The following is a 53,697-nucleotide window of genomic DNA, read 5'->3' on the forward strand; positions in this document are numbered from 1 at the left end:
AATACCTATTTATTTCTGACTGTGCAGGGCCTTTGCTGCTGCCTGGCTTTTCACCAGTTGCCCTGAGCCAGGGTTACTCTGCATTGTGGCGGGTGGGTTTCTCACGGTGGTGGCTTCTCCTTGAGGAGCACAGGCCCTGGAGTGCACGGGCTTCAGTAGCTGAGGCACACAGGCTCAGTAGTTGCAGCTCCCGGAGGCTAGAGCACAGACTCAGTAGTTATGGTGAATGGGATTAGTTGCTCCATGTCAAGCGGGATCTTCCTGGATTAGGGGTGAAACCCATGTCTCCTGCTTTGGCAGGCAGGTTCTCTACCCCTGAGCCACCAGGGAAGCCCTGTACATCGGGCTTTGTGTTTTCCATTGTGCCCAAGAGGCTGAGGCACAGGCAGATCAAGCTTCTTGTCCAGGGTTGTCCAGCCAGGGGGGAGTAGCAAGAATTCACTCATGTCCAGAAGTCTGCCTCAACTGGTCTCCCAAGGAAAGGTGAAAAGAGAAGACAGTAGGGAGAGTGGGGTGTCTGCCCAGCTTGAAAGGGAGTGGATTCCCTTCCACTAAACCCTCGCATGGGACTCTGTGTGTCCTTACACCACGTCGTTCATCAGGCTCTTTCCTTCTCACCTCTGAGGCTTTGCCTCAAAATTTCACCAGGTGGCATACCTCCCACCTCACAGTGTTCCGTTAGTAAACGTGTTTCGCTGCTTCCTTTGTGTCAGTCCCAGACTCAGGTAATGGCTCTAAACAGATGAAAAGGCACATCTCTGTCCTCCAGGTATGCTTCTGGGTCTTTCCCCCAAAGGCTCCTGCTCACGGGGTTTTCCCCTCCTTCCCTTCTCCAGCCTAGGGGGTCAGGTCCTTGCAGTACTGGAGCCAAGGAGGTGTGTTTGGGTAACTTTCAAGTTGTTCTCCTGGCAGGTGAAAGTGAAGTGAAGTCGCTCAGTCATGCCAGACTCTTTGTGACCCCATGGACTGTAGCCCACCAGGCTCTTCCATCCCAGGGATTTTCCAGGCAAGAGTACTGGAGTGGATTGCCATTTCCTTCTCCAGGGGATCTTTCTGACCCAGAGATTGAACCCAGGTCTCTTGCGTTGTAGGCAGATGCTTTACCATCTGAGCCACCAGGGAAGTCCAGGAGGTGTGCCCTAGAGGTGAAGCATATGGGCTCTGGAGCTGGACAGCCTGGTTCAACTCCAGGTTCTGCCAGGGGCTATCAAACCATGCCTCAGTTTCCCCACCTGGAAGAGGGATGCAGAGCAGAACTACTTCTCATGATTTCGGGGGGGGGGCAACTAATAAATTTATTAATATCTGTCAATTGCCTATAACGCTGTTTAATCCATAATGTTGAATGCACAGTGGGCACTGGACACAGAGGGGGAGACTTGAAAGGCTGGTCAATGGTTCTGTGATCACCAAGCCTAGGCTGGAGCAGAGAGTTAATAAATATCTCTAGACCCCCTGGCCACCTTGGTCTCAATTCAGAGCCTCTTCTCCAGTAGAGCAGATTGGATTCCACTTGTTGTAGTTTCCTGGGTTGGAAGGCTAAAAGGGAGCACACAGCACACTCGGCTGAGATTCAACTTCATCCCTGGGTGCTCCGCTCAGTCACCATCAAGGGTCCTTCACGTGCATCAGACTTTCCTGGGTGCATTCTCAAGCACAGAGAACTCATCCTCACTGCTGTCTCTCTCTAGGGCAGTGGTCCCCAACCTTTTTGGTACCAGGGACCGGTTTCGTGGAAGATAAAGTTTCATGGTGCTGGGGATGTTCTCAAGCAGATTACATTTATTGTGCACTTTGTTTCTAGGATTATTCCTGGTTCCACCTCAGATCAGAAAGCATTAGATCCTGGAGGTTGGACCCTCTGCTCTAGTGTTTATTTTATTTACCTGTTTCCTTTCCGCCCCTGGAATGTAAGCCCCATGAGGGCAGGGCTTATTGTCTGCTTTTTTCACTGCCCTATTCCCAGTGCCTAACAGTGCCCGGCACTTAGCACATAGTAGGTGTTCAGTAAATCTGCGTTGAGGCAGAGCACGTGTTTGTCTCCATACGGTGCATCTAGCCCACGTGATGGCCACCTCCATACTTTAATTTTTTTAAACTTAAAAGTTTCTTTATTTCTGCAAGAGCCAATTCCAGTGTTGAAAAGGATTTTGGCAGCTCTTCAAGCTTTTGAAGGTTAACTCTTATTCATTTTTTAGTTCAAAGCAACAGAGAGGTTTTGTGCTTGGCAGGTTGCCAGGACATGAGGCGGGCCTCCTGGGATCCCCTCCTTTCTAATAAGAGAAGTATGGTCCACAGAGGCAGGCAGCGCAGGGTGGGGAGGGGTGCAGAGGGCCCAAGGGGGCTGGTTGGACATGGGGTCACGTGTGCTGGTGGCCTGGCAGAGGCAGGAGGGGGGAGGGGCCAGGACAGGGGACGAGGCGGGAGTGGATTTGGTGCAATGCCTTTTCTGGCTGACCCCGCACACTGGCTTCACTTACCCTGGTCTCATCCACACCCACCCGTCAGGATTCTCCAATCACTGCTTTGTTCACACCCACGTCTGCTTACGCACTTGTACAGCCACTCCTCACTGTGGACAAAAGAGTCCACACCCTTTACCCTGGGAACCAGAGCCTCCAACATTTAACTCTGTATCCCTCTCCAGCGTGACTTTCTCCTGTGGTCCTATCCAAGCCTTCTATTGCTGTGAAGCTGGTCTTTTCTTTTCTCAGAACATACATTTTCCTTTCTTTTCTCTGGTGGTCTTTGCCCATAACATATCTCCTCCATCCTCTTCCGGACTGTCTTACCCTCTTTCTCTTTATTTCACGCTTCCCTGGCTTTCAAGATCCAATTCAAGTCTTACCTCCTTGGGATGAGGATGGGGGAGTTCTACCACTTGCTCTTGTTGGTACAGCTTTTTCCTAGACATGTACCATCCACAGTCACCCTCCAGGCACCAACTTCACTGTCGGGATATATTGTCACATGCATGGTAGATACATGCAGCTGTGTTGGCATTTCTGAATTTCCCTACTACTTCCAGACAGATGCCTTTTTAAGACTGGAGGGGCACACCTGTGGGGTGGGCCTGCTGACCCCCAAAAGGATGCATCATTGCTTAGATGCAAATTCATCCCACTGATCAAGACTGCACCATAAGCCCACTGTCTCACCAGGCCATATTGATTTTTCCACTTTCTTTGATCTGGAGTTGTCCTTGGACACTTGACCTCTGTTTCTGGATTTTATTTAATTGGCCCATCCTCGCACCCCCTTCTTTTCACAGAACATGACTTACAGCTCCTGCCCTGCTTCAATCTCCCCTCAAGGTGAACTAACTACTGACATCCAGGCAATGATGTTTCAGGTTGACATCACTTTGCTATATAGCCAAGATGGGTCACCAAGCAGCGAGAGATTCACTTACTCCTCCTGATGTCCTTTGTGCCTTTTCCTAGGACTTTTGCCCAAAGGACACTCAGGAAGGATCAGCAGCAGTAGCAGCGTTGGTGGACGACTCCAGGGAGGCTAAAACCCCAGGCTGTTCTCATCGCCAACTTTCTAGCCACAGCTGACTCCAGATTGGAGGGGGCAGTAGAGTGAATGACTGACCTCTGCTCCGGGTGCTCATCACCCTCTTGTAAGCATCACTCCTCATTGTTCACAAAACCCAGGGTCAACTTTATTATCATCTTTGCACACTGTTTCACTGGTCCTCACAGCAGCCCTGAGATGCAGGTTGGTGCTGGCCCTCCTGTTTTTTAAAAAAGGGACAAGACACCCCCTGGCCTCCCACGATGGTCACCCAGCAGCTGGGTTGACAACTTTTCCCAGGAAGAGTGGGCTCTCGGTGGTCACCTCCCAAAGGAGCAGGAGGAAAGGCCGGTTGAAACGGGCGTGTGGGGCTGACGTCACGTTCAGAGACCGAGGCTGGGAGAGGAGGCCGGAGGCCACAGCTGCCTCGGTTCCCCGCTCACTCACATCCACTGTCGCCTTGTGTGACACCTAGAGGGAGGGCAGAGGGGCAGAGACAGCATGGGGTCAGGGCGCTTCAAGGGGGCGAGGCCACCTACTGCGGCAGAAGGAGATGGAGGCGGAGTTACCCCACTCAAGCCCCGCCCTCCCAGGAAGCGACTCCTGCCTGTATTTCATTTCCTTCCTTCACAGGTTTCTCTGCCTCCGTCATCTCCTGGGGTGTCACCCTGGCCATGCTGTTTGCTCTTTGAAGGAGAGACAGATAGGCCTGAACGGGGCTGAGGGCTGTACGAGCATGCGTATTTGCTCAGTCGTGTCCAACCCCATGGACTGTAGCCCACCAGGATCTTCTGTCCATGGGATTCTCCAGGCAAGAATACTGGAGGGGGTTGCCATTTCCTTCTCCAGGGGGTCTTCCTGATCCGGGGATGGATTCTGCATTGGCAGGTGGATTCTTTACCACTGCACCACATGGGAAGCCTGCTCAAGCATGCACCCATCAGTCTGTAAAAACCCAACAGCGACTTTTAGGAGCATTTCCTAAGCGCTCTGGTGTACGTGGCACAGGCTAGAGACTCATTTTCTGCTACGAGCTGCGCTTGTTCTTGCTAAGTCTCAGTTTTCTCATCGTTAAAATGGCTTTCTCCACCTAAGTCAATGGTTTCCAAAATGAGCTCAGCAAAACCAGGTTGTCTGATGTGCCAAGCACTCTACTGGGCTCCATGAAAAGAATTCTGCTCTTCACTGTTTACAATAGCTAGGACATGGAAGCAACCTAGATGTCCATCAGCAGATGAATGGATAAGGAAGTTGTGGTATGTATACACAATGGAATTTTACTCAGCTATAAAACAGAACACATTGAGTCAGTTCTAATGAGGTGAACGAAACTGGAGCTTGTTATATAGAGTAAAGTAAGTCAGACAGAGAAACATCAATACAGTATATTAATACACATGTGGAATTTAGAAAGATAGTAAAGATGTAAACAAAACTTTTGGACTATGTGGGAGAAGGTGAGGGTGGGATGATTTGAAAGAACAGCTTTGAAACGTGTATATTACCATATGTAAAATAGATGACCAGTGCAAGTTCAATGCATGAAGCAGGGTACTCAAAGTTGGTGCTCTGGGACAACCCAGAAGGATAAGATGGGGAGGGAGGTGGGAGGGGGTTTCAGGATGGGAGGACATCCTGCACCCATGGCTGAGTCATGTCGATGTGTGGTGAACACCACCACAATGTTGTAAAATAATTAGCCTCCAATTAAAATAAACTAATTAATTTTTTTAAAAAAAGAATTCTGCTCTTTTAAAACCTTGTACCTGTGTGCTAAGTCACATCAGACTCTTTGCAACCCTATGGGCTGTAGCCCACCAGGCTCCTCTGTCCATGGAATTGTTCAGGCAACAATACTGGAGTGGGTTGCCATTTTCTCCGCCAGGGGATCTTCCCAACCCAGGAATTGAACTCACATCTCTTACGTTTCTTGCATTGGCAAGCAGGTTCTTTACCACTAATGCCACCTGGGAAGCCCTTTGAAGCCTCATTTTCACACAACTCCTTAAGAAAGTTTCTGAGGCTTTAAATCTAATGAAATTGAAAATGTTGGCCTTGACAATCTCTTTCATTTCTAAAAAGATTTGTAAAGAGATAAATCTAACAACGAAAGTTACTGTAAAATAAATCCTTTAAAAGGTTAAATTATTCCTTTTTCCTCTTGTTTGCTCTCTCCATGATGGGCAGGTACACATACACACACACACTCAGAACCCTGTCTTTGTTCCCTAGTTTCATGTTCCAAATCTCAGCTGCTCTTTCCGAAATTGAAGACAGTATACTTTCTTTATGAAATTCCTAGCAAAGACTAAACTAATAATTAATGACTCTACCTTAGGAAGGTAATGGAAGAACAGAAGGGACTTTCTGGTCTTCCCGCTTATGGAAAATTGCATTCTTCTTCTCAACTACGAACTCTCCCTTCCTGTAGACTGTCATCAGCCCCAGCCCGTGCCTGTGGCCTGCAGTTCTTCTTGCGAGAGAACATGAGCCCACCCCGCTGACGGCTGTCTTAACTGTGGGATTCGTCTTAGTCAATGAGTGGCCTTGACAGAGGCCATGAGTGAGGAGAAGTGCTAGGAGACACTGCATTTTTTCTCTGTTTTTTCCCCGCTGCAACAAGAATGGCATGTCCCACATAGAAGCCTTTCTTTTAACCTACATTCTAGAATGAAGAAGACATGCGAAGTAGAATTTGTAGCGAGATGCAGTGATACACCGCTGATATGTCACATGAGTGACATAAACCTCTTTACAAGAAGACACTGAGATTTGGGGATTGTTTGTTACTATAGCAAAGCTGATGGATACACTTCCTGTTCATGCCCACTATTCTCTACAGTTGTAATAAAGGTAGATAGAATCTCACTGCCTGCCTTTGGAGGAAGTTTAAAGGATGAAAAGAAGGCTGGTCCCACCCCTGGGGAAATTCTAGCTCTATGGATGGGCGTCTACTCTATTCAAGACTCTGTTGCTTCTTTGCAACACATAGAAGTCTAGAAGAAAGGGGAGTAACAGGGGAGCTGCCAGTGAAAAGAAGCCTTAAAGATTGTGATATTAAGGAATCAGAAAAGAAAAAAAGGAGCATTTGACTCTCAAATGAACCTTATGTCAAAGGAGAACACACCCTCCCTCTCCCAGCCAACACACATACCTGCATACACCACCTTACCCTGGAGATGGTTCTGTTGAGCTGCCCAGTGATTCCTGAGTAGTCAGCTTCTGAGTTGAATAAGCCAGTGAGACCAATATGGGGAAGTATCTCCTCCAGGTTATATGTTCCAGAAATGGAAAACTTTGGCAGATGCAAATCCAGCAGGCTGGGGAGAGAATCAGATGGAGAAGCTCTGCTGTCTCATTATACAGGCTGCTCTTGCCCTGTGTGTGGGCAGCCTGAGCTTTGGGAGGGAGACGTGCTCCCCTGGGTGGGGGAATCAGGCTTCTCATGATACCACCTACTATGCCAGAACATCCCACAGTCCAGAACCCTCTTTTCTTCAGACCACACAGAGTATCTTGTCTGGATCTAAGAAGACTCCTGGCGCAGCCATGGGTCTTCATCTTTGTCACATTTCTGGAGGACTTTCTCGGTGCTGGACATTGGGTTAGGTTTCCAAGGCTTCGCTGATTAAAGTCACAGAGTAACCACGGAAGGTAAATGCTGTTAACATTGCCCCATCTCCATATCTGATTCATGAGCAAGTTCTGTTGGCTCAGTTTCTGAACTACATCCTAAAGCCGTCTACTGGCAACCCCTTAATAAAGCTACACCGTCTCTCACCTATCTGGACTTCAGGGGCTGTTGAAGATCTGCTGAGAGACCCTGCATGTGAAGTGACGTCATGAGTCCAGAGTAACTCTCTCCTGTTACTGCCATGCGCTTGCCATCAGATTGTCTTATTCCTAGTGTTATATTCACGAGTTTCCCTTGACCCAGAGAATTCTGTCCCTTTCTTCCTGGGATTATTCATCTCTGAAATTATTGTTTGATAGTGGACATGACACCTGCAAGCTTGGTTTAATTACCAGCCAGCTTGGAAACTTGTCCCTCAAATAAATTCAAATTAGAGATGTTAATTCAAATTGCTTTTCATTGGTTTAACTCTTGGGCCAATATGAGGGTACAGATGTCTAACTGAAGTGGGTAGTGGGAAGTCAGTGAGTTGAACAGTAGGAAACGAATGTGGAGGACAGAAAGCAATAGAGTATGGCAGAAATTACACTGGCCAATTTTTGAGCCTACCAGACACAATTTTCACAGGCAGCATTTGGAAGGCAGGTCCCACCATGGAGTGGGGTTTGAGTACAGCCTAGCTGAGCTGTGTCTTTTAGAGAGCCCAACATAAGAGTAGGTGTTCAATCAATGTAAATAAAGAAATGGAGTTATCAGAAAGCCCAGTTCCCCTGGGCAGACCAGCCTTTCTCATAACTGAATAAAGGGAAACCTGCTGTGCTGCTGCTAAGTTGCTTCAGTCGTGTCCGACTGTGTGCGACCCCAGAGACGGCAGCCCACCAGGCTCCCCCGTCCCTGGGATTCTCCAGGCAAGAACACTGGAGTGGGTTGCCATTTCCTTCTCCAATGCATGAAAGTGAAAAGTGAAAGTGAAGTTGCTCAGTCATGTCCGACTCCTAGCGACCCCATGGACTGCAGCCCACCAGGCTCCTCTGTCCATGGGATTTTCCAGGCAAGAGTACTGGAGTGGGGTGCCATTGCCTTCTGTGAAAGAGAAACCTGGCAGCTTGAATTTTCCATGTCTGGAAGCCCATTCAAATGTCACCATGATACTGTAACTCTCTGGCACAACACATGGTATCAGGGAACAACTGAGGTTTAGATAAAACCAACTAGGTTGGTTTTGACTTTTGAAGGTCAAAGTGGGAGGTCAAAACAGACCCTTCTTAAGAAAAAAAAAAATCTACTGGTCTAGAAGATTCTATGGTATTTCCTCCTGTGATGGGGGAAAGGGCAGGTTCATCCCAGGGAGCTTGAGAATATGGGGCTGGAATCAAACTGACCAGAGCTGTGTAGATTCGCAGACAACAGGAATAATACTTTAAATCCCAGCCTCTGTCCTTGACCTGTATCTTTTATTTGGTGCTTGAATCTCTACCCAAACACAAAACACCATTTCTCTATCCTTGGTACCTGTGCCATTAGGGTGCTGAGAGAAAGCTCCCATGGGGATGAAGGTGACTGACATCTATCAAGTAGTGATGGTGGATTTAAGAGGTTTAGTCTATACCCCATCCCTTTGAAGCCAGTGAATATTCTGACCAATAGAATATGGCAGAAATGACATTGGCTAACTTCTGAAACTAGGCCTTAAAAGAGCGGGAGCCTTCACTTCCTGCCTTTCAGAATGCTCCCTCTTGGATCCTTGGGCTGTCATATAGCAATATCAACTGTGCTGAGCTGCTGTGCAGAAGCCCAAGCTAGCCTCATGGAGATGCTACATGGAGAGAGAGATGCCTGCTAAGCTCTTAGCTCAGCCAGCCAGTCAACCCAGGCTCTAGACATTCAAGTAGGGGAAACTTCAATGCTCCACTTCTGGCCACTATCCGACTCCGTCTATAAGAGACCCAAGTGAAAACTGCCCAGCTGAACCCAGTCCACCCGCAGAATCAAGAGAGATACTAGATGGGTGTTTCTCAAGCTATTCTTTTGGAGGTGGATTGTTATGCAGCAGGAGGTAATTAGAACTTGAGGCCAGATTTTATCCAGAGTACCCAATAAAGGAAGATACATCTCAAGAATGGGTTAGTTGGATTATGTGGTCTAGGGAAACCAAAAAAGGCTAAAACCACTATGAGAAAAACCACAAACCATAAAGAAAGTGAGAGAGCAGGGGATAGGCAGCGTTTCCCCAAACTGGCAATCGACATTTTTGTTTTTACAATGTTCTTCTTGGTATTTAGCTTCTTTAAGGAATGTTTTAACTAAGAAAGAGCCACTCTTAAGAAATAGCCACTGTTCTTTTGGATCATAATTATTCTTAATATTGAATAATTGTCCTCGATCTGATTTGTTACGTACACTTAGCTGTCTTCTGGTAGTAAATTATTATCCGGAGAAAAAGACAAGAGGAAAAGCAGAAAGATGTCCAGGAAGGGGTAAGCATGATTAATACCCAGTGAGCCCTTCTCCTGCACCAGCTACCACTCTCATATTCTATACGTATTAACTTGATTAATCCTCCAAGCAACCCAGTGTGGTGGTTATAATGGCCCCATTTTACATTCGAGAAAATCTGAGACCCACACTCTGGAAAAGGGTATGGCAACCCACTCCAGTATTCTTGCCTGGAGAATTCCACGGACAGAGGAGCCGGGTGGGCTACAGTCCATGGGGTCACAAAGAGTTGGACATGACTGAGCGACTAAGAACTGAGACCCACATGGCAAGAATTGCTCAAGATCACATAGTTGGTTAACTGGCAGTGCAGAGAGCCAAGCTAGGGCTTAGGATCTTGCAAGTGGAGTTGATCAAAACCTGCTGGTTTCTCATACAAAGTTAGCCAGAGTCCTTCCGCTCTGGCACTTACCTGGGGAGGAGCAATTTATCCCATTTCTTCAGGGTCTCTGGCTGCAGAGCAGCCTCCACCTGCGCCATCTTTCCTGGGTCAGGGAGGATCAGCAGGGCCTGGGCATTTCCGCTGTATTCCATCTGCAGGACAGTGCAGGCCACCTCCTGGTCATAGAGGAACCTATGCATTTCCTTCTGGTGCATCATGGGGATGCGGAGAGAGGTCCTCCCATCCACAAAGAAGCTCTCTTGCTTCTGGGTCTGGTAACGATCGAAAGGATGCTTCCACTTGGCTTAGGACACAAAACCCACAAAACCATGAGAAGACATTCTAAAAGGGCAAGCCTGGGGAGACATACACTAAGCCACGCTGGTTAGAGATGCAGAATCTCTCACAGTCCTGTCCATGCGTGCAGTACTTTCTTTCTGTCTACTTACCATCTCCACCCACAATCATCTCCTGACTTGACCTCCTGCAAACACTGGTCTTGGTGATGGGGGAGGGGCTGGATCATCCTGTCCCTCATGCCCACCCCCTATTGGGCATGATTCTGTCTCCAAAGTTACCACTTTATTTGAGGCCACTATCTGACTTTGAGTCGTTTCAGGAATCTCCTGTTGTCTCTGTTCTACCCTTATTCTCCTCCAAATCATTTTCCAGATTGTAGCCAGACTGAACTTGCACCAGTCTAATTAAATTTGTTTCTTTCTAGAAAATGCAATGGTAACTCTTTTCCTTGGACCTTTTCACATAGTGTATTTCAACTTGAACCCTCTTCCATTCATTTCTCCCATAGCTTCTTTGCCTGAGTATGTCTAACTCATCCTGTGTGTCTTAGCTTAGATGACTTCTCTTCCAGGAAGCCTTCCCTCGCTCTTTGAATCTGGAACATTGCATCTTCCAAGAACTCCAGTGCACCTGTATCTATCCAGAAGACTATCACTTTCCTACTGAGTAGTAGCTGTGCTTTTACTCACTGACAACTCACATGGGACTGTGGCCTAGACAAGAACGAGGAAACTGTCTTATTCATATTGTTGCTGTGTAGTAGCCAAGTCATGTCCAACTTTGTATAACCCTATGGACTGTAACCCATCAGGCTCCTCTCTGAATGGGATTTCCCAGGCAAGAACATTGGAGTGGCTTACCATTTCCTTCTCCAAGGAATCTTCCCAACCCAGAGATTGAAACTTTGCCTTCAGCAGATTTCCCCAAAAGGTAATGAAAGTCCTTGTGACATAGTTTGTACTTAATGTTATGCTTTTGAATGAATGAATAACATTCCTAGAGGTCTTACACAGAAAGCCAAAATTTACCTTGAAAATCATTCATTCAGCAAATGTCCTTAACCTGAACACATACTTAAACCTGTGTCAGACTCAGGAGAAGCAATAATGATTTAGACTCAGATCCTAATGGTGTGAACCCACGGATGTGAGGAATACACACCAACCCTAGGATACTGGTTGCCTTTAGGGAGGGATGGAAGGAGGAAAATGGAGCCAGGGAAGGATTAAGAAGAAATTGAATGTATCCGCAATATTACTTTTTAAAAAAACCTGACGTGAATGGCAAAATGTTAGTATGTGTTAATTCTAGGTACATGGTGGGTTTTGTCATTTTCTACATATTTCTGTAAGTTTGAAATAGGCAATAATATAAAACATAAAATATTTCCCTAATAGTGAATTACTAATAGAAAAGTAAGATTAACTCTAAATTGTATTAAAAAATCAGAGTAAAAGTAGAACAGAAAAAAACATGGCAAAAGAAATCAAATATTGATAAATTAAGAAGTAGTGATATAAGACCAAGGCTTCTCTGGTGGCTCCGTGGTACAGAGTTCACCTGCCAATGCGGGAGACGCAGGCTCAATCCCTGGGTTGGGAAGATCCACTGGAGACGGAAATGGCAACCTACTCCAGTATTCTTGCCTAGGAAATCCCATGGACAGAGGAGCCTGGAAGGCTACAGCCCATGGTGTGGCAAGAATCAGACATGACTTAGTGACTAAACAACAATAAAAACAGATAAGACCAGTATTTAAATATAGGGAGGTAACTTCCAGAAGATACAGCTATAGATTTTAGATAGGTGCCTTTTAGGGGCAGGGTTGGAGATGGAGGCGCCTGAGCCAGCCCTCACCTTTAAAGAACATATAATTCAAGAGAACCATGAGAGTGTCTTGGGTGAACTCCTCCAGGCAGTCCACGACCTGCCCGTACGTGTGCCTGCTCACGTAGCCATTAATCTGCTTCCTAGTTGCATCAGAGTTTGTGAAGTTGGCAGAAAAGGCAAAAACTCCATACAGCTCCCTGATGTTGTCCAAAATGTGCTGCTGAGGCTTCAGCTGCGTGTCCAGGAACAAAGAGTTGCCTAGTTTCAGTTCCAATTTGGGGCTGGGTAGGTCAAGGGTGTGGATTAGGCTCTGGAAGCCCCGGTGGATGTCGGCTTCTGGGGTCTCAGTGAGGTTGAAGCCAAGGCCCTCCAGGATCTGAGTCCGGGTACCAGCTTGCGCCCCCAAAGAGAGCAGGGCCAGGGTACTGGAGAGGCTCACTGGGGAGAAGAAGATGTTTCCTGGGGTTTCTGCTGCCAGCTGCTTGTACAGACGCAAAGCGAAGCTGGTAAGGGTGGGTGTGATTTTCTGGTAGGCGGGGAAGGACTCTGAGAGCTGACCATGGGAAGCTTCAGGCACCCTCAGGCTCTTATCTCCACGGGCAGGAAAGCGCTGACAGTGGACAGAGGCCAGGATCCCAGCTCCCAGCAGCCACAGCCATGCTGGCCCCATCCTCTGAAAACAAAATGGGGCACAGGTCATCCTCCTTCATAAACAGCCTTGTGTTTACACAGTAAACCCACATCCAGGCTGGATCCCACAGAGATGTCAAGTGGGGCACTGCAGAGCGTGAGGAGGGGGTGAGTAAGCTGGCTCCAGACACTTTCCCCCAGGGCTTCAGTCACAGCAGAAGCCCCTTCTCAGCTTTATGTATTGATTCATCTACAAGATTTTGTTGATTTTTCTGAGTGATTAACCCCCCCTCCCCCCACAAAATGAACTCCAACAACTTCCATGGTCTTTACCCCTTGCCTTCCTCCTCCCTGCCTCCTTTCCTTCCTTCTTCCTTCCTTCCCACCTTTCCTTTTTCTTTCTACTTTCCAGTCATTCTTTCAATCATTTGTTAACTTTCAAAGACTGGGGTGACCTTCAATAGTGTAGGACAAAAGTCAGGACACTTTGACAGGAGTGATGCTGGCCTCCCCTGCACTTGGGTGTGGCCTTTAATTAGCATCTTGCCTACTGGAGGGGGTAAGACGCTGCATGGACCTCCTGGCCAGGCTCTCCCAGAAGGAGGCATGCCCTCTTCTTTTCTGGTCTCCATGAGGTGGAGTGTGGATGTGACGATTGGCCTCAGAGATCTTATGGGTGAGGGCAGCTCATGAGGCCGGGCAAAGCCACAGGATGAATGCGGCCTGGGGAGAGATTTACTCCATCTCTGTTATCTCCAGTAGCTCTTGTCACTTGCAGGGGCTGAAACCTGTATCTTAACTGATGGAGAGATTTAGGAAAGACATCTGATGAATTGAGTCTCCCACCCACAAATTCAAATGTTGAAGTCCTAATCCTCAGCATATCAGAACATGGTCTTGTTGGGAAATAGAATCATTGAGTTGTAATTAGTTAATATGAGGTTGTGTGCATTCAGGCTAAGCGGCTTCAGTCACGTCCGACTCTTTGCAACCCTACAGGCTGTAGCCCGCTAGGCTCCTCTGTCCATGGGATTGTCCAGGCAAGAATACTAGAGTGGGTTGCCATGTCCTCCTCCAGGGGAATCTTTCTGACCCAGGGATCGAACTTCTGTCTCTTATGTCTCTGAAGCTCTAATATGAGGTTGCATGGGCCCTAATCTATGTGACTGATGTCCTTATAAAAAGGGGAGCTGAACGCAGGGACACACACACACAGGGAGAAGGACATGTAAGGATGAAGGCAGAGATCAATCAGGGTGATGCTTCTACAGGCCAAGGAACGCCTAAGATTACAGGAGCAAGGAGAGCGGCCTGGAACAGATGCCCACCTTGGAGCCTCAGGACCCAGCCTTGCTGACACCTTGATCTTGGATTTCTTGTCCTCAGAACTGTGAGAATCCGTTTCTGTTCTGTAAGCCACCCAGTTTGTGGAAGGTTGTTAATGCAGCCTAGGAAACAAATACAATAGCTCCTGTGCTCATTAATATGACTCCATTAATATCATCCATAGTATCATTAATATCACTCTATTAATATAAAGTGGCCAGAAGAGCTTCATGCCACCCCTAGGGGGTCAAAGTGCTTCGGGGTGAGGAGTGCGGCATTAGCTCGAGGTGAAGGCTTATCACACACCCATGCCCACATCCACACAGAGCATGCACTTGGCCCCCCAACCCGCACCTTGCTGTCCTCCGTAAGGAGTCCCATCCTCTTGCTCCTTTCAAGACTGACTCTTCTGTTTTTCCATGCCACAGCGGCCATCCACAGCTCACCACCCCATCCTCATTTGTCTATCCGGATATATTTTAAGTCTTAACACACTACTGACCAGGGGATTTTGCAGAAACCAAATCCTGTTGCTGATGTTTTGTTATGTAAGTGAATATTGAAATGACTCTGGTCAATAACGTTCCAGTAACAAAAAATATATCTCTGGTCAGTAAGTTGTTAATCAGCACCTTTAATGCCTTTCATCCAAACCAATGATCTCTGGGCAATTTACATATTTTTGCAGATGGTTTATAGCACCTGGTGCCCTAAAAATCCCATTAAACCCCCAAGGCCAGTTGTTGGGAGGGAAGAATGTAGTCTCATTATTGATTATGTCGAAACACATTTGCTGGTCAAAGTACTGCAGGCAGATCCCCAAGGCCATGCCCTAACCTCTCCATTGCAGCTCAGTATATGGCATCACTGACTCAACGGACATGAATTTGAGTAAGCTCCAGGAGTTGGTGATGGACAGGGAGGCCTAGCGTGCTGCAGTCCATGGGGTCGCAAAGAGCTGGATATGACTGAGTGACTGAACTGAACTGAATTGAACAGGCCCACTTCGTAATGATTCTCATTCACATTGGGAAACAGAACAGCTTAAAAATTGGACTGCCCTTGGAGAAAATTAGAAATACAGCTGTAATAAAACTTTTTCCCAGTTTATTCTTTTTACCCCAGTGAACTCACTACCATTTTCCATTTATTGCACTCCCCGGACACCCAGACCTGCAGAGTATCTATTTCACAAAGGGCTGAATTGTAAGTCAGAGGGCCTGGGTTTGAATCAAGGCTCTGTACTTAAATCACTGGGTGACACTGTGTTAAGGAAGCTTTCTGAACTGCTGGTTGATATTTGCAAAATGCAAATGACAATGCCTACCTCCTGGGGGTGGCATTGCTTAAGGATCATAAGACGTGATATGATGTAAAAAGCACCTGGCATGTAGGAAGCATGCAGTGTTAATTTTCACCCTTTCTACTGAGGCTGGATGTAGTTATACCAAAGTTATTCCTATATTCCTTTTCCCAAAAGATCTCAGAAGAAAACTAAGAATCCCTTGAATTAGGTGTAATATCCCTATTTGTTGTTTCTTTTGTGGTGGAGATGGAGATATTGGCTGTATTGGATCACTAGTTCCCAGCCTTTTCTCAGATGCTGTGGGAGGGATCGTGTGCAAAAGCAGGGATGATATTTCGGATCATCTCAAAGTCTGGAGAAGGAGACGCAGCTGCAGTGTGGTGGGAGAGAGGAAGCTCTGGAGATGCTAGAATAGACGCAAGCCAGGAAGCATGGTCTGTCCCACATGCCGGCAGTGCCCCCGTGGAGGAAAATTGCTTCATGTCATTTTGTGGAATCCTTATGAGAACCCAAGACCTCGGTAATATTATCCCTGTTGTACGCATGGGGCAACTGAGTCTCGAGGCCAGACGAACACAAGTGGCAGGAACATGGGTCAAATCTAGACCAGGGCCCTGAAGCATCCCTTTCATATAATAAAATGTCCCGTAAAGTTGCTACAACCGTGCGATCATTTTGCTTTGGGTTGTATTGCTCTGTTTTCTTGTCTAGCTGTGAGAAATACTGGGAGTTTCTCAAAAGAAATTTAAAGGCCAAGTTATTCATAAAAGGTTGTTTAAAACCTGAAGTTCCCGCTTCAAGACTTAGAAGCAGTACATCATCGCATTTTTCCTTCAGGGAATCAGTTCTGCCGGTTATTCCGCAGGGACTGGTTGGAGGTGGTGCGCAGGGGGAGGGAGAGTAGGAGGGAGGGAAAGAGAGAGTGCCGTCACCCCCACCTTCATTTCAGACACGAGCATGGTACTCACAGCAAGGTCCCTGAGCTGGGGGCCCTGGGTCTCCAGCACCGCCTGGCCTCCTACCCGCAGGAAAATAGTGCCTGACAATCACGGCAGCCTAGTTAATATTTGTCAGGTCAATTCCCAGAACTGGTATGAAGGCCGGAAGTGGCCTTTTCTTTATAGTTTCCGTCCTGCTGGCTTGTCCTGCAGAAGGAATTGAGATCCTGGACCCAGCTTGGTGAGTGAAGACACTCACATACGGATGTGCCGTCAGGGGGTCGTGATGCGGCAGCTGCTGACTCATTACTGGTGTGTTTGTGTGTTCTGGGCCATGTCTTGTATGAATCACTCTGAATATGAGATGTTAACTAAAAGTCCTGTGGTGCTCATTCCACAACATGTGGAAATCAAACCATCATCCTGTACACCTTGAATAAATCCTTCATGGACACCCTCTACCTAATGTAACTGAGGCAGGCAGTAGATGCCCCCCACCCCCAGGGTAAGCAGATGGCGTTTATTCTCTGTGGACTATCCAAGCTCCAAAACTCCAAAATAGCAATAGCGGGACCATCAGGAGAGAAGGCTGGGCCTTGCCCAGATAAGAGATAAGGGACCACATATTTCTCATTTTCAAAGTCAAGAAAATCTTCCCGACCGGAAAGCTCCTTGGAGGTTAGAAAGGGAGGGGGAGCCACTCCATAGTAAGTGATGTCAGTTACCCACAGTCCTCTTCGATGGAACTCATCTTGACTGAGAGATGCACGCGTACACATGAGAAGCCCCATCTTCCCAACCCAGGAATTGAACTGGTGTCTCCTGCATTGCAGGCAGATTCTTTACCAACTGAGCTCTCAGGGAAGCCCAACTACAGGTTCAGAACCAAGCAAACCCAGAAGAAATGCCCCATATAAGTGATTAAAACTGCCACTGTCTCTCTCTCTGTCTGCCCATGTCTGTCTACATGTCCTGTTCTCTTTTCCCCAAATAAACACTTTAATTATTTTAGTACTTTCTGTATTTATGGGAATTCTTTTCTGCAGAGCCAAGGGGCCAGGGCTTTGTCACTGACCATTGGTCTAGTGATTAGGAACTCTCTCCCTGCAGCAACCTGACCTCAGTCTCTGACAAGGAACTGAAAACCTGCTTCAAGCCACTGCAGGTTGGGGCCACTAAGTTCAGAACCAGGCCCTCAGCCTCCTCTGCGATCACCTTCCCCCTCTGCCTCTGCCTTGCATCTGCTTGGATACGATCCGAGCCCAAGCGTGGGTCTCCTGGCTTCTTCCCTTGCTTGTGCTTCTGACTCCGCTTCCTCCACATTTTCTAAAACGATCCACCTCATGGTTCCTCTCTTGAGTTAGCTCCTTTACTGAACTGCTTTTCCAAGGTACTCTTGTGGCCCATCCCCAGGCCTCTCCTTTCTTGCAGCTTGGGTTTAAGTGATAATGCCAATGGCAAGGCCTTTTCTTGGGCATCTTTGTTAAAAGAATGAAAGTTCTAGCCCTGAAATGACTCCTCTGGTAGTGGATGGGGTTCCTTCGGGCTCACATCATCCCCAGAAGAGCACACTTGGGTCGTGTCCTAAATCCCACCACAGAGGGACTTCTCATGTTTTGAGGGGGCCCAGGTCTCTCTTGTCCAGTCCAAGGCTCCTGGGTCTACTGGTGGCCCCCAGGAGGTTCTGTCTTGGTCATGTCATTACGTGGCTCAGGAGTCAGTGCCCCCTGCCCCATTTTTGTCCACCCATCTCACTCCTGGCCTTATGTTTTCAGCACTGAACCTGGAATTTCTACCAGAAGAGTTTCATTTCACCATCTGGCCTAGTCTTCTCTGGCTGCTATGCTGAGCTAACCCATCCAGGCAAGGTCCTGCTGCATGGGTAGCAGTATTGGGTCAGCCTCTTTGGATGTCTTTGTGCCCTTGGTCTCTGGACCTGACTTGTCAAATGTCTGGTTGCCATCAGACTCCTTGATTCTATATGTCCAAGGAGGTTCATAGCCAGCCGGGTAATACCCAAGTCCCAGCCACACACACACACACACCCTATTCTGTGCATGATTGTCCTTTTTTTCCCACATTGCTTTTACTTCCTGTGCAGTAGGGGGCAATAATAAGTCTCTCATAGAAGGCTGTTTTAGCTCAGTTGGTAAAGAATCTGCCTGTAAAGCAGGAGACCCAGGTTCGATCCCTGGGTCGGGAAGATCCCCTGGCGAAGGAGATGGCAACCCACTCCAGTATTCTTGCCTGGAAAATCCCATGGACAGAGGAGCCTGGGGGGGCTACAGTCTGTGGGGTTGCAAGAGTCGGACAGGACAGCAACTGAACTACGACTACTACTACCAGAAGCTTGCTGTGAAGATGGAAAGAGACCAGGTGAGGGACAGAGAAGATGCTGTCAACATACTTGGGACTTTCAACCTCTCTGGTACCCTCATTTCTCCCTGGAGCTAGGTGAACATACAGAAGCCCCCCCAGGGGTCTGTCCTCTTCCCAGCTTCCTCTCTGTAGTGGGACCTGCCTCTTCCTGGGGCTGCCGGGGGCAGGGGCAGGGGGCAGAGGGAAAGTACAGATGAGGCGCCATGCTCTGACTGCCAGTTGGGCAGGAAGCAAGGCTGTGAGACAGCCCCCGACTGAAACAGCCCTTCTGCACCTGCTCACCCACTCAGAATTGCTTCTCTGCCTATGTCAGCCTTGTTCCGGGATAGAAGACATCCTGGCCAAAAATCCCTGGCAGCCCCCCTCAACCCCCTTATGCCGCTCTGTTCCTGGACAGAAGACCAGTGAAGACCCGTCCCCACTCCATTCTCAGACCATGCTTCTCAGTCCCAGTGGCTCTGACGCACGGCTGGTGAATTGTACTCTTTTTATTCATGGCCTGCTAAGATTCTGTGCTGCACAGCATGGCCCCTCCTCTACTCAACTTGGGGGTTGAGGACTTGGCCCACAAAGAGGTCTGTTTGAGTCATCTCATCCTCCACAAACAGCAAGAAGGGTCTGTTGAACTTCACAACCACCGGGACCTCCTTCGCGTTCACGGGGACTTTCAACAGATTATCTGTGTGAATGGCTGTGTCCGTGGTTAAGGCATGCTCGCTCAGCTCTATCTCAACTTGATGCAGGGCCTGGAAGACACAGATTCTGGGTTAGCCCCAGACCAAGCTGGCTGGAGTGGGGGTGGCAGTGGGGGTAGGATGTGCCCAGCAATCTCCTATGGCAAGATCGAGGGGCAGCCTTCCCCGACAGCTGAGGCCAGGTGAAGGAAGGCTGGTTTCCACTCCTGGAAAGCCACCAGCAGTTGGAGGAAGGCTAGCTTCCACTCCTGGAAAACTGCCCTTGGCTCCCAGCAACCGAATTCGCCCTTCAACGTCAGATATCCCCAAGAGGGGTCAATACTAGGGTTGGGGATTGTTGGGTTCAGACATCCTCAGGGTTGGGTGGATGACTCAAGGAGTCTGCGCATGTAAAAGGGAGAAAAGGGGAAGAAAACACAGAGGAAAGCTGGGTGGTCTGAAGGCTTAGAAAAAATGCCGCAAAATAACTGATAGTCCTTTCCAACACTTCTATAAAGGATGTGATGAAAACCACCAGGGAGCTAGGTTTTCTTGTCTCTATCCAACCAAGGACAATTTGCCCTCTGAGAAAAAGTGCTTGTGCCAGAACATACATGACCCCTGATCTGCAGGAGGCCCTGCTGGGGAACTCGGTCATGACATTGTTTGTACTGGATTGTGAAGAGCCCAACATCTCCCAAACCCAGCGCTCAGGGCACATCTGCTGGGTGGATTTTGTTAGTGGCTCAGGCAGTAAAGAAGCTGCCTGCAGTGCAGGAGACCTGGGTTTGACACCTGGGTTGGGAGGATCCCCTGGAGAAGGGCATGGCAACCCACTCCAATATTCTTGCCCGGGAAAGCCCATGGATTAGAGGAGCCTGGCAGGCTACAGTCTACAGGACTGCAAAAGAGTCAGACATGACTGAGCCACTAACACTTACTTACTTATACCCACTGGGCCATGGAAAGCACAGCATGCCTGTGGGGTCCTAACCTTGGGAACTCCACCCGATGTCTCTGAGCAGCAGGTCCTCATCTCCCAATTAAAGAACAGGGTTCTTTGGGTTCATTGGGAGACTGAGCGAGAGAAACTGTGAGAAAGTGTTTTGTGGTTTGTCAAGCACTGTACCAGGATGAGAGACGGTGATGCTGTTTACGTTCTGGGCAAAGTGTTACAGGGCAGCCACAAGGCAGTCAGCTAGTTAGTGACCTTGGCGGAGTCATTGGAGGGCAACCCCTGTGTCCACCAGGGTGGGTAAAATTATCTCATGAGTAGATGCTTCCTGGCATCCAAATGTCTAACTGGTATCTCCAGTTTAGCAGAGCTAGTCTCTGCCTGCCCAAGACCCACTCCTCCTTCGTTTTTCCTGTCTCAGACATTGGCTCCATTGTTTCCCATTCTTCCAGCTCACAAACTGACTCCCCTTCCCGCTCCCCAGCTCTGTCTAAAAAGCCCACAGCACCTTCTCATCACTGTTAACTCTCCCTGGAATGCCCCATCTAACCGCCAATATCTCTCACCTAGGTTACCCGCCAAACTTCCTACTGAGTCCCCTCTTCCTCCAGGGACACTGCCTGTTTTCCACATGGCAAAAAGTGATCTTTCATAAAATGCTCATGTCAGCCTTGGTGATCTCCCATGTTGATCAAATAAAACCCCAGTCCTATCCAGGGCCTGGGAGACCCAAGTGACCCGGCTCTGCCTGACTTCTGCCCTCACCTCCTACCAGACTCTGTCTCACTCATCACTCAAGCTGCCTGGGCTTTCTTGGGGTTCTTAAAAAATGTTGGGTTCACATCCCGTTGGATACACTGGTTGGTCTCTTTGCCCAGAACACGAGTCCTGAGGCATATACCCCCTTGCTTTCCCTTGGCCTTTATCCAAGACTTGGCATAAAGGCCAACCCAGCCCTTCTAATGCCTGCCCACTGCAGCCCAGCCCACTGCTCCTGGTTTCTCTGCTTTCTTTCCTTCAGATGTTGTATTGTGGGTGGACGTAGAGCATACAGGTCTGTGGGCATGCTCACTGTCTTCCCTGTCAGTAGAACATAACAGCTATGAGAGTCAGATGTTGTCTGGATGGCCCATGACTTTACCCCCCAGTGCCTCCAGGGCTTGAAGCAATAACCTTTGAGTGAGTGAATGACGAAATGACCCCCGAAGCCCAGGGATCTGGGCAGATAAGAGCTATAACTGCTGTATTAAAAAACTAATTTTCAATCAGGGCTGTGGTGGATAATCGAAGAAGGCAATGGCACCCCACTCCAGTACTCTTGCCTGGAAAATCCCATGGACGGAGGAGCCTGGAAGGCTGCAGTCCATGGGGTCGCTGAGGGTTGGTCATGACTGAGTGACTTCACTTTCACTTTTCACTTTCATGCATTGGAGAAGGAAATGGCAACCCACTCCAGTGTTCTTGCCTGGAGAATCCCAGGGACGGGGGAAGCCTGGTGGGCTGCTGTCTATGGGGTCGCACAGAGTCAGACACGACTGAAGTGACTTAGCAGTGGTGGGTAATAAAACAGAGACCCTAGAAATTGCCCCACTCACCTCCAAATTAGGCAGGGGAGCCTTCAATGTGACGTCCTGTGAACTTGCTGTGGTAGTCAGCGTATGTTTGGGGTCAATCTTGGGAAGCAGATGCTTTAAGTTAATTTTGGGAAGCAGATGCTTAAAGTTTATCTTGAAGGTGATCTTGATCTTGGGCAAAGTTAAGTGCACCAGTCTGTTGAGAATGAAAATGACAAGGAAGCTGAGCTATGTCTCTGTCCTGGAGTCCACAGGCTGCACTTTGCTTAGGCTGAAAGATCTTTTCCTAGTGAAAATGTAATGGAAGTGTTTGCTCTCAGGGCTTGCTTGGGGCGGAGATTAAAGATCCTGGGGTCTGAGCTAAATTTCCAAGCAAACCACTAACTCAGAATACACTTTACTATTCAAATGATTCCCTTCACAGGCTTTCTATACAAGAGAAGATGAAGGTCAGACCAAGGGCATCCAGCCCTGAGTCCCTCTAACCCTCCATCTGGAAGCAGCAGTTTGAACTGTGTGGTGACCCTAAACGTGCTGAGGGGTTGGGGGATATGGGGTCCTCTTGCTCCAGGCAGAGCATAGGGAGTTTTCACAGGAGAGGAAGTTCCATCTCTGATGATAATCTTTGGAACAGAAAGGAGGAGGACTCCTTCTACAGATCAGCAACTCTGTAACTAAGGGAGAGTATTAGAAAGCGATCGCGAAAAGTCAGATATGACTTAGCAACTGAACAAAGCATTAGAATGTGTAGTGCCAGCCCTCTCACCCAACATTTTTGGTTGCTCACAGACCAATCCATCTTAGCCTGTGTCAATGTGTGTTGAGCTTCTGATTGGATAGCGACCCACTCAGCTGGGTTTCTCCACTGCTGAATCCCCTCTGCCCCAATTAGGAATACTGTGGGACACACAGCTGTGGCAGAAAAGAACCGATCCACTCTGCGGTGGCTCTCTACTGTAGGAGTAAATGCTATTCACAGATTTCTTCCCAATCTGCACATTTGTTGCCCGAAGACTGTTCCCCGACTCTCGCCACTAAGATCAGTGGACCATTGAAGATCACACTTTTGCTATGTAATTTATCCTCATTGATTGGAGCCCGATGGACACGGTACTTAAGCTGGATCGATCCAGTTCTCTCTTCCATGAATACGTAATTGGAACTGAAAGATGCTCAATGCAGAGTGGGTTGGAACATCTGGTTGAACGGAAGAGAGTCATGTCTATCCGCAGTGGTCTTAGCTTGACATTTACTTCCTTAAGATCATTTCCTACGTAAGATCCCTGATGAACACTCCACCACTGAATTATGTTATATACCCTGCTCATTCTCTTATAGCTTTTCTACAGTTTGAAGCTGCGTATTTGTGAGTTGATTTTCTACCTTTCCTACCAGACTGAAAATTTCACGAGAACAGAGGTGATTTTGGCTAACCATTGTATTTCCAGCACCAAGCAGTTTGTGGCATAGAATAGATGCTCAGAAAATATTTTGGGGGTGAGTGGATTGTGTGCTAATGTGTGTGGGAAAGCTGGTTTGCTGAGCTGGAGAGGTAGAAACAAGGACTTGTGACAAGAGAGACGGAGTTCCAGGTGACTTTGCTGTCCCTTGTTCCAATCCCTCATGAAACCTGCCTGTGTTTATTCCCTGAAATTCCATTTCATGTATTTTGTAAGTTTCGTGAAATTCCCACTTATCTTTCCAATAATTCCTCTCTGTATCCAACTTGATCTTTTACGAAGTGGGTTTCTGATATTGTGCATGTCACCAAAAGAACCATGATTAACAGTTTAAGGGGCTTCCAACTTGGTAATGGGATTCAGGCCACCATTCTTCCTGTTTGCTTCGTTTCATTTTCTACAAATATCCTAGGAAATAACCAGACGCCAAACTCGCCCACCCTTGCTGCCCAAATAAAGCTTTTGCATAGAGGAAGTGAGGGCAGAGCAAAAATCTAATTCGAATCTAAAGTATTCCTTTAGAATAGCATACCTGAAGTTACTGGTTTTCTGAAGTTTAGCTCGCTTAGCAGTCAACTTTTTAAGAGCATTGTCAAAGTGTCCTGCGTCTGGGAGCATGAGAATTAGGGACACATTTCCTTTGAAAGGCATCTTAACCATCGTAGCAAATAGCTCCTCTGACCGGCTGTAAAGCATCTGTTCTGTCTTTCTCATCATGTCCACCTGCACTTTGGTTTTGTCATTCAAAAAGAAGTCCTCCTTCCGGGTGAGATTGGGCTGGAAAGCTCTTTTCAAGATGCCTGGGAAAATCAGGAAGGAAAAGTCAAAGAGTGATCTGGTGGAAAAGTCATCACCACCTTCATGTTTGGGGCCCCCGGAGGTGATCTGCTTGAGAAGGAAGCAGTCCATTTAAGGTGACACCTTGACTCTAGTGAGCAGAATAGTTAAAATTCTAGACTGGTGCAAAGGAAATAAAGGCAAACACGTGATTTTCAAAAATAATCACCCTACAGTTTCTTTAACTCTGTATTTCTCAAAAGATGTTTACCAAAATAACTGCCTTTGGAACTATAACACCAAGGAAAGATTTTGTCATCAAATAATTTAGGAAACATTGATCACAGCATCCCTTCTTTGAAAATTTCTACTGCATTTGAGTGTTTTAAGAGTTCAAAGAATGGTAAAGAAATCCATTTAAAATTTATTAAGCTTGTTGTTCAGTAGAAGCTAACACAACATTGTAAAGCAATTATACTCCAAAAACTTAATTATTTAAAATAAAGTATACTAATTTTATTCAAGGAGGTAAGCTTTTTATCAGAAAGGCACTCACACCTCAGTACACATGCACATCCCTGCATGAAATTCTATTTTAAATCATGCAATTCGCAGTGGATTTTAAGAAAAATTCAAAGTACACACCAGTTAAAAAAGGCATCCATCACCCAGAGTAATGGCCATCTGGTCTGGTCTGGAAAATCTCTACAAGTGTTAGTCTTGCTTCTGATTCTAGAGGCAGACTTGCGGTCCTCTCTATTCTGTTGTTGCTACTTGCTTTCTGAGAGTGATATGGATAAAGCTTTTGGAAAACTGTTGGAAGCTGGAGGGCTACAGTCCATGAGGTTGCAAAGAGCTGGACATGACTTAGCAACTAAACCACCACTGCCAAGGAGGAATCATGCTGGAGAGCTCTCTGGAATATCCAGAGAAATGATCCCTCCAAGATCATTCATGTTGGGACCTCCCTGTCAGTCCAGTGGTTAAGACTCCCTGCTCCCAAAGCAGGGGGCACAAGTTCAATCCCTGGTTGGGGAAATAAGATTCCTTAGGCCACACAGTGCAGTAAAAAAAAAAAAAAATCATTTGTGGAACACTTTTTATGTCCCAGGTACATAGTTTGGAACTGTGGGCCTAAATGTAAATAACAGATGGTCCCAGTGGCTTCAGCAAGCATCCTATGCTGGGAAGCACTGTTTTGTGAGCAGTTCCCTCACTTATCATACACAGGACAAGCATTATTCATGTCCTGGTAGGAACCCTGTTTCATCAGTAATAGAATATCCATGAATTGACTCATTTAAACCTAAACTTTCTTGAACTCAAAATATGTTCCAGGTACCATACTACATACTGAGGTTAGAGCAATGAATAAAAACAGAGAGCTGATTTATGCTTTAAGAAAACTGTTCTGGCCTTGTAATGGGGAAGAGGTTGGAGGCAGGCATGAATGGCAACAGCGTAATCAACTTTGGAAAGTCATCTAGGCAAGAGTTAGTGTTGGCCTGGGCTGGAAGCCTCTGGGCTAGGCTTCTCAGATGGCGAGAAGTCAACACATTCCAGGTCGACTCTGCAGGCAGAACCCATATGACTTGTCTTCTTGGATCTGGAGGTTTTGTCTGGAGCAGCTGGGTAGATGGCACTGTGATTCTCTGAGATGAGGAGACACAGGGTGTTGGGGGTGGCGCCAGGTTGGGGGATTGTGTTTGAGGGTCTGTGAAACATCCTCCCAAAGGTTTTAGAATCTGGACCTCAGGGAAGGTGGTCCGGGCCTCATCTGGAGACTAGGGAATAGAGAACAGGCGGTGTTTGAGGTTGTGAACCCAGGTGAGCTGAGAGATACTTTTGGAATTCAAGAGAAGAGAAAACAGCAAAGGACACAAGAAAGGAAGTGCTCTGGGGTAAGAGCAAGGTGGGAGGAGTCAGACAGAAAGGGAGCCACCTTGAGGATGACGAGGGCACAGCTATTTCTTCACTGTGATGAAAGGGGGAGAGTGAGAGGAGAGGTGTGTGTGTCTCGGACAGCATGCAGAGGACATCTTGCCTGACCTGCTTTCTTGTCCCCATTCGGGCAGTAGGAGACGTCACAGCTGAGAGTCAGTGGAAGAAGGAGACAGGAGATGCTGAGTGGAGGAAGAGGACGTGAATAGACACCAGCGAGGGGTAACTCTGAGGCCACCTGAAGAAACATTGGTGATGTCAAGATCTGTGACCAGGAATTCACACTGATGTTTTAGACACCTGGTGTGTGACCCTGAATTCCACACTGGACACAGCTGCAGAAAGCATCTCATCTCACACTAATCTGACCATACAAGACAAGCGAATTAGCCGATGTTCATGGCTCTGCAAAAAAAAAGATTTCTTTGTTTTCCCCTTTTTTATCAGCGAGAGTGATCACGTTTTATTCCAAAATATCTTAAGCACCACAAACAAGATGACTGAGAGGATTAAGAGAAGAAACGCTGAAAAATGCTAGACAATGCAGTGATATCAAAGTCAATTAAAAAGTTGAATCTACTGGTTTCTGAGAAAATGGGATATACTGACAAAAATTATGGCTTTTTCTCTTTTTTTTTTTTCTGACTTAAACCTGTTAGGAAACCCAAGGGCAAAGATTACCCAAAACAGGAATTCATGCACTTAATAAGCCTCACCTTTGAAGAAAATGTGGTTGACAAGACATAGGATGGTCTCAGGGTTCAGGTCGGTGATTAAGTCTGTGATTTTCGTATGTGTTTTTTCAGCCACGTGGTGGCTGATGGCCTTCTTGGCTTTTTCTGTGTCAGTAAAGTCAATCATCTGGATGTCCATTTCCTGCAGCTTGCTTATCTGGTGCAGGAGCATCTGGTTGACCATCATTTTGCTGTTGAGAAAGAGAATGTCCTGGTGCTTCAGTTGCTTCTGCTTCACTAGCTCACGCCCCAAGTGGACAAGATGATGTAAGCACTTGTACACATCCAACAGTTTGAGCTCAAGTTCCAGGTCCTTAGGGTGGTTGGTGCTCATTGTGGATTTGATCCCCAGGGAGAGGGTGGCCAGGGTGATGGTCATGGCCACGGGGGAGAAGATGATATTCTTTTTGGGATCCTCAGCTATCAAAGCCTTGAACAATTCTTGGGCGAAAGCCTTAGGGTGAGCTTCCATCTTCTGGGAGAAAGCTGAAATTTTCTTTAATAAGACTAGGTTCGCATGCTGTTGAGAGTGTTGTTGCTTTTCACAGAAGATGCTATTAAACAGGCCACAGAGGATGAAGACCAGAGACAGGGCCAGCTGCATTCTCCTGTGTGACATTTCTGCGGCAACCCAGAGCTGTCAGTGGAAGGAAGAGATATATGGGTGAATACTCTATGGAATGTATTCTCAATGCTGTAGGGGTTGAAAAAGGCTCATTTTATCTATATGCAGCTCACCTGGGTGGGGTTGCTATTAGTCCTGGATTGGAGAATGCTAGCTAAGTCCAATGGAGAAGGCAATGGCACCCCATTCCAGTACTCTTGCCTGGCAAATCCCATGGATGGAGGAGGCTGGTGGGCTGCAGACCATGCGGTTGCTAAGAGTCGGACATGACTGAGCAACTTCACTTTCACTTTTCACTTTCATGCATTGGAGAAGGAAATGGAAACCCACTCCAGTGTTCTTGCCTGGAGAATCCCAGGGACAGGGGAGCCTGGTGAGCTGCTGTCTATGCGGTTGCACAGAGTCGGACACGACTGAAGTGACTTAGCAGCAGCAGCAGCAGCAGCAGCAGCAAGAAGCTAAGTCCACTGAGGAAGGTCTAATGAGGATTTTGGAACCTGACTTAAGACAAATTAAAGTGACCTGGGCAAGAGGGATTTAGTTCTGCCCCTAGCTGACCCTGCAAGTGGGTCTTCTCCATCCACACTTTTTTTCCTTTATTTTAAATGCAGGGTTCATGACACAATCCTGAAAAGTGTGGAAAGGAAAGAAACAAGAGGAGAGAGCAAAGACTGCAGATTCAAACACCCACAGAGGTCTAGCTAGAAATACCCACATGGAAAGACAGCAAGTGTAGTGAAATAAGGCACCCTGGGACCTGTGGAAAATGGGCCATTGTGCCCAGGTTGAAGGGGCTGGCATTTCTTGGCTCCAGCTATGACTAGGATCAGTTCGGGGGCAGTGGTGCCGGGTGTCTTTGTTGTTGTTGTTGTTGATTTGTTTCTGAAGCATCTAAAAATCCAGATTTTAACATGAAAATTCAACCTTTCCAAAAGCAACTTGCTAGCAGCCCAAAGTCCAGATGCAGGCCTGCCAAATCTGACTTTAGAAATGCTGGTGTGATTTCTAAAGTGAGCCCCGGGTGGTGCTCAGACAACTTGAACATCGGCTTAACCAAGGGCCTGGTGAAGGTCATCTCAGGAAATCCTGGTTGCCTCACTTAAGCCCTGTCCATGCCATCAGCTGCTGCTCATCACCCACTGTCGGGGCAAAAACCCCTCTCTGTCCCCATATTGGGCTTCCCAGGTGGTGCTAGTGGTAAAGAATCTGCCTGCCATTGACGGCGACATAAGAGACCCAGGTTTGATCCCTGGGTAAGGAAGATTCACTGGAGTATAAAATGGCACCCTTCTTCAGTATTCTTGCCTGGAAAACTCCATGGGCAGAGGAGTCTGGAGGGCTACAGTCTATGGGGCCACAGGGAGCTGGACACAACTGAGTGAGCAATCATAAATGAAGGAACGAATGTCCCCAAGTGTGACCCGACCATTGAGACCAGAAGCCAGGCCTTGCACCTGAAGGGAGCGCAGATGGCAGGATTTCTGGCCGCACTGATGGAAAGGAAAAAGATGAGAACCATGGCCTGATTTTGTGCTCAATTTTACCTCCTTAGGGCAGGGCCTGTCCTCACTTCCTTAGTTCCCTATGGCACCCAGCTCAGTTCCAGGTACAGGGTCCACTTCCCTGCATTATCCCTGCCACCCCTGGTGTCCCTTATCATGCTACTTAAATAGCATCTACTGTGGACTGAAAGTTTATGCCCCTCTAAATTCCTGTGTCAAAATCCCTAGCTCTGAATGGAACAGTATTTGGAAGGAAGGCCTTTGGGAAGTAATTTGGGTCAGATGAGGTCATGAGTGTCCCTTGTGTGTAGGCATATATTAGTTGCCCATACAAAAAGAGACACCAGAGTACGGGCTTTCCCCACTCTGTCCCTGCGTGTGCACCACAAAGATGAGGTCCGGTGAAGACACAATGAGAGGGCAGCCATCTACAAGCCAGAACTCGCTCCAGAATCCAGGCATGTTGGCACTCTAACCTTGCACTTCCAGCCTCAGAGCTGTGAGAGAATACATCTCTTTTGCTTAAGCCATGTGGGTTATGGTATTTTGTTATGCAGCCCGCCTGTCAATCTTCCCCCCACCAACATTTCCAGACACCCTGCAGCCAGAGTGGGCTCCTCAGAGTGTCAATCACTTCTGTTTCTTGGTTCCCCATGAGTTTCAAGGGGAAGGAGTCCAAATTCTTCAGGTGGCAGAGAAGTCCTGCCATACCCTGGTTCCTGCCAACCCAACTCAGCAGTCCGGTCCTAAGCAGTCTACATCAGTCCTGCATTGTCTCCTCCAATTAGCCCCTACCTCTCACTGCCAACCACTGTTCTCCCAGCCTTGCCCCCTTCATCACCTCCTCCATCTGCCTCATCTGGGTGGGAGAAGGGTTGGTGAGAATGGAGGACATTGTGGTTGAGGGAGCCAGTGAGTGGAAGAGAGCTACGGGGTGGGGAGAGCAGTGGATGCAAGAGATTCTAGAATATATACACATCCTTGTTATCCTGGATCTTTCATCGTCTTGCCCAAGGCAGAGGCTACTTGAACCATAGCAAAAGAGCAATAAAACACTTACCCACGTAGAATCTCACTGTCCCCAAGAGAAGAAAGCTGACTTACCCTTCAGGGGAGCCTGCTGTTATCTACTGATGTTGCTCTTTGCCCCTGTCAGTGACTTATTTATACTGCCATTGGTGTAGTGAAATGGATAAACCTGGATTAATACTAACTTGGCCAAATAACTGTGTTCAAATACTATGAAGACAAAACAAGAAGTGAATCATTTCAGTTCCAGGGAAGCAGTGAACAAATCAATGGATTGTGGTACTGTTGGAACTACCGTTCACTCAATTACTCATGCATTATTTCAACAAACACTTACTTAGCTTCTAGTAAGATCCATGCTCTGGGCTAGGTACAGGGGTGGGGGGTGGCGCAGGGAGGGAGGGGCATGATGCTTAGGGCCTGATTCTCACCCTTGAGGAGAACCCCCAGCTTCAAGGATATCTTGGTGTTGAGGAAGAAACAAACATGTGCAAGGACCGTGGGCCACCTTTTGGCTGGTTCCTGAAGAGCACACACTGCACTAAGGAGCTGCATATGGACAGAGAAGGGCACAGTTAATAATCAGGACAACTCATGGAGGTGAAGTAACTGTTCCTGGAAGTCTTAAAAACCAGGCAGGAGTCAACATATTGTCAAGGAAGCCTGAAGAGGGACTTCTGGATGCTGGGATTGGCTGGGGTTCCCTGGAAGAGTGGTGGTCAAGGCTTTACCTGCAAGGTTTTTCCAAGTTTAGGCAAAATTGAGTTCTGACATGGGGTGCCGCTGCTGCTGCTGCTAAGTCACTTCAGTCATGTCCAACTCTGCGCGACCCCAGAGATGGCAGCCCTCCAGGCTCCCCTGTCCCTGGGATTCTCCAGGCAAGAACACTGGAGTGGGTTGCCATTTCCTTCTCCAATGCATGAAAGTGAAAAGTGAAAGTGAAGTTGCTCAGTCGTGTCCAACTCTTCACGACCCCATAGACTGCAGCCTACCAGGCTCCTCTGTCCATGGGATTTTCCAGACAAGAGTACTAGAGTGGGGTGCCATTGCCTATGGTGGGGTGCAGTGACTGCCAAATGTTCTCTTCAATAGCAACTAAAGAAGTGGACAAAATCGACAAAAAACCAACCATTTCAGTGCTATAGAAATTCACCACAGGCACACAACAAAGATGAAGGGTAATGAAAATAAAGGTTCATTAATGAAAATACTGAGCTCTGTGTAAGGACAGAGGGAGTCTCTGACACGCTTGTCTGGGGTTCTACTGGTGGGTGGTCTATCCAGAGTCCAACAGCTGCTGCCAGGGCAGACTCACCAGACTTGGAACATTGTCAGTTAAAGTGATAATATTGGTGACAAGCAAAGCATGTGTGAGCATGGGTTGGGGGGAGGGGGGGCAGTGGTTCTGTTAACCTGCAGCTGTATTTGGATCAATCAATGGATTGACATGGGATTTAACAAGGAGTTCCAAGAGGTGTGACAGCTGTAGGGGGCTTGATGAGCTCTTGGCATGTCCCAAGTTGAAAGGTGCTTCTGCACACGGGCACCAGAGACTGGAGTAGATCCAAGCTACCCACACCTCCCTGGCCCCTGGGGAAGTAAGAGAGAAAGATGGAAAGTAAAATATGGTGGTATGTGAGGTTTGAATGGACTCACTGGCCTGCACACAGATCCATCATCAGAAAGTAGAACTTTTATTGGCTTGAGGTGTTTGAAAGCAATTTCTTTCAAAATATGGCTGAACAATAAGCAATACAGCTCTGTGATGACCTAGAGGGGTGGGATGGGGTGTGGGAGGGAGGTTCGAGATGGAGGGGATATATGTATATACATAGCCGATTCACTTTGTTGTACAGCAAAAACGTATATCACGTAAAGCAATCATTGTTGTTTAGTCGCTAAGTCATATTCAACTCTTTGCAACCCCATGGATTGCAGCACACCAGGCTTCCTTGTCCTTCACCATCTCCCAGAGTATGTCAAACTCATATCAATTGGATTGATGATGTCATCCAACCAACCATCTCATTCCTTGTTGCCTCCTTCTCCTCCCGCCTTCGATCTTTCCCAGCATCAGGGTCTTTTCCAGTGAGTCAGCTCTTTGCATCACGTGGTCAAAGGACAGGAGTTTCAGCTTCAGCATCAGTCCTTCCAATGATTACTCAGGGTTGATTTCCTTTAGGATTGACGGATTGGATCTCCTTGCTGTCCAAGGGACTCTTGGGAGTCTTCTCCAGCACCACACTTCAAAAGTATCAGTTCTTCAGTGCTCAGCCTTCTTTATGGTCCAACTTTTCCATCTATACATGACTACTGGAAGAACCACAGTTTTGACTATACAGATCTTTGTCATCAAAGCAATGTCTCCACTTTTAATATGCTGTCCTAGGTTGGTCATAGCTTTTCTTCCAAGGAGTAAGCGTCTTTTAATCTCATGGCTGCCATCATTGTCCCCAGTGATACTGGAGCCCAAGAAAATAAAATCTGCCACTGTTTCCACTTTTTCCCTATTTGCCATGCAGTGTGGGACTGGATGCCATTATGTTAGTTTTTTGAATGTTGAGTTTTAAGTCAGCTTTTTTCACTTTCCTCTTTCACCTTCATTAAAAGGTTCTTTAGTCCCTCCTTGCTTTCTTCCATTAGGGTGTTATTATCTGCATATCTGAGATTGTTGATCCCAGAAATTTTTATTCCAGCTTGTAACAGATCCAGCCTGGCATTTTGCATGATGTACTCTGCATATAAGTTAAATAGGCAGGGTGATAATATTCAGCTTTGATGTACTCCTTTCTCAATTTTGAACCAGTCTGTTGTTCCATGTCCAGTTCTAAATGTTGTTTCTTGACCTGCATACACGTTTCTCAGGAGGCAGGTAAGGTGGTCCGGTATTCCCGTCTCTAAGAATTTTGCACCATTTGTTGTGATCCACACAGTCAAATGCTTTAATGTAGTCAAGGAAGCTGAAGAAGATACTTTTCTGGAATTCCCTTGCTTTCTCTGTGAGCCAAGAATGTTGGCAACTTGATCTCTGGTTCCTCTGCCTTTTCTAAATCCAGTTTGTACATCTGGAAGTTCTCAGTTCATGTACTATTGAAGCATAGCTTGAAGGATTTTGAGCATTGCCTTGCTAGCATGTGGAATGAACCCATGCCAACAGGACAGAGTAGAAGGACTCATCTTCTTCTGTGAGAGCACCAAATTTGCAATTAGCTGCTGAACAACCCTCGACAGGAGGATGTTGGAACCCACCAAAAAATGATACCTGACATCCAAGGACCAGGAAGTAACGATGAGATGGCAGGAGGGGCTCAGTCATGTTAAAATCAAACCCTATACTTGCCAGAGACTCTTGGAGGGCACAAACAAAACCTTGTGCACACCAGGACCCAGGGTAGAGGAGCAGTGACCCCTGCAAGAAACTGAACCAGACCTGCCTGTGAGTGTTTGGAGGTCTCCTGTGGAGGCATGAGTCAGCAGTGGCCTGCCGTGGAGACAGAGGCACTGGCAGCAGCAGTTCTGGGAGACATGGCATGTTGGCATAAGTCTTCTTGGAGGAGATTGCTATTATCCCTACCATAGAGCCACCAGGCAGGTGACCCATAAACTGAAGAACAATTATACCAAAGAAGAGGTCAACTTGTACCAAAGTAGATGTCCAACATGCTACAATGGCAAAGAGATAGCTCCAGAAAGAATGAAGAGCCTGGGCCAAATCGGAAATGACACCCAGTTGCGGATGTGTCTGGTGGTGAAAGTAACGTCTGATGATGTAAAGAACAATATTGCATAGGAACCTGGAATGTTCATAGATCCATGAATCAGGGTAAATTTGATGTGGTCAATCAGGAGGTGGCAAGAGTGAACATTGGCATTTTAGGAATCAATGACATAAAATGGATGGAATGGGTGCATTGAATTCAGATGACCATTTTATCTACTACTGTGGGCAAGAATCCCTTAGAAAAAATGAAGTAACCGTCATAGTCAACAAAAGTCTGAAATGCAGTACTTGAGTGCAGTCTCAAAAATGGCAGAATGATCTTGGTTCATTTCCAAGGCAAACCATTCAACACCACAGTAATCAAATTAATTATGCCAAAGAACTACCACTAAGAGGGGTAGTTAGTGCAAACACTAATGCCAAATAAGCTGAAGTTGAACGGTTCTATGAAGACCTCCAAGACCTCGTAGAACTAACACCAAAAGATGTCCTTTTCATCATAGGGGACTGGAATACAAAAGTGGGAAATCAAGAAATACCTGGAGAAACAGGTAGGTAATACAAAATAAAGCAGAGCAAAGGCTAACAGAGTTTTGCCAAGAGAACATACTGGTCAAAGCAAATACCTTCCTCCAGCAACACAAGAGACAACTCTACACATGGACATCACTAAATCGTCAATACTGAAATCAGATTGATTATTCTTTGCAGCCAAAGATGGAGAAATTATACAGTCAGCAAAAACAAGATTGGAAGCTGACTGTGGATCAGATCATGAGCTCCTTTTTTCAAAATTCAGAGCTAAATTGAAGTAAGTAGGGAAAACCACTGAAGAGAAGTAGGCCACTGAAGTGAAGTGAAGTGAAAGTTGCTAAGCTGTGTCTGACTCTTTGCGACCCCATGGACTATACAGTCCGTAGAAGTCTCCAGGCCAGAATACTGTAGTGGGTAGCCTTTCCCTTCTCCAGGGAAGGGAACCCAACCCAAGGACAGAACCCAGGTCTCCCTCACTGCAGAGAGATTCTTTACCAGCTGAGCCACAAGGGAAGCCCAAGAATACTGGAGTGGCTAGCCTATCCTTTCTCCAGCAGATCTTTCCGACCCAGGAATTGAACTGGGGTCTCCTGCATTGCAGGTGGATTCTTTACCAACTGAGCCATCAGGGAAGCCCCATAAGGCCATTGAGGTATGACCTAGATCAAATCCTTTATGATCATATGGTAGAAGTGACAAATAGATTCAAGGGATTAGATCTGATAAAGTGCCTGGAGAACTATGGATGGAGGTTCATAACATCATATAAGAGGCAGTGACCAAAACCATTCCAAAGAAAAAAACAATTATATTCCAATAGAAAAACATAATAAATGGGGATAAAAAGCATTTCAGATACAGGGTGACCTCTAAGAAGCAGGTTTAAAAATAAAGAAAGATTGAGAAGAAACACCACTGGTCAGTAATTGCAGGGGAACCACACTTCACAGGTCAGTCCAGGCAAATTTCTAAATAAATCAAATTTCTAAACAAACAAAAACAAAAACCCTCAAGAGGGAAAGAGTCAGAATCCAGAGTTATTACTATATGCTACCTAAAATATCCAGTATTCAACAACAACAAAAAATCTGTGATAAATGCAAAGAAATAAGAAAGTGTGACCCGTATTCAGGAAAAAAATAAATCAATAGGAATGGTTTCTGAGTGTCCAAAGATGTTAGATTTAGCTACCAAAAACTGCACAGCAGCTATAACAAATACATTTAAAGAAATAAAGGAAACCATGTTTAAAGAATGAAAGAAAAATGAAGATAGCAATACAATATGTAGGGAAACTCAATAGAGATAGAAATTATTTTTAATAGAAATTCTGGATTTGAATATAGGCACAGTAACTGAAATAAAAATTCATTAAAGGACTCAATAGTAGATTTGAGATGGTGGGAGAAAGAATCTGTGAATTTGAAGCTAGACCAACAGAAATGATCCAATATGAACAGAGAAAGGAAAATTTAAAAACTGAAAAATAAGGGAACAGACCTCTCATTGACCAGTGATACAAGATCAAGTATATTAACATAAGGGTAATGGGAATCCCAGAAGAAGGAGAGAGAAGAGAGTAGAAAAAATATTTGAAGAAATATTGATGGAAATCTCAAAGTTGGTGGAAAAATATTAATCTACAAACCCAAGAAGCCCAAAGAGGTCCACACCTAGATGCTGTAATTAAACTGTTGAAAGGCAGAGGGAAAGTCATGAAAGCAGCAAGCGGAAAAATAACTTATCACATGCAAATGAATAACACAACGATTAATGGTTGACTTCTAGTTAGGAAGAATGGAGGGGGAAATGCATTTGCATGACATAGTTAAAGTGTTGAAGGAAACAAAAACCTGTCAACAAAGAATTCCAGCAAAGCTTCCCTTTGAAAATGAAGGCGAAATAACATTTACAGATAAATAAATATTCAGAGAATAGTTGCTAGAGAAACCTTTTTTTTTTTTTACAATAAATACTAGAGAAAGTCCTTCAGATTCGAAGGAAATGATACTGGATGGTGACTTCAATCTAGAGGAAGAAATAAACAATGGTAGAAAAAAAAAATTTGCTCTTGTAGCTCAGTTGGTAAAGAATCTGCCTGCAAAACAGGAGACCTGGGTTCTATTCCTGGGTCCAGAAGATTCCCTATAGAAAGAAATGGCAACCCACTCCAGTATTCTTGCCTGGAGAATCCCAAGGACAGAGGAGCCTGGTAGGTTCCCACTTCATGGGATCGCCAAGAGTCGGACATGACTTACTGACTAAACTGCCACCACCACCAAAAATAGTAAATATGGAGGTAAATATAAAAAACTCTAAATATATGTTCTCATTATTATTTTCTCTAAATTGCATAAGATTGTATAAAGCAATAAATAGAACAGTGTGTTGTTGCATTTAGAACATATATACACACAGTAAGATCCCCTTGAGGTGGGCATGTCAGCCCACTCCAGTATTCTTGCCTGGAGAATCCCATGGACAGAGGAGCCTGGTGGACTATAGTCCATAGGTTTGCAAAGAGTCGGACACAGCTCGAGCGACTTTGCATGCATGCACATACATACTATGTATATATATATATATACATACACAATAATAGCACAACCTGGAGGAGGAAACAGCAGCTCACTCCAGTATTTTTGCTGGAGAATCCTATGGACAGAGAAACCCGGTGGGCTATATAGTCCATGGGGTCACAAAGAGTTGGACATGACTGAGCACGTGATGGAATAGCACAAAGGAGGGGAAGGATGTGAAACTTATATTGGGCTCAATGTTGTATATTTTACTGAAATTAAGTTAATCCTACTTTGAAGCAGATTATGATAAATTAAGACTATATTGCAATCCCTAGAGCAAAAAGAAAAAAATTCAAAGAGAAATTAAAGTGATTCACTAAAAATGTTTACTTACCCCCAAAGAAGGCAATAAATAAGGAACAGAAAAGCAAAATGGGTATGAGGTTGGCAAAATGTGAGACATAATTCAAATATATCAATAAATATATTAATACAAATGCATTAAACTTTGCATTTAATTGAAACAGACTCTCAGGCTGAATAAAAACCCAAGACCCACCTATATGCTATCTACAATGGATACAGCTTAGATTCAAAGACATGAATAGGCTAAAATGATGGGAAAAGCCATTAAGGATAGTATATAGTCTTCTCAACAAAATAGGTCTAACAATAAACTGAGAAGAGAAATAAGATGTATGTTGTCTGAGTGGGCTTCCCAGGTGGCTCAGTGCTAAAGAATCCTCCTGTCAAGCAGAAGACATGGGTTCAGTCCCTGAGCCAGGAAGATCCCTTGGAGAAGGAAATGGCAACCCACTCCAGTATTGTTGCTTTGGAAATCCCATGGACAGAGAAGCCTGGCGGGTTACAGTTTATGGAGTCACAAAAGAGTCGGACATGATTTAATGATCAAACAACAACTTGTTGTCTCACTATGACACATTTATAACAGAAATAAATCTGAAAGAAAATCATAAATATTTGGAAAATAAACAAAGTGTTTCTGGATAATTCATAGTTCAAAGAAGATATCGTGGAGAATGTAAAAATATTTTAAACTAAATGAAACAAAAATATCAGCATATCATAATTTATGGGATGCTGCTAAAGCAGCTGAGAGAGGGAAATTTATAACTTTAAATACCTATATCAGAAAAGGAAGTGCCAAGATAATTAAATGGGGAGTGTGCTCAGTTGCTAAGTCATGTCTGACTCTTTGCGACCCATGGAATTTTCCAGGCCAGAATACTGGACTGAGTAACCTTTCCCTTCTCCAGGGCATCTTCCCAACCCAGGGATTGAACCCAGGTCTCCTGCATTGCAGGCAGATTCTTTACCAGCTGAGCCACAAGTGAAGCCCAAGAATACTGGAGTGGGGAGCCAATCCCTTCTCCAGGGGATCTTCTCAACCCAGGAAATGAACCAGGGTCTTATGCATTGCAAGCAGAGTCTTTCATTTCAGTTCAGTTCAGCCGCTCAGTCGTGTCCGACTCTTTGTGACCCCATGAATCGCAGCACGCCAGGCTTCCCTGTCCAGCACCAACTCCTAGAGTTCACTCAGATTCACGTCCATTGAGTCAGTGATGCCATCCAGCCATCTCATCCTCTGTCGTCCCCTTCTCCTCCTGCCCCCAATCCCTCCCAGCATCAAAGTCTTTTCCAATGAGTCAACTCTTCGCATGAGTTGCTCGAAGTACTGGAGTTTCAGCTTTAGCATCATTCCTTCCAAAGAAATCCCAGGGCTGATCTCCTTCACAATGGACTTGTTGGATCTCTTTGCAGTACAGGGGACTCTCAAGAGTCTTCTGCAACACCACAGTTCAAAAGCATCAATTCTTTGGCACTCAGCCTTCTTCACAGTCCAACTCTCACATCCATACATGACCACTGGAAAAACCATAGCCTTGACTAGATGGACCTTTGCTGGCAAAGTAATGTCTCTGCTTTTGAATATGCTATCTAGGTTGGTCATAACTCTCCTTCCAAGGAGTAGGGGTCTTTTAATTTCATGGCTGCAGTCACCATCTGCAGTGATTTTGGAGCCTCCAAAAATGAAGTCTGACACTGTTTCCACTGTTTCTTCATCTATTTCCCATGAAGTGATCTTCGTTTTCTGAATGTTGAGCTTTAAGCCAACTTTTTCACTCTCCTCTTTCACTTTCATCAAGAGGCTTTTGAGTTCCTCAAAAGCCATAAGGGTGGTGTCATCTGCATATCTGAGATTATTGAGATTTCTCCCGCCAATCTTGATTCCAGCTTGTGTTTCTTCCAGTCCAGCGTTTCTCATGATGTACTCTGCATAGAAGTTAAATAAGCAGGGTGACAATAGACAGCCTTGACATACTCCTTTTCCTACTTGGAACCAGTCTGTTGTTCCATGTCCAGTTCTAACTGTTGCTTCTTGACCTGCATACAGATTTCTCAATGAGAAATTCCCATTTCTCTCAGAATTTTCCACAGTTTATTGTGATCCACACAGTCAAAGGCTTTGGCATAGTCAATAAAGAAAGCAGAAATAGATGCTTTTCTGGAATTGTCTTGCTTTTTCCATGATCCCACGGATGTTAGCAATTTGATCTCTGGTTCCTCTGCTTTTTCTAAAACCAGCTTGAACATCAGGAAGTTCACCATTCATGTATTGCTGAAGCCTGGCTTGGAGAATTTTGAGCATTACTTTACTAGCATGTGAGATGACTGCAATTGTGTGGTAGTCTGAGCATTCTTTGGCATTGCCTTCCTTTGGGATTGGAATGAAAACTGACCTTTTCCAGTCCTGTGGCCACTGCTGAGTTTTCCAAATTTGCTGGCATATTGAGTGCAGCACTTTCACAGAATCATCTTTCAGGATTTGAAATAGCTCCACTGGAATTCCATCACCTCCACTAGCTTTGTTCGTAGCGATGCTTTCTAAGGCCCACTTGACTTCACATTCCAGGATGTCTGGCTCTAGATGAGTGGTCACACCATCGTGATTATCCAGGTCATGAAGATCTTTTTTGTACAGTTCTTCTGTGTATTCTTGCCACCTCTTCTTAATATCTTCTGCTTCTGTTAGGTCCATACCATTTCTGTCCTTTATCGAGCCCATCTTTGCATGAAATGTTCCCTTAGTACCTCTAATTTTCTTGAAGAGATCTCTAGTCTTTCCCATTCTGTTGTTTTCCTCTATTTCTTTGCACTGATCGCTGAAGAAGGCTTTCTTATCTCTTCTTGCTATTCTTTGGAACTCTGCATTCAGATGCTTATATCTTTCCTTTTCTCCTTTGCTTTTCACTTCTCTTCTTTTCACAGCTATTTGTAAGGCCTCCCCAGACAGCCATTTTGCTTTTCTGCATTTCTTTTCCATTGGGATGGTCTTGATTCCTGTCTCCTGTACAATGTCACGAACCTCAGTCCATAGTTCATCAGGCACTCTGTCTATCAGATCTAGGCCCTTAAATCTATTTCTCACTTCCACTGTATAATCATAAGGGATTTGATTTAGGTCATACCTGAATGGTCTAGCGGTTTTCCCTACTTTCTTCAATTTGAGTCTGAATTTGGCAATAAGGAGTTCATGATCTGAGCCACAGTCAGCTCCTGGTCTTGTTTTTGTTGACTGTATAGAGCTTCTCCATCTTTGGCTGCAAAGAATATAATCAATCTGATTTTGGTGTTGACCATCTGGAGATGTCCATGTGTAGAGTCTTCTCTTGTGTTGTTGGAAGAAGGTGTTTGCTATGACCAGTGCATTTTCTTGGCAAAACTCTATTAGTCTTTGTCCTGCTCCATTCCACATTCCAAGGCCAAATTTGCCTTGGAGTAGCCATCATGGTCAACAAAAGAGTCCGAAATGCAGTACTTGGATGCAGTCTCAGAAACGACCGAGTGATCTCTGTTCGTCTCCAAGGCAAACCATTCAATATCACGGTAATCCAAGCCTATGCCCCAACCAGTAATACTGAAGAAGCTGAAGTTGAATGGTTCTATGAAGACCTACAAGACCTTTTAGAACTAACACCCCCAAAAGATGTCCTTTTCATTATAGGGGACTGGAATGCAAAAGTAGGAAGTCAAGAAACACCTGGAGTAACAGGCAAATTTGGCCTTGGTGGATTCTTTACCAACTGAGTTATGAGGGAAGCCCATTCATATGCAAAGGTAAAACGAACAAACAAACAAAAAACCCCATATCCTTACCTCACAGTTCAGTTCAGTTCAGTTCAGTTCAGTAGCTCAGTCGTGTCTGACTTTTTGCGACCCCATGAATCGCAGCACACCAGGCCTCCCTATTCATCACCAGCTTCCAGAGTTTACCCAAACTCATGTCCATTGAGTCGGTGATGCCATCCAGCCATCTCGTCCTCTGTCGTCCTCTTCTCCTCCTGCCCCCAATCCCTCCCAGCATCAGAGTCTTTTCCAATGAGTCAACTCTTCACCTGAGGTGGCCAAAGTATTGGAGTTTCAGCTTCAGCATCAGTCCTTTCAATGAACACCCAGGACTTATCTTTAGGATGGACTGGTTGGATCTCCTTGCAGTCCAAGGGACTCTCAAGAGTCTTCTCCAACACCACAGTTCAAAAGCATCAATTCTTCGGTGCTCAGCTTTCTTCACAGTCCAACTCTCACATCCATACATGACCACTGGAAAAACCATAGCCTTGGCTAGATGGACCTTTGTTGGCCAAGTAATGTCTCTGCTTTTGAATATGCTCTCTAGGTTGGTCATAACTTTCCTTCCAAGGAGTAAGTGTCTTTTAATTTCATGGCTGCAATCACCATCTGCAGTAATTTTGGAGCCCAAAAAAATGAAGTCTGACACTGTTTCCACTGTTTCCCCATCTATTTCCCATAAAGTGATGGGATCACTCAGCACATACCAAATTCAACTTAAACAGGCCTTAGTTTTATGTTTGTGTTAAAATCATAACATTTTTGTAAGAAAACAGAGGAAATTATTTTTGTGACCTTGATTTAAGCAAAGTTTTCTTAGATCTAACACCAAAAGCATGAATCAGACAAGAATTTAAAAAATTGATAAATTAGACTTCATTAAAATTTTGGTGTTTTGGACATAATGGAAATGAAACAACTAGGCACAGACTTAGGGAAATTTTTCACAAAATGCAGATCTACTTAGGGAGTTTCATCCTAAATATGCACATAACTCTTATAACTCAATATACACTATTGAGACTGTGTTAAAATAGACAATTAATGAGAACCTACTTTATAGCACAGGGAACTCTACTCAGTGCTCTGCAGTGACTTAAGTGGAAAGGAAATCTAAAAAAAGAGGGGACATATATAAAAATATAGCTGATTCACTTTGCTGTGCAGTAGAAAGTAACACAACATTGTAAAGCAACTATACCCTGATAAAAATTAATAACAAATAATATTAAAGAGAAAAGCTATCTAATTTGAAAATGGGCAAAAGACTCTATAGACATTTTACCAAAGAAGACATGTGAATAGCTAATAAGAACATGAAAATGTGCTCAGCATCATTAGTCATTAAGGAAGTGCGAAAGAGGCCAGACTCAAAAGATTATGTACCATATCATTAATGTAATAAATCCAGGAAAGGTAAAGTTTTAGGAAGAGCGGATTAGTGGTGAGCTGGAGCTGAAGATGAAACAGCAGGATCTAATGATCCTTGCTTCCCCAACCCCCTCGCCTCAAGTCCTCTGCCTGCCTTTTGTCTGGGGAAAACTTGCGTGGCAGAATGAGTTTAATCAAAGAAATGGGAAAAGCAGAAAGAAAGGAAAACATCAAAGGAGACCAAGTAATAACAATGCAGTCATTAAGCACGGTCGAGGACCTTTAGTTCCTTCTCAAGGACTAAAGATAATATTCTGAGCCATATCCTGTGAGCTGTCTTACAGATACTAAAACACCAGGTGGAAGATGTTAACTACACGATGACCAGGCTGCAGCTGTGACATAAGCTGCTACAGTTCTGAGAACTGGCCTCAACAGAATAGGAACAAACAGACCCTGGAACTGATGATTAACTGCACCTAAAACACCCAGATGACGCTGGTCAGACCACTGATGACCGAGTTCAAGATGACTGTCAGAGACGATGGCGCTGTTTCTGCTGTAGGTCCCCCCATCCCCTCCCCTCACCCACCAGGTATAAAATCTCCTGCCCCATGGTTACCAAAAGGTGGGGAGTCAGCCTTTGGGCAGACATCTGCCACCCTCCATACTCCATCCCCCGCCTCCCAGTTGCTGGCATCTGAAATAAAGCAAACTTTCCTTTCCACCAACTTGGCCTGTTTATTGGCTTTTGAGCAGCAAGCAGCCGGACCCACCACACACACTCTTTTGGGAACAAGAACACCTACTAGAACAGGCTAAAATGGGCTTGAGGACATTTCTGGTAATTGAAAAAAAGTTCTATAACTGGATAGAGATGATGCTGCAGAATGTTACGAATGAACAAAAAAAAAAAATCATTGAATTAGACATGTACAACGGATGAATTTTTCATGCGCAAATTATGGGCTCAGTAAAGCTATTGTTGTAAAAACAAAGATGAGCAGTGGCCGTAGGCTACATAGGAAATATGATGAGCTGGGGTTCCAAGGACCTGAAGGTGAATACCAGAGTCCTGGCTGGTGTCTGTGGGGCCCCTTGAGCGAGTTACTCATCTTTCTGAGCCTTAGCTCCCTCCTTTGCAGTGGAGAAATAGTATTCATTTTGCAGCTTGTTCTGAGAGGTTGTCCCTGTAGCAGGAAATGGCAACCCACTCCAGTATTTCTTGCCTGGCGAATCCCATGGGCAGAAGAGCCTGGCAGGCCACAGTTCATGGGATTGCAAAAGAGTCAGACACGACTGAGTAACTGAGCATGCAGACAGCTTGATGATTTAGTGTAAGTACCTAGTAGGTACCCAATACATGATATTCTCCTGGCTTACATCTGACATTCTACAGGGTTCAGAGTCCCATGGGAGCCAGCCGCTTCTTCCGACTGCCTGGAACCCTGTCTCCACTCCTCCTCCTTCTCAGGCTAACTCAGCTCCTTCTTCAGGACTCAGTCCAGATCTCTCCTTGAGAAAGCCTTTCCTGACAGCCACCCTCTCTCCTTCCATCTGGGTGGGGCTAGGCTCTGTGAGCTCCTACAGTGCCCCATGCTCACCTCTCACGACCGTGTCTCACTAAATACTTGGGTTCATTTCCTCCCAGTCTGAAATCTTGGAATCATCTGCAGGTGATTCGTGATCCTCTCCTTTGTGCTGGCACACAGCAGGTGTACAAATACTCAGCAAATGAACGAATGAGCACATTAGACTCCTTTGAGGGACCCTGTCTTTACAGAGAAGCCCCCACTTCCTCCCAAGGGCCATGCCTCTGCCCATAGGTGGTGGGTCCCTTGGGGGCACCTCTTTTTTTAGTTGGGGAGCAGGGGTTGAGCTAGAGGAAGCAAGAGCTGCAGTATCTAGCCCTCCCTCTGCCCAGACCCCTGTGAACATTGAATAGCAACAGTGGCGGCCTCTATGCCGAAGGACACTGAGTATCGCACCTGATCTTCGGTGTCTCATTCAACCCTCACAACAGTCTCACCGAGGCAGGTAGCATTCTCACTGTTCCTGTTTTACAGCTATGGACCCAGGCTCAGAGAGGTTCAGTAACCCACCCACAGTCACACAGCTAGTGGGGGACAGAGCTGGGATTCACACTGGTGTCCACCCGACACCTGAGCCACGCTCCTAACTCAGAGTCCCCTGGCCAGTCATCTCTTTTTAATGGTGATAGATCCTGGACTATAATGTGTTGAAAACTCTTGGAGAAAAGGGCTTTTAACAATTCTTTACTTCCTCTCATCTTCAGTAATGGTAATATTTTTTTGAAGGTTTTTTTTTTTTTTTTATGTGGACCGTTTTTTAAAAGTCTTTACTGAGTTGGTAACAATATTGCTTCCGTTTTATGTTTTGGTTTTTTGGCTTGAGGCATGTCCCGACCAGGGATTGAACCTGCACCTTCTGAAATGGTTGTGAAGTCTTAACCACTGGACAACCAGGGAAGTCCCTGCAATGACATTGTTACAGAGAGCAGCAACATCAGCCTCCTTTCTTAAGTAACTTTTGTTCTTTGGTACAAACAGATTTTAATTTTTGGCTTCAATCGATACAAATAAGCTCTATGCATGTGTGCTAAGTCTCTTCAGTCATGTCCAACTCTGTGCGATCCTATGGACTGTAGCCCACCAGGCTCCTCTGTCCATGGGATTATCCAGGCAAGAAGCCTGGAGTGGGTTGCCATGCCCTCCTCCAGGGAACGTTCCTGACCTAGGGATGGAAGCCGCACCTCTTACATCTCCTGCATTGCACGCAGATTCTTTCCCTTTAGTGCCACGTGGTAAGCCCGAATAAGTTCCGTAGCATTTCATTTTAAACCGGGGCCTCTGAACACACTTCCTGTGAATCTGCTGAGCTGGGGAAGGTAGAGGGTGTATTAGTACCAGAGATCAGCCCCACACTGCAGAATGCAAAGGGTCCCCTGGGTTGCGGATGGTCCTGAGCTGGAGTGGGTTGGAGGATGCTGGGCAGACAGTGAGGGATATTGTGGAGGACAACATTCTGCACAAACAGGTGTCTTTTCTTCTCAACTCCCAGATGGGGAAGGAGCTAGAAAGAAACATCTTTGTTGTTTTAAAATGTTCCTGGTATAGAAACAGTCAGAACAATGACATTAATGGGTAGACTTCACGGGGTGCCAACAGTTGGCAAGGTATTGTCCCGAGGACTGTCTATGTTAGCTCATATGACCACCCAGTGAAGCAGGAGCCCTGGGTGTCCGACCGTGACTGGGAGCTGGAACTGGGGACCTTTCGAAATTCTCTTTCCCGACCTTCGTCATCCCTGTGCCGTGTTATCCGGCCAGCACAGGGGTGGGGGTGGGTGGGGACATGGGTGCCACACCCCCAGTCCCAGCTCCTGCCTGCCTTGGCACACAGTGGCCGTCATTCCCCAGGGGGCAGAGATGCCACTTGGGGTGACTGCACTGCCCTCAGGGAGCTTTCTCAGTGCTTGTGCCCAGGAGGATGTTTCTGAGTCACATCGCTAGCTCCAATTTCTTGTCCTGAAATCTCGTGAAAGGCTGTATTGACCCATCACTTACAGCATCTCCCCCTCCCAGGATTATAAGCACTATGAGGGGATTAGTTCCTTGTCGTAGGCCCAGTCTCAGCGCTCTGTCTGGCCCATAGCGTGTGCCCAGTTCATCTCAATGGCTGCCCGTGGACGCACTGGGCAGGGCACTGGGCAGGTGGAGAAGTAACACCCACCTAGAAAAGCCAGATGTTCCAATATTTTGAGTAGCCAAGTGTTTATATGATGCCTTTAAAACACTCAGCACAGACATGAGGGAGGTGGCAATTATTTATTTATTTTTTTTTACATCCTAGGGATAGTGAATTAACAACTGAGGAATCCCATTAGTAATAGACACTTCAGGGGGACCTAGCATTTGACAGAGGTGGCTGGCTTGCTCTGGCTAACTAGCATCAATGTTAGGTTGATCTGGGATGTCGGATCCCAAATCCACATGAATAAGCCTAATGGATGGTTTTTCAAAAAGGGATTTTCCAATAAAGAAATGATTGGTGTGGGAGATGTACTGATTGGCTAGAAAAACTGTTTCTGTGTTTCTCTGGCTGCAACACACTGGCATGCAGGATCTTAGTTTCCCCACCAGGGATCAAACCCAGGGTCCCATGCAATGGAAGCACAGAGTCTTAACCACTGGACCATCAGGGAAGTCCCTGCTCCTTTCTTTCTTTAAAAAAAAAAAAAATTGTCATTGTATACTTATTTTTTATTGGAACATGATTGCTTTACAATGTTGTATTAGTTTCTGCTGTACAACAGTGTGAATCAGCTATAAGTGTGTACATATATCCTCTCCCTCTGGAGCCTCCCTCCCACCCCAACCCCATGCCTCTAGGTCATCACAGAACACAGAGCTGAGCTCCCTGCGCTGTGCGGCAGCTTCCTGCTAGCTGTCTACCTTACACGTGGGGCGCCTGTGTGTCAGTGCCAGCCTCCCTGTCCATCCCACCCTCCCCTCCCCTCATGCCAGGGTCCACATGTTTGTTCTCCAGGTCTGTGTCTCTGTTCTTGCCCTGCAAATAGGCTCAGTTCAGTTCAGTTCAGTCGCTCAGTCGTGTCTGACTCTTTGCGACCCCATGAATCACAGCACCCCAGGCCTCCCTGTCCATCACCAACTCCCGGAGTTCACTCAAACTCACGTCCATCGAGTCGGTGGTGCCATCCAGCCATCTCATCCTCTGTTGTCCCCTCTCCTCCTGCCCCCAATCCCTACCAGCATCAGAGTCTTTTCCAGTGAGTCAACGCTTCACATGAGGTGGCCAAAGTACTGGAGTTTCAGCTTTAGCATCAGTCCTTCCAAAGAACACCCGGGACTGATCTCCTTTAGAATGGACTGGTTGGATCGTCTTGCAGTCCAAGGGACTCTCAAGAGTCTTCTTCAACACCACAGTTCAAAGGCATCAATTCTTCGGCGCTCAGCCTTCTTCACAGTTCAACTCCCATCAGTACCTTTTTTCTATATTCCTTATATATGGGTTAATACATGCTATTTGCTTTTCTCCCTATTTCTTTTCGTGAAAAGAACTTGGAAAAGACAACATAAGGCTCCCTAGCATATTTGACATCTATGGGGTCACACAGAGTCAGACACAACTGAAGTGACTTAGCAGCAGCAGCAGTAGCAGCACATCTGAGGTGGTATGGGATACTGGCACCCCCAGAATCTAAAAAGGAAGGAGCCCGAATACCCTGTCTGGCAGAGGAGGGTGGGGGAAGCAGGGGGGAGGAGGGTGGAGCAGTCTCTGCCCCCCTGCAGCTCTGGTTCTGAAAAATCAGAGGACAGGATCCAGACCACTCTTGCTGTCATTTGGAAGCTGCTGAGTGCCACGGTCAGATGCTGGGGGTCATGGAGACAGGGGGCAGGGACCAGACTGCAGGTATTTCTTAAAGTGGGGCTACTGGGATCCCCTGGTGGAGTGGATGAGGGGCTGTACAAGAGAGAGTGATCAGGGAGGATCCCAGGGTTTTTAGCTTGAGTGCCTGAAAGGATGGGGGGCGGGCATTGAATATGATCAGAAGCTTGGAGTTCCCTGGGGGTCCAGTGGTTAAGAATCTGCCTGCAATGCAGAGGACAAGGGTTTGATCCCTGGTCTGGGAGGATTTTATGTGCTATGGGGCAACTAAGCCCATGTGCACAACTAATGAGGTCCATGCACTCTAGAGCCCGTGCTCCACAGCAAGAGAAGCCACCACGAGAAGCCTGCACACCACAGCTAGAGAGTGGCCACCGGGAGAAGCTGAGCACCAGCAACCCAGCACAGTCAAAATAAAAAGTAAGTAAATAAATGAACATGCTATGGTTTAATGCTTCCCTGGTAGCTCAGCGGTAAAGTATCTGCCTGCAATGCAGGAGACCCCGGTTCGATCCCTTAGACAGGAAGATCCCCTGGAGAAGGGAATGGCAACCTGCTCCAGTATTCTTGCCTGGAAGATTCCATGGACAGAGGAGCCTGGTGGGCTACAGTCCATGGGGTCGAAAAGAGTTGACTGAGTGACTAACACTTCATGGTTTAATAACCTTTCATAAACAGATGTAACTAATTTTAATAATGGACAGATTGCTACTTAATACTCAGAAATAATACTTAATAACTTTTGCATAACTATATATGAAAATTCTGTCTGACGGGACAAACGATAAATTCAGTTCAGTTCAGTTCAGTTCAATCCTCAGTCGTGTCTGACTCTTTGCGACCCCATGAACTGCAGCACGCCAGGCTTTCCTGTCCATCACCAACGCCGGGAGTCAGCCCAAACTCATGTCCATTGAGTCAGTGATGCCATCTAACTATCTCATCCTCTGTCGTCCCCTTCTCCTCCTGCCCTCAATCTTTCCCAGCATCAGAATCTTTTCAAATGAGTCAGCTTTGCATCAGGTGGCCAAAGTATTGGAGTTTCAGCTTCAACATCAATCCTTCCAATGAACACCCTGGACTGATCTCCTTTAGGATGGACTGGTTGGATCTCCTTGCAGTCCAAGGGACTCTCAAGAGTCTTCTCCAACAACACCACAGTTCAAAAGCATCAATTCTTCAGCACTCAGCCTTCTTTATAGTCCAACTCTCACATCCATACATGACCACTGGAAAAACCATAGCCTTGACTAGATGGACCTTTGTTGGCAAAGTAGTATTTAGGCCTTTCAATATGCTGTCTAGGTTGGTCATAACTTTTCTCCCAAGGAGTAAGTGTCTTTTAATTTCATGGCTGCAGTCACCATCTGCAGTGACTTTGGAGCCCAGAAAAATAAAGTCAGCCACTGTTTCCACTGTTTCCCCATCTATCCGCAAATTTCTGAAAACTGCAAATTTCTTTCCATTTCCACTTATCTGATTCAGCATTTTTTTGTTTCACAGTTTTGTGTCTGTTTGATGAGGAGCCTTACAGCCCCCTCTTCTGAATTTAAATACTACTTCTCAACTGGGTCCTTGCCATAGGCTTTTCAAAAAATTATTTTTTTATTTTCTTTTACTGAATTGTAGTTGATTTACAATGTTGTGTTAGTTTCAAGGGCTCAGCAGAGTGATTCAGTTATGCATACATGTATATCTATTTTTTTCCAAATTCTTTTCCTTTAGAGGTTATTTTAAGATAATGAGTATAGTTCAGTATAGGTCCTTGCTGGTTATCTATGTTATTTATGGTAGTGTGTATATATTAATCCCAAACTCTTAATTTATCCCTACCCCCCTCTTTTGATAACCGTTGTTTTTGTTCAGTCGCTCAGTTGTGTCTGACTCTTTGTGATTCCATGGACTGCAGCATACCAGGCTTCCCTGTCCTTCACTGTCTCCCGGAGTTTGCTCAAATGCATGTCCATTAAGTCAGTGATGCTGTCCAACCACCTCATCCTCTGCTGCCCCCTTCTCCTTTTGCCTTCAGTCTTTTCCAGATTGAAGAGTCTTTTCTAGTGAGTCAGCTCTTCACATTAGGTGGCCAAAATATTGGAGCTTCAGCTTCAGCATTAGTCCTTCGAATGAATACTCAGGGATGATTGGTAACCATAAATCTGTTTTAAAAAATATGCTCAAGTCTTGTCCAGTAAGACAAACCACTATGACCAACAACACATTCCCTTCCAGCCAGTGCCCTGTCTCCATCCTCCGCATCATGGCCCAAATCCACAGGAGCTATATATTCACGGGCTCACCCTTCACTCACTCCTTGGTCCACTCCAGCCTGGCTTCTGGGTCCAGAGACCCAGGACCAGTCCAAGAGCATACCTGATTTCTCATCCTACCTGACTTCCCAGGAGCCTCTGACACTGGAGACCACACTCGGCCCTTAAGTAGTCCCTGCCCTTGGCCCTGGGACACCACCTCCTCCTGGTCTCTCTCTGCTCCTCTTCCTGGTCCCCTCTGCTCGTCCCTCTTCTCCTCCATGTCCCCATGTGTTGGCAAGCCTTTCAGCATCTGTACTTGGCTGTGGTGCCCTCCTCACTTTAATATCACTGTTTTACCCAGCTGATCTCATCACACCCACAGGTTCACTACTAAGATTCAAATCACTCATTACTTTCAATTTCCATTTCATCTGAACTTCCTGTATCTAACCACCTGCTTGATATTTCCTCCTGATGTCACAAGTGAACCTTAAGCTCAACATGACCCAAATGAAACTGACACTCTTTTCCAAACACCCTCTCCCAAGGAAAGTTACAACCGAAACTTCCTTTCAACATCTCCATCCATGCCACCACCACTCAACTAGCTATTCAAACCCAGGATTTGTCCTTGGACCTCCTTCTTCCTCATTCTCCCTGTCAACATATCACTTACCAGTTTAAATGTACCCATTCTGAAGGGTGACACTGACCGGAAATGATCAAAAGAGATTTTTTTTTTAGGGTCCTAATTGGGGCGATCATTCCACAGTTTTGAAGGTAATTTTCACTGTCAAAATCAATGTTACACACCACAGAGGAAGACAACAAAATCTAGATTAAAAATTGCAATGCCACAATGTCCAGCATCCAGCCAAAAATGCTAAATATTCTAAGAAATGGGAAAATGTTATCCAAGTCCAAAAAAAAAAATTAGTCAATAGAAACAGACGCAGACCTGACTGAAATTATGGAATTAACAGACAGCAACTTTAAAACAGCTGTTTGTGTGTGTTAGCCACTCAGGAGTGTCTGACTCTTTGTGACTCCATGGCCTATAGCCCGCCAGCCTCCACTCTCCATGGGATTCTCCAGGCAAGAATACTGGAGTGGGTAACCATTCCTTTCCCCAAGGGATCTTCCCAACCCAGGGATTGAACCCAGGTCTCCTACACTGCAGGCAGAATCTTTACCTTCTGAGCTACTGGGGAAGCTTTTACAATCAAGCATGATATAACATGAGAAAAATCAAATGTATAAAAAGAATCAAATTGACCTTTTAGAGATGAAAAATTCAGTATCTAAAATGAAAAATTGGCTGGCTAGCCTTATGAGAAAATTTAAATTATAGAGGAGATCAACAAGCTTGAAAATAGAGCAGGAAGAGAAATCCAAACTGATGACAGCAAACTGGTGGAAAAAACAGGAGTCCCAGGGACCCATGGAACAAAATGAAGTGGCCTAACATACTTGTAATTATAATCTAGGCAAAACCTGGGTATGGGAAGACAGAAGAAGCTTTGAAGAAATAATTGCCTGAAATACTGTGCAATTCGCCCTATATGCACGATACCTAAGTAAAAAAGACTAAATGCAATACAATGAAATGAAGGCAGCCCTGCCAGTTTTTCCCTTATGCTGTGTGATCCTGCACCACTGTCCATCTGTCTAGATTGCCCTGGCCATTGTCCCCACCTGACAAGCTCCTTTTCATCCTTCCAGCTCCAGTTCCAAATCACCCGGGCACCAAGTATTCCTGGATCCCACAGAATGTTTGCGCCTCCTTTTACAAACCCCTGCAACAAACCCTAGTGATCTACCTTCCTGTGTGTCTGTTTCCCTGGTTGGAGAGTCTGGACCTTTTGTGGCTTCCTCTGGGGCAGGAAATATGATCAGGGAGGAATGGGGAGAAGACTAAAGGGGAATATAAAGATGGTGGAGGCTGTGGATGGGAAGATGGGAGCCCCAGGGGCCAGGTTCTGCTGACTCACCCATTCCCAGGGACTTTTGAACCATAAAGAAGGCTGAGTACTGAAGAACCAATGCTTTTGAACTGTAGTGCTGGAGAAGTGCTGGACTCTTGAGAGTCCCTTGGGCAGCAAGATCAAACCAGTCAATCCTAAAGGAAATCAACCCTGAATACTCATTGGAAGGACTGATGCTGAAGCTGAAGCTCCAATCCTTTGGCCACCTGATGCAGAAGAGCCAGCTCATTGGAGAAGATCCTGATGCTGGGAAAGACGGAGGGCAGGAAGAGAAGGGGATGACAGAGGATGAGATGGTTAGGTGGCATCACCGACTCATTGGACATGAGTCTGAGCAAACTCTGGGAGATGGTGAAGGACAGGGAAGCCTGGCGTGCTGCAGTCCATGGGAGTCTCAAAGAGCCACACAGGACTTAGTGCCTGAACAAGAAGAGCACTGGGTCTTTGCTGCTGTGCAGGGGCTTTCTCTAGTTGCAGTGAGCAGGGGCTGCCTTCTGGGGGCAGTGTGCGGGCTTCCCACTGTGGCAGCTTCTCTGACTGTACAGTGCGGGCTCTGGGGTGTGGGGGCTTCAGTAACTGCAGCTGGTGGGCTCCACAGCGCGGGCTCAGTAGCTGTGTCACGTGGGCCTTGTTACCGCAGCCTGTGGGATCTTCCTGGATCTTGGATGGAACCCATGCCCTCTGCATTGGCAGGCAGATGCTTAACCACTGGAGCCCCAGAGAAGTCCTATTTAATGTACTCTTGCTCTTTACTGTAGAGCAGATTGGTTGCCTCAAGGCTGACCCTGCAACACCATCTTAACCAGAAGTGACCCTTCAGAGCTTCCCAGCAAGGACCCAACGCAACCCACTGTGGACCTGTGCACCTGCCTCAGGGGAAGGGCTCCCCAGAGCTCCCGGCGACCTCTTTTGCTGCAGAACTGCTCATTTCTTTGCTTGCCTGGATGGTCGCCTGACTTTCAGGAATCTGAGCCAAGCTGAGGGTGGAGATGGGGAGGGGAGGCAGGTCTAGACGGATGCCCAAACCCCGAGGAGCTTTTTTTTTCTGTTTGTTTCTAGTTGGTTATTCCTAGTCCAGGAATCTGTGAATCATCTGTTCACAGTAAGCCAAGAAAAACAACAGCCAAAATGTGACTCGTGCTGGAAGGGCAAGCAGCTTTCACGGGAGCACACAGAGGACACTGCCCTACAGATCTGGTGCCTTTAACAGGCATCTCAGATATGGAGGGGTGCCCACCGGGTGCAAAGTAGATTCACACGCATTTCATCACCTAATCCCCCTCAAATGCCTTGTGAGATGGATACGATGATTCTCCAGGCAAGAATATACTGGAGTGAATTACCATTTCCTTCTCTAGATCCCCACTTCACAGAGAGGAAAAACTCAGGGTCGGGCCCAATTAAGTGCCTTGCCTAATGTCACAAACCAAATGCAAGGCAGAGCTTTGAACATGAACTTCAGCCTGTCTGACACCCGGGCTTCCTGCCCCAATCTCCAGCCCTTTGAAGGCCCTGCCAAAGTCCTTAAAGTGAAAGGTCATTAATTTGCAACACAATACCCTGGGTTTTAGCCTGGAACAGATGAAGAAACTTTAGTGAAAAAAACTGTTGAAATCCAAATAAAGTTCAGTTAATAGTACTGTACCAGCTTTAGTTCTTTGTGTCAAACGTCTCCTGATTATATGAAGGCTTCCCTGATAGCTCAGTTGGTAAAAAATCTTCC

General features: G+C 46.2%; 2 protein-coding genes across 4 annotated transcripts; both read right to left on the reverse strand.

Moving 5' to 3' along the window:
- Positions 1 to 3,653: 3,653 nt before the first annotated feature.
- LOC138095174 (serpin A11-like) lies at positions 3,654 to 16,465 on the reverse strand. 3 transcript variants are annotated; one of them, XM_068991167.1, is made up of 6 exons: positions 16,392 to 16,465; positions 14,120 to 14,239; positions 12,189 to 12,834; positions 10,062 to 10,335; positions 6,692 to 6,839; positions 3,654 to 3,990 (listed from the first exon to the last, which is right to left on the reverse strand). In XM_068991167.1, exons 3-6 carry the CDS (start codon positions 12,829 to 12,831, stop codon positions 3,787 to 3,789), a joined length of 1,269 nt encoding a protein of 422 aa, XP_068847268.1. In that variant the 5' UTR covers positions 12,832 to 12,834; positions 14,120 to 14,239; positions 16,392 to 16,465; the 3' UTR covers positions 3,654 to 3,786. The 3 variants fall into 3 exon arrangements, with proteins under 3 accessions (XP_068847268.1, XP_068847270.1, XP_068847269.1); XM_068991169.1 differs by having other exon boundaries at positions 14,120 to 14,200; positions 16,392 to 16,440; XM_068991168.1 differs by lacking the exon at positions 14,120 to 14,239 and having other exon boundaries at positions 16,392 to 16,458.
- A 2,811-nt stretch (positions 16,466 to 19,276) lies between these two features.
- On the reverse strand, positions 19,277 to 27,474 carry LOC138095423 (uterine milk protein). Its single transcript, XM_068991481.1, has 4 exons — positions 26,838 to 27,474; positions 23,936 to 24,203; positions 21,965 to 22,139; positions 19,277 to 19,486 (listed from the first exon to the last, which is right to left on the reverse strand). The coding sequence occupies exons 1-4, from the start codon at positions 27,472 to 27,474 to the stop codon at positions 19,277 to 19,279; spliced, it is 1,290 nt and encodes a 429-aa protein (XP_068847582.1).
- Between the last annotated feature and the right edge of the window lie 26,223 nt (positions 27,475 to 53,697).

The sequence above is a fragment of the Capricornis sumatraensis genome, chromosome 19 (assembly GCF_032405125.1).
Source record: "Capricornis sumatraensis isolate serow.1 chromosome 19, serow.2, whole genome shotgun sequence".
NCBI classification, from domain to species: domain Eukaryota; kingdom Metazoa; phylum Chordata; class Mammalia; order Artiodactyla; family Bovidae; genus Capricornis; species Capricornis sumatraensis.

Bases quoted from the DNA above. Each gene is read 5' to 3' on its own strand.
- LOC138095423 (XM_068991481.1), bottom strand. From the start codon at position 27,474: ATGTCACACAGGAGAATGCAGCTGGCCCTGTCTCTGGTCTTCATCCTC. The intron at 24,204-26,837 runs GTGAGGCTTATT...TGATTTTCCCAG, and splicing joins CAACCACATTTTCTTCAAAG to GCATCTTGAAAAGAGCTTTC. The intron at 22,140-23,935 runs GTATGCTATTCT...CATTCTCAACAG, and splicing joins CAGAAAACCAGTAACTTCAG to ACTGGTGCACTTAACTTTGC.
- LOC138095174 (XM_068991167.1), bottom strand. From the start codon at position 12,831: ATGGGGCCAGCATGGCTGTGGCTGCTGGGAGCTGGGATCCTGGCCTCT. The intron at 10,336-12,188 runs GTGAGGGCTGGC...TTGTGTCCTAAG, and splicing joins GAATTATATGTTCTTTAAAG to CCAAGTGGAAGCATCCTTTC. The intron at 3,991-6,691 runs GTAAGGTGGTGT...CCCTCCCTCTAG, and splicing joins TCAACAGAACCATCTCCAGG to GTGTCACACAAGGCGACAGT.